Raw genomic sequence first — 72,089 nt, 5'->3', positions numbered from 1 at the left:
TAAAGATACCTAAGTCAATCTTGGGACTCTTTTTTAAATGGGATAAATTCGATTAGGTGGCTAATCACACCTAAACAAAAAAGATTGATGGTGACTCCTTTAATTCATGTTTGGGAGTAGGTCCACAGATCTAAACGTTATGACATCATGTTGCTTAAAGATAAGGCATCAATCTACCTAAAAACAAGATTTATTCTAACTTATAAACTAACCACCAAGATTACCAACAACAGCTAAAAAAAAAAACCACTAGTAATTCCCATCTGCTCATATCTCCTAAAATAACCTAACATTGAAATGCAGTAATTAAATTTCCTGCATTAATAGCATATCATTGATGACTTATGAAATCACACTATGTTCTTCAACACTACACCTTTTATCATATTCCCCAACGTTGCTATGTTTTGTAACAAAATTCTTATTTTGTAAATCAATTACAAACATCTAAAAATATACCCTCACTAAAATTAAATCAACTCAAGATTGGAAAATAGTACCTTAAAATTAAAGTCACTCATTTATCTATGGACCTATTTCCTTCAATTTATTCAGCATTACCTCATCACCATAACTTGTACTCTTACTAAGCATTTTTTCTATTCTCCATGTTGACTCAGCCTCTTCTGCACATAAAGTTTTTCTTCTATTTTGAAAATTATCATAAGAAAGAAGGGCATCAATTATAAATCTTTCATTTGACTTTTATGATTAAACCTTCTAATGTTTCTTTACTTTTTTCATTTTTTGTCCTTTTACTTGGAATCTTTGTAAAAGGTGCCTTCTCTATCTCTATCAAACTTTTAACTTTTAACTTTCATTTCTTTCCTTCTTAACGTAAATCTATGCCAGATACTACTATTATCAACATCCATTAGACCATTAGAATAAATTTGGTTTTCCAACACTTATACAAGCATCATATTTCCAGAATGTGGTCTACCCAAGAAGTTTCTAGCCTTCTCACTTTCTCCTAAGTTATCAATAAAAATGGACTTTTAGACCAGCATAGCATTCTCATTTGGCCTTAACTTTCTCTTTAGCACTTCCACAAAGACTTTTTCATCCTAACTATATCCCTTATCGTTAGGAATTGATATGGGATGGAAATTGAGGTAATTTGGATTCGATATAAACCTTATAACATGTCTCAACTTCTTTTTTTTTTTTTGATTTCATTTACTATTAGTCTAGCTATATTTGTCTTTCTTGTTTTGTCAACAATTTATTAGTTTATGAAAGATAATTAATAATATATGAATATGATCATATAGAAAAATAATACAAAAGATTTACTTGATTTGTAGAAGCATAGTGGAAAACTTGTTAAAGTCATATGGAATCGATGCTGACTTGAATCACAATTTAAGGACAAAATCATTCATTCAAAAATTATCCATTATTCATAGTGTAAGTCTTCAACATCTATGTAAGATGCAAGAGATTTTTTAAAAAGTTTTCTTCTTCTTCGATCTCTCTTTTTTTGTTTCTTATTCTTTATATGACTAATCACATAATTCCACATTAATGAGACTTATCTTATTTTAGGGATGAATATTATTTCATCTTTCTTTTCACCTGCACATGTCAAATTGAGTCACCCATGAATGAGCGGAGCTTTACTCCGACAATTTAAGTGTAATATCTCTTTTTTTTTCTCAAAGAAAAAGTTTAATATCTCTTTTATTAATTAATTGATTTATTCATGTACTAATACATTTTCACTTTTCAATTTAGATAACAATAAACCATCTCAAAGAATATAAATATTTGAGACAAAATTAATGAGACAATTAGTGCAACTTTTTTTAAAATTTTAATGTTTTAATGTATAATAAACTCAAATAAAAGTTTTTTAAAAAATGATAGTAAAAATGACACCAACAAAGTAGTTAAAAAAGGGTAGAAATATTTGCCTCTAAATTTTTGTTAATAGCATTTTAGTTAAGTTTCATATTTTGTTTCATCATTAGAGACAATTTGTGTACAATTAATCCTTAAGGCTATGCTTGATAGGATGGAAAGAAAAATAAAAATATGAAAAATTGGAAGAGAAGAAAAGTGAAAAATGAAAAGCATATTTTTTCTTTTCATTTGTGTACTTTGTTAGAAAGAAAAGTGAAAAAAAAATGTAATTTTTTTTCACTCATTACTTGGTAGAATTGAAAAATGAAAGGAAATAAAGTAAAAATTACATAAGTTTACTATTATAACTTTTTATAAATTAAGATGAAAAAAAATTTCTAAATACATGCTCTCACCTCTTCTATTTTTTCTCTTTTTTTTTCTAATTTAGAGTGATTTGTTTTTATTAATGAATGCCAAAAATGATAATTTTTCCTCTTTTCATTTCTCTCATTTTTCTTTCTTACCAAATACACTTAGAATCCATTCTCCTTCCACTTTTGATCCCCCTTATCATCCTTCTACTTTTTGGTTACACCAATTATGGCCTAAATGAGAATATATAAAATATGCAATAACAAAATAATAACATTTGTTTGCTATCAGCAATTATAGTTTTAACAAGATACATCTCCAAACCTTTTAAGATACATATCATAAATATAAAAGTAAGAAAATTAAAAATTGCTACAATCTGAAAAGTGTTTTTATATATTTTTACTTAGAAATAGTTGATAGTTCTCTGTTAATTGGCTTTTTGGGCTTCGTTTCATCTTTAGAGGCAAAAGGATTTGGTGACATTATTAGGTTATCTGCTTTTCCCTCCAACATTTAAACCATAGCTTTCATTGAAAGATTATCCACTAGATACCATTGAATGCACCAAAGTTAAACATTTGTAAGTTTCTTTCACTACAAGAAAATGAAAGATTAGTGGCAGTTTTGTAGTGGTAGTTTTGTAGTGACGTTTCACTTACAAACATCATTAGCTTTCATGTTTTTATAAAATTTAAGCATTTATAATCAAAATGCCACTAAATATTCAAATAGCAGCATTTTTATTTATAAACGTCACCCAAGACAAAAATTAGTGGCGTTTATTGAATAAAACACCTTAAATAATCCTTTCTAAAAATTGGAGTGATTACTGAAGGCATTTTTTATAGAAAATGCCTTGAATAATTTCTTTAAAAAGATGGATAGGGGACTATTGAAGGTGTTTTTGGCAGATAATGCCTTGAATAATCCCCCTCATAAAAAAATGTAGGTGATTATTGAAGGTATTTTTTTGTAAAAAAATACCTTTAATAATTCCATTAAACAATTGCATGGGATTATTGATGGCATTTTTAGTAAAAAAACTCCTTCAATAAATATCCTATCAAAATTTAAAGATCATATGGTTGTTAACCATAAGGTCATAGGTTCGATCTCCCTTTAGCTTTTTTTAGGTTTTTGAAAGGATTATTCTAAGCATTTTCTGGGCAAAAACACCTTCACCAATCCATTGAAAAAATTTTGGAGAGAAAATATTGAAGGCATTTTTGGCAGAAAAATACCTTCAATAATCTATAGAAAAAATTTGGAATGGATTGTTGAAGGCATTTTTAGCCAAAAACACCTTTAATAATCCAAGCAATAAATTTTTATGAAGGATTATTGAAGGCAATTTTGGTCAAAAATGCCTTCAATAATTCATACAAAAAAGTTGGAACGGATTCTTGAAGGCATTTTTGACCCAAAACACCTTTAACAATCCACACAATAAATTTTTATTACAAATTATTTAAAGCCATTTTGGTAAAAAATGCTTTCAATAACATTTTGTTATGGATTATTCAAGGTATTTTCTTGCTAAAAATGCCTTCAGTAATCCCATCAAAAAAACTTTGGTTTAATTTTATATGTGAAGGTAGTTATAGGTTTATGCCTAGAAAACATTTGAAGTCAGTTGTAGGTTTATGCCCAGAAAACATTTGGTTTATAAATGTGATACTATAAATTACATTTTGAAATTTACCTTATGAACATTGTTGTATTTTAATAAATTGAACACACATTCAAATTTAAAACCGATAACGTTGCCATATTAATATACTTTTCTCAAATAATCGTACTCAATATATATGTATTCATATAAAACAAACATATACCAATAATATTAAACCAATACCCCAATCTACAAAATTAAATTATCCATTCAACGTGGCATGTTAAAAATATTATAATAAATGATCCTTATATATTTACATTCAACCAACAATGCCTAACCTTAAGATTTATCAACAAATGATAATGCATACTTATATCACTCTTTACAGACTTCATCAAGTTCCTTTATCGTGAAACTTTCTTTCCTCTCCCATTAAACAAAAAAAATAAAAAGTAAATGTTAATAAACGAGAACATAATTTAGCTTTTTTTTTTTTTGAAGATATAATGACTTTATAAAATTTATACTAATATTGAATGGTGTGGTCATAAAAACATATAAATCTATCTCTTGCATAAAATGAAGGACATAATATCCACATTCAGTATATCCAGGTTGATGAGGTACTTGAAAATTAAATTTAGTACATTTAAAAAACATTTATTTACACAAACTCAACATAAAAGAATAAATTTCACATTTACCGATAATGACACCCATTTTTTCTTTGCCTTTTTATCAAATGTAGATATTACGCTAAATTAAAAAAAATTACTTAATACATAAATAAAGAAACAAAAGATATATAATATAATAACATGTAATACCTCTTTATAAAAGTTTGAATTTCAGGGTTAGGTATCGCCGTTGGTTAAGCTTAATTAAATAAGTATGGCATTAAGGATTTGGTATCAATCATAATAAGTTGCCAATGATTATTGCAAAATAATAAGAATTATATACTCAGATTAGGCATCATATCAAATTCGAGTGAGATTTGAATAATTATTTGTATAAATATAACTTATTGTGCATTATACAGGAGCAAATAATAATTAGTCAATTTTTTCATGCATTCAATTACATGATTAGCATGAAAAGTGACTGCATCAATTTACTCACTAATGAAGTTGGAGTTAACAAATCTAAATCTATGGGTAGTTTGTCTCACCTTGACCTCTTTATATAATAAGCTGCACGATAACAATCAACAATACTAGTTAGTAATACACCATAATATAGATTAATACGTATTAAGTTTATATATTTGTACTTATAAACTAACCTCATATAAGGAACAATATCAACACTGATATTTCATCTAGTTCACAAAATTCTTTAACCTCATCCATACCAATGTAAGAAAATGATGGTTTATCAAATAAACTTTTCTTAAACTCAATGGTTATGCAATTTCCTTTGGATAAATGATCGAGTGAATAATTGGATAACTTATCCATGGTAGCATGAGAAAGGGTCATACTCTGAGTCCTAACATCTTGTTATAATATATAATGAAATATAAGTATTAAAACTAAATCAATAAATATAATAAACAAATTAATGTTAAACTTATAAACAAAATCATACTTCATGGTTGGTAGCGGAGATTGGGTTCCTTGCCTGACTTGCAATGGAAGCTTGTCCTAGGTGGATAATGCTATCTAACTATCCTACAGACACGCTATGCTGCATTGCAGCCAACATGTCTTTCAAAGCAGTGAGTCTTTGTTATTGCTTATTGAGGTGTTGCTCCTAGTCATCAAGTCATTGCAGTTGTTGCTTAATGATTGCTTCATATTATGCATTTGTTATTTGAAGGATTTTAGGTTGATTACTAAAAAACTTTAATGGCAACATAAATTTACCAACCCTATGAACTCAACCAAGCCTTTCTTTAGCTCATAATACTAAAAACAATGGATCTTTACCATACCGGGTTGCCAGTTCACCAAATTTAACTTTGATAGTATAATCATCCTAAAAGACAATAATAAGAGAGGCTATAACAACAAATCTATATAAGCTAGTATAGAGTCATGCATACAACCACAATGCCAATCATACATGATATTAAACAAGCAGTTATACATACAATCTTTTTAGCCAATTCTTCAGTTGCTTCATCTGCAAAGGATACAACCTTCCATAGATGTCCTTGTTTCTAAACATCCCATCTGAAAACTTCAGTGCCAGAGCTTGCTGATTCTTAATAAATTACTATAATATAAGAATTAGAATCTATGAAATGAATGTTTATAACTATTCATTTATGAATATAAAACAAGTTTGCGAATACTTACAAGCTCATACTTCACATTTTCATTTCTTTTTCTCGTTGTCCAATGGTGATATATTTTTTTGGCCTGAATGTTCCTTTGGTTTTCTTTGATTTTCTACAAAAAAAAAATGAAATTATGCCAATCACACATGAAGATATTGAATATATTGCATAAAATCTTATTAAACAATTTTTTTGGTAATAGGTTTGTATGCTAAGAAATCTTTTAATAGCCAATCTTGAATAAAATTTCTCCAATCTTCAACACTTATAATATCTACATATGACGTAGGTGAAACAACTAATACATCACCTTGATCAATGAGCGATAAAATATATTAAGTTGTCAATTTGCTTTTAAAGTCTTTGAATGCTTTCCCAGTAGATAGCAACACAAGCTTTTTATAGTCAATTGGGATGTCGAATCGTTCCTAAATAATTTAACACAATTAGTATGAACTCATTGAATTTTAATTAAATGATCATTTAACAAATTTTATTAAATAGTTGAATAAATATACCACCATTGATTACTATATACCATCCTTTAGATCATTAGGAACTCATTGCCAATTGGTGTACGTAATTGAAATGCTACTATGGAAGATGGTACCAATATGAGTAGCCAACTTGGCAGCTCCATCAGACACAAGCTACCCACTTTGATTGAAGTCTATATGAATTTTTGTGTCACTCACTTTAATTTGTTTATTTCGTCCCTTTTTTTTTTTGCCTACAAGTGTGTCTTATGCATGTTCAGTAAGAGGAGAATGATGTTGTTCGAAATCCATAATACCTATAATTTTGATTATAATTATATGAAATACACTAAAATGATTGTCTAAATTTAACACTATACATAATAAAATACAACCAATATCATATTACATAGAGAAATACCATTCAGCAAACCAATTAGCAATGTGTTGAGAAACACCATTCAGCAAACCAATATCATATAATACCATTCAGCAAAATAATATCATACAATACCATTCAACAAACCATAATATTTAAACAAAACTACACAAAAACACCATACATGCAATGAAAGGTGCTTGGACAACTAAGGTTATGGTGAAATGAATAAAAATATTTATGCATAAGTAAACCGCAAGGAAAAAAAAAAACCTCTATCGAATAATATAAATAATATAATAAACAAAAAAGACATATCGATAAATAGAGAGGTGTGCAATGTTGAGTTGTTGAAGGTCGGTGGTGATGATAGAGATAAAGAAACACCTAGTCAAACTAAAAGTGTTTATGGGGTTTGGTTTGGTTTATTAATGTAGCTTTTAATCATTCTCTTTACTAGCAGTTTGTGATTCTAAAGTTCAAGACAAGGGAATGAATATAAAAATTATAAGTGAAGGCATTTTTTTGATAAAAATACCTTCAATAATCCTCTTAAAATTTGACTACAAGATAATTGAAGGTCTTTTTTACTAAAAGATGCCTTTAATGATCCCAAATAATTTTTAAAAGGAATTTATTGAAGGTATTTTTTTAAAAAAATGCCTTCAACAATTCGATCTATTTTTTCAATACCTTGTTTATTTGAGGCATTTTATACCAAAAATGCCTTCAATAATTCTGTCCACAAACATTATGAGGATTATTAAAGATGTTTTATAAAAAACGCCTCTAACAATTTTGAAGCTAAGATTATTGAAGGTGTTTTTAGTCAAAAATGCCTTTAAAAAATCATCTCATTAAAATTTAAGGGGATTATTGAAGATGTATTATACAAAAAACACCTTCAATAAATTCTTTTAAAAAATTATAGTGAATTATTAAAGGCATTTTTAATAGAAAATTGCATTCACTAATATTTCCCAGATAAAAATAGAGGGGATAGTTGAAGGCATATTATGCCAAAAACATCTTCAATAAATTCTTTCAAAAATTTTGAAGGAATTAGTGAAGGCATTTGTAGTAAAAAAATGCCTTTAATAATCTCATTAAAATTTTACTACAAGATTATTAAAGGCATTTTTTACTAAAAGATTCCATTAATAATCCCAAACAATTTTTAAAAAGAATTTATTTTAAGGCATTTTTTTAGAAAACGCCTTCAATAATTCGGTCAATTTTTTTAATACCTTGTTTATTGGAGGTTTTTTATGCTAAAAATGCATTCAATAATTCTACCCACAACCATTATGAGGATTATTAAAGGCGTTTTATATAAAATGCCTCTAATAATTTTGAAGATGAGATTATTTGAGGCATTTTTAGTTAGAAACGCTTTCAAAAGATCTTGTTAAAATTTAAGGGAATTATTAAAGGCATATTATGTAAAAAATACCTTCAATAAATAAGGTATTAAAATTTTGAGGCAATTTGTGAAGGCATTTGTAGTAAAAAATACCTATAATAATCGCGTAGTCAAAATTTATGACAAGTCTCGAAGGCATTTTTGGTAGAAAATCACCTTCAATGATAAAAAAAAAAAGTAAAGGTATTTTTCTACTAAAAACACTTTCAATAACAGATTATTGAAGGCATTTTTAATATAAAAATGCCTTTAATAATCTGATCTAAAATTATTATAGGGATTATTAAAGGTGTTTGTTTGTTGAAAACGCCTCTATTTGTCAAATGTATGTGCATGTGTCTTACAAACTCCAATAAAATTATCCCCAAACTTAGCACATCCAATCACCAACTTCAAGCTTTAGCTTCATTAATCTACTATTTTTTTTTTCAGACTAACTATAATTTACTTTCCCTTTCTTTCAGCTTTTAGTATTTGAGCTTTGTCTTTTAGAACCCTATTTCGACTATTCCTTTGTTATTTACTTTAAATTTTACTTCATTTTACTATTTCTTCAGCTTTTGTAATTTGCGATATTCTTTTTTATTTAAAAATTTTCTCCAAAACTCACCTTCCTCAAATACCCATTTAGAACCTATCATCCACTTCCCTTTCCTTTTTATTTTTTTATTTTTTAGGGTTTCCTCTAAACTAGTTTTATCTTATTTCAACCCCAACTATAAATACTCTAGCGTAATGTCTGGGTTAGCAATAGAGTTTTAAATGCTTTATATCAAGTAATTGAGAAATTACTTCACAACAAAGAGTTTTGATCTTCTGTAAGTACTGGTCTTGTTATTACTTTTTGTTTAAAAAATAGTAAACTTAAGTATTTTATATGTTTGTTTTCATATAAATTATTTATATAAATTTAGTCTGATAATGTAGCAAGTACTAAATGGATGAGAGTTGGATGCAAAAATCAAGATTAAGTCAAGAGTACACAGATAGAGTGAAAAATTTTCTTAATTTTGCATTTGAGAATACAAATAAAGATAATATGATATTATGCCCATGTGCGAAGTATGCTAATATCAATTGGCAAATGTGTGAAGTTATTTTTCAACATTTAATTTGTATTGAATTTGTCTCGAAATATGTTAATTGGTATTTTCATAGAGAGTCTGTACCATCAAAGTCTTTCACTAGAGTTCCTTTAACTTCAAGGACTCCCTAACATCAACATGATCCATTTATAGCAAATGACATTAAAGGCATTTTGCGAGATGCTTTTAACATTCATAATCAGCATTTTCATAATTTGTCTCCCTAAATTATGAAATCAACATAATTTGAAATGAATGAATTTGATAAACATGGGATAGGTGTAGGTCACCTACAACCTAGAGAAGAAGCATTAAAGTTTTATAGGTTGCTTGAGAATATGAATAAAGAACTTTAAGAGGGATCGAAGCATTCAAGGTTATCTTTCAATGTTCATCTTTTTCACTTAAAATGCTTATATGAATGGACATGAAACTCTCTAACTTTATTATTAGAGTTTATGAAAGAAATGTTTCTTTTTGCAAAATTCCCTAAATCTTGTAAGGAATCAAAGAAGATGATCAAGGATTTGGGTTTCAAATATGAAAAAAATTCATAGTTGTCTCAATGATTACATGTTGTATTAGGGTGATAAAAAAAATCAAGAATCTTATCATTTATGTGGTTTTCTAATTGGGTGGACAAAAATCTAGATGAAAGGTTGAATGAGGATGGTGATGAAGTCTATGTCAACAAGAAGCCTGTTAAGATTTTACATTATTTTTCATTAATACCAAGATTTCAACGACTCTTCATGTCTTTCAAAATTGTAAACTCAACAAGGCAACATCATGAGAAGTGAATGGATGATGGATCATTGAGGCATCCTACAAATTCTTTGGCATGAAAATCATTTTATTCTAGGCTTTTAAACTTTGCATATGATCTTTGAAATGTTATGCTTGGACTAGCATTTGATAGATTCAACCTATTCAAAATGATGAGTACTTTTTATAATACTTGGCTAGTTGTATTGATTTCGTATAATTTTTCACCATGTATTGCTATGAAGCAATAGTCATTTATCTTGTTTATGATAATTTTTTAGAAAAAAAGTTCGGGTAATGATATAGACATTTACTTATGACCTCTTATTAAAGAGTTAAAGCAATTATGAAAAGAAGTTAAGACTTATGATATATCAAAAAAAGAGAACTTCAATGTACGTGCTGCTTTATTATGGACTATTAATGATTTTTTTACTTATATGAATTTATTTAGTTGGAATACAAAACGTCGTTATGCTTATCCATGTTGTGCTGCGCAGACATGTTCGAAGTGGTCACCTAATGGTAAGAAGTTTTATTATATGGCACATCATCAATAGTTAAATAATAATCATCGATTTAGATTCCAAAAACATCTTTGGATGGAATTGAAGAGTTGAGAAAATTGTCTTTATCAATTAGTGGGTCTAATATCTTGTCAAAGTTAAAAGATATCAATTTCACTTATGAAAAAATGACTCTATCAAGAAAAAGATTGAGGGACATCTTTGAAGGTGTCTAGCCTTATATTATGCAAGTTGGTGATATTGATATTCAAGTCGGTGATGTTAATGTTTAAAGTGATGAAGAGGACAATGAAGAAGATGACCCCAATGAGTCTGAGTTATGAAACAAAAGAAGTATCTTTTTTGAGTTGGCTTATTGGGAATATAATTTATTACGTCATAACCTTGATTTGATGCACATAAAGAAGAATGTTTGCAAAAATTTTATTAGAACAATTTTCAATGTAAATAGAAGATCAAAAAATGACTTAAAGAGTCGACTTGACCTAATTGATATGAGGATTCGCCCTGACTTTAATTTGAAGTTACCTCCTAATGGCAAATATTGATTGCCTCCTGCCTATTTTGAGATTTCTAAAGCTGAGAAAGATGTGTTTTGCAAGGTTTTAAAGAATGTAAAAGTTTTGGATGGCTATGCATAAAATATATCGAGATGTGTGAATCTAAATGAGCAAAAACTTTCTTTATTGAAGTCACATGACATGATTATCACATTTTGATGTAAGACTTACTTTTCATTGTTTTACATTCATCAATGTCAAAGCAAGTAACTTCTGTGGTAATTAAATTGAGTAACATATTTAATGCTCTATGTGAAAAATGTCTGAATGTGGAAGAGCTTGACAAACTTGAAGATCGAACCATGATTACTTTATGCCATTTAGAGAAGATTTTTCCTCCAAACTTTTTTACTATTATGATGTATTTGGTTATCCATCTTTCATATGAAACAAAAAGTCAGTGGGCCGATTTATTATTGATAGATGTATCCTATCAAAAGGTATTATTTGTTAATAGCTTGATTAGGTTATTATTGCTAATCATGCCACTTTAGTTAAAAAGATATATGACTAATGTTTTATGCGATAGGTTTTTGAGGAGGTTAACGTCTTATTGTCACAACAAATGCTATCTTGAAGGTTTTATTGCTAAAAGATATTTGCAAAAGAGTGTATAACATTTTGTTTTCGTTATTTGGAAGACATTGAAATGAGGTTTAATAGACCATCAAGAAATGTTGGTATGTAGCATACGAACTTTGCTTACAATTATCTTTTTAAAAGTTTTGGACAACCAATAGGCAAAGTTGAAATAGTGGAGTTAGATGATAATCTTGAGCACAAGCACATCAATATGTTCTTTTCCATCATGACTAAATTAAATCATTTCGCACGTAAGTTTTTTTGCAAGGAAATAATTCATTCCATTAAGCATACTTTATTGTATTTTTTGTTATTATTAATACTTTATCATGATGCTTTGTAGTGAGTACAAAAATAATTTGAGAGCTCGCGTACATTATCGACAATCAAACCCTCGAGAGCTTGATAAGTTGTTCATCGAAAACTTTCATGAATGGTTAGGAGCAACTGTAAGTAATACCCATACTTCCTATTATGAGAAATTTCCATAGAATGCTTACAGTATAACTAATATTAATAACATATATATATTTATTCCACCTTTATAGGTTTGAAGTGGAAAGCTTGTTAGTGAATAGGTGAAGTATCTTTCGCAAGGTTCGAACGAGATTGTGAAACGATATAATAGTTTCATCATCAATGGATCTAGATTTTACACTAAATCCCATGAGATATTTTAAAGTACACAAAATTGAAAAATTGTTGTTACTTCATCAACTATTAGCTATACTAGTGCTAGGGACATAAACCCTTTAGAGGGAAATGTTAACTATTATGGCATGATTAATGACATCATTAAGTTGGATTATTATGGCAAGTGGAAAGTTATCTTATTTCAGTGTGATTAGGATAATGTGAATAGTGAGAGGGATATTAAAAAAGATCAGCTTGGATTTATACTCGTGAATTTTTCTCGATTAATTCACATTGGATAGCAGCTCATTGATGAACCTTATTTTTTTTTTATCTCAAGTTAAACAAGTTTTTTATTTTGAAGACCCCAAAGAATTGGGTTGGTTTGTTGTTCTTTGAAACACACCTAGGGACTTATTTGATGTAGGGTTAGATACTAAAAATGATGTTGAACATAGAACTAAATGTTATCCTTTTACTAAACAAAACTTGTTTGAAAATATCTCTAGTACCTCTGCTCATGGGTCCTTGAAGATGCTAATGAAGACATTAATGAACTGTGATGGATCATCTATATTTTGTAATTTGAGTGTTTAAGACATAATGTAATAAATGCTTGTATGTAATTAATGTCGCATTCGCTATTGTAGATCATACATTATCTTTTGATTTAATTAAATTATATGTTCTTTATATAGCGTAGGTTATGATTTTCAATGTCTTTATATATGTTCTAAACTAATATCTTTTATATATTTGCTTTTATGATGCAAGTAAGCTATAATATGGAGAAGTAGATTGAAAGAAATACATATAAGAGATATTAGTTTAGAACTATCTACAACACTTGTTGATATTAGCTATGGACTAAATCATTTGGAAGGGAATGAATGTACTATCAATTCTAACTCAGTCACTTCTAACATTTCAACTACTATTGGATCTATAATATAGAAGGTCTAGGTTTAGATAGTATCCCGTCAATTGATTATGCTTTAAATTTGAATGCAGGTATCATATACCCCATATTTAGAATTTGATTATAATGATTAAAGTAATGACATTTTACAAATTAGTTTTTTATTTTTTACAGTTGATGACAATGGTTGACGGAGGATCAAAGGCCAGAAAGTTTAAAGGAATTGTTTGCACTACCTTCGAACGAGCATATTGTAGTATTTGCAAACTCTAATAGGCAACCAATTGGTAAAGCGGCTCAACTGTTAGCTAGATTTCTAGGCATGCTTGCTCGTAATCGAATGAAATTGCCTATTCATTATGAAACATGGCATAAAATTCTAGTAGAAGTTAAGGCCAATGCTTTAAACTTTATTGAGGTATTAGTATAATTAATTACATATAAAAATATAATTATTTTACATTTGGTTTACTTATTCAAACTTTTCTTATTGTATTATTATAGTTAAGATTTGTACTTGAAATACATACTTCATTTGTACTTAAGTCATTGGAAAAAAAATGGAAATACTATAAGCATAATTTGAAGAATAAGTATTTCAATCGAAATACTACTATAAAGGCCACAATGAAAAATCTACCCCATAATGTGATTAGGTGGTAATATGAACAATTAGTTAGATTTTGGTTCTCAAGAAAATGAGAGGTACTAATTTATAACTTTGTATATTATAATGAAATAATAAAAGTGTTTTATTCTTTAAGTTGGTAATATTTGTATTTTTACCATAGACGCAATTATTTTTTATGACAAGAAAGAGAACAAATTGGGGTTGGTAGCAGAAAGTTACAGAAATATAGCCACACAGTGGATCAAAAAGTCTTGCAATAAAGCAAAAAGAAATAGTAAGTTTATGATTTTAAACTTATTTAAATGAATGAACTTTTTATGCCATTAAAAGGTAAAAGTACAAACTAACTGTTATTGTTCTATTTTAATAGTTTTGATAGTTTCAATACATGATGTTAAACTTATCCAAAGTATTGAACTTGGTTGCCACAGTTAATATGTATGAAAAAGTTATTGTTTATGTCTATTTATGACTTTTTGTGCTATTAATAAGTAAAAATACAAAATTATTGTTATTGTTCTATTTTAACAGTTTAGATAGCTTCAATACATGATATTAAACTTGTTTGAATAATTGAACTTAGTTTCTATGGTTGATATGTGTGAAAAAGTTGTAGTTTACGTCTATTTGGGACTATTTTTGCCTTTTAAAGGCAAAAATACAAATTAAACTTTTGGATGGCTTCAATCCATGATATTAAACTTGTCTAAATAATTGAATTTGGTTTCCATGATCTATATGTGTGAAGGCCAAAATGCTTTTATTATTTACGTATGTTTAAGACTATTGTGTTGTTAAAGGGCCAAAATATAATTTTACAGTTATATTTCTATTTTAACAATTTAGATAGATTAAATACATGATATTAAACTTATTTGAAATTTTGAACTTGATTGACAGGCTTGATATGAATGAATAAGTTGTGATTGATATGTATTTAACAATAACATATGTTTTTGTATAGGAGAATGAGATGGGTGGTAAAATTGGATATGTGAAACTTTTTCGTTTAACATACACAAAAAAAGATGGATCTTACTTGAATGTCAAAATACAAGAAATTATGATAATTTGTAACATCTATTTTAACATAAAGTAAATATTTACTCTTTTTAACATATTATGAATTAATCATTAAACTTGATAATTTATATGATTAATTTACAGGAGAAAGTAAAAGAAAAAATAGCTGCTGAGATTAAAGCAACATCTGATGGTTCTATCAACATGCAGGAATTGAAAAATCGAATTTTCACAAAAGTTGCTAGAAAAGAAAGGCATGGATGCGTCTGAACCCTTGGATTGGGTCCAACACCATCTACCTACTATGGACGTAGCTCTCAGAAATTTACATTCTCAATAAGTTAGTCTTCATGAGACATTTCTATATTGAGAGAGAAGTTGCAAACTATGCAACAACATTTGCAGCAAATGGAAGCAGAAAGAGAATAGGAGCATGCCAAAATTGAAGAAGAATGTGCTAGAATAGACTAAGAGCGTACAAAATTTTAGTAGTTGCATGATCGATTCAATCATCTTATGAATTTTGTACAACAATAATTTTTAGGAACTAATCTCGGTGGTCTACCAACTCAAATATTATATTTAGTAAATATTTATATTTTTTAATATAAAAAAGCTTATTTTAAGTGTTAAAACTTGTATGATATTATTCAGTAGGTTATTGAGCACGTAGTGACCAAGGTGAAAAAATTTCTTCATCAAATGACAGTCTTCCAAATTTATGCAATCATCAATTTTATATGTTTTAAATTTTTTGGTTAATGTATTAAAAAATTTTGAAAGTTGTTATACTAATTATTAAATTTTATGTTAATTACATGCATATTTGAACATGAATTAAGTATTTATTAATTTCAGTTTTTGAATTTTAGTTCATTTTTATTTCTTTTAACATTTCTTGTTAATGAAAAGAATAAATATTAAAAGAAATTTTTTTTTTAAAAAAAGTAAATTTCTTAATTTTGTGGTACTTGCATTCAAGAATGCCGTTAAATTCTAAATTTAATGACATTTGTATCATAAAATGATACTAAAAGTAATGGCGTTCTTATCTAAAAAATGTCGTTAAATTAGCAACGTTCCTATCATAAAAATGCAGTTTAATTAGCAGTGTTTTTTTATACAAATTAACGGCATTTATCTTGACAAACACTACTAATTTAATGACATTTTATCATATAAACGTCACTATATTAACGGCGTTTTTTTATACAAATTTCATTAAATTAGTAACGTTTTTTAAATACAAACACTACTTAAATAGCGGTATTTATAAAAAAACGTCGTTATTTTCCCGACGCGTATATAACCGATGCTCTTAATGACGTTTTTTGCAAACATTGCAAATATTTTAATGACATTTATAAACGCCGCTAAACGTTGAAAAAAATGTCACTAAAAGCCTAAAACCTTATAGTGTTTGCTATCTTGTCATGCTCTTCATCTACAATACTAATTCCTAATTCTTCTTCTTTGTCTAAATGATTATAAACCCACTCTGGGAAGTACACTTGGCTCATATATGGCACTGTTACATCGATATTTTTTTCTTCCTCCAACCATTTCAAGCAAAAGCATTCCAAAACTATAAACATCTGATTTGTATGAAACGTTTCCGAAGTTCCTAGACAATACTTCAGGTGCAGTATAGCCCATGGTTCCTCTTGGTGCTGTCATTGAAACAGCACTTCGCTCTTTGGAACCTAACTTAGCCAAACCAAAATAAAAAATTTTAGGATTGAAGTCCTAATCCAGCAAAATATTGTGTGGTTTGATGTCGAAATGGAGGATTCGTTGCTCACAACCTTGGTGGAGGTACTCAATACCTTTGGCTATGCCTAAAGCAATATCCTGAAGCTTATCCAAGCTAAGGAAACGATTCTCACCCTTGGCTGCGAATATGAATTTCTCTAATGACTCATTCGTCAGGTACTCATAAACGGGGGCTCGATTACATCCATCAGCACAAAAACCAACTAAACGAGTCACATTGACATGATGAATTCTATCCATTGAACCAACTTCATTGATGAACTCTTCACCATTTCCCTTGAAATTATTCAGAACCTTGACAGCTATTGAAACATCATTGGAAAGTGTTCCTTTGTACACGGTACCATAACCGCCCTGTCCCAGTTTTTCCTTGAATTTATAAGCTATCCTCTTAATATCAGCATAGGAATATCTTGACGGCTTAAGAGCTTTGTAATCCTCCAGAAAGTGCTCGATTTTGCGTTGCCCCTCTTTCTCTTTTTTATGCAAATGGTGCCGCCAAAAAAGTCCAATGAGACTCGTTACAAGAAGAAATGCGCCTGTGACTAAACCTGGAAAATAATAGGTCGTGGTTAGAAAATTTGAATACTTGATCAGATCATTTCTTTTCTCAATTTAAAACCAATACATCGAACAACGATGTACCTGAAATCATTAGCCTTGTTCTTGGACCTGTAAAACATCCAAAAGTTGTTAGCGCTTTGTATCTCAAAATCAGTGCAATATACGTAATCCTATATAAGTAGTCTAAATATTTTCCCTTTAACTTCATTTCTTGCACTTGTAATTTCTAAAACATTCAATTAATCGACCTTGCAAGTGTTTAAAATACAAGTTTGAGATAGACACGCATATGTAAGATTGAGGTAAAATACTTTCTCAAAAGTTTCCTCAACTTTTGAATAAATTAGATTAAATCATGAGTAAGGAGTAGTATTGATTCAATATATGTTCAATATAAAATGAAGATTAGGATACTTAGCATTTAACCTAGACCTATTTAAGGGCCAGACAATTCATTTAAGTTTTGAGAAAGTTTAGGTAAAAAATTAAAATGCATTAAATGAGTTCGCACACAATTTTTAGATCCGTTTAAATTTTAAATAAGACCTTAAACAAAATATTTAAAACTCAAGCCTAATTCGGCTTGGTCCAAACTCACATATATATAATTTTATTATTTTTATATATATGTGACTATATATAAATTAATTCACATGTATATAAAAATTAAAAATAAAAATTATATATTTTTTTATTAAATTTAATTTTTATTTTTATATAATTTCTATTTTTAACTTATATATATAATTTTTAATTTTAATTTTTATACATATGTTAATTAAATATAATCCCTTTAAATTTTATTTAATCATACTTTTTATTTTTATTATATAAATTAAGTTTAATGGATGCGTTTGTGATTTTACTTTAAATTTGGGTTAAGCTTTAAAAAATATTAAAATTCAAAATTTCGGACCGAATTAGATAAGCATATAAATTATTAATGCCAACTATGAGCTTGGTCTGTACCCGACCTAACCTAAACTATGAACATCCTAAACTATGAACATCTCAAATCTAATCTAACTTCTTTGACATGCTATATATATATATATATATATATCTAGCAATTTCTTAGAAGAGTATGTTAAAGAAATTCCGTTAGATGCTAAGCATCCTATGGATATCCTAATCTTTGTTTTTCACTAAAAAAAAAGTTTTATTTATTTATTTATTTATTCAAATATCAACATCTATACCTTTTTTTTTTATATTTAGACCAAGATATCTTTTATAAAAAAATGAATTCTTAATTTTATTTATTAGAAATAAATAAAAATTTTATCAAATAATTTTTTGCATATTATTGGACATTTACATTTGGATTTCCTTTATTAAATTCAATTTTAACTTCTCTAAGATAATATTTGCTATGGAATGATTACTCCAAAAATCATGATAATTTACACATGATGATTAGATCATTGTTTGGTAAATACTTGATAATTCCACATAATGATGATCTTGTATCACTAAGAGCGATTGGAATACTATATTGGAAAATTATTTAATTTTCATAAAAAGAAAAAGAAATTTTTATCATTGACTAAAGTAATACGTGAAATTAATAATGGTTAATATTACTTATTTAATATATAAATTAAAAACAAGCTTTCTCTTAAAAATGAAATTATTTTATATTATAAAATTTTATATTGTAAAACTAATATTATTATAATAAGTTCAAAAATAATTTAATTTTATAAATATTTTATATATAATATAATCTTTTTATATGTCTTTTATTATCAATTTAATAGATTAATTTTATTTTTTAATTCAAATATTTTTACATAAGTTATATTATAAAAATTAATTTATCTATCAAAAAATATATTTATTAATTTAATAATATTTTATTATAAAATAATTAATATTTTATAATTTATTATCTTTAAATATTCATGAAATCATTAATTTGTGTAACTATTATATATGTATAATTATTGTCATATTTTTAAATAAAATAATATTTAATTTTTAATAATTTCAAACATTGCAATGTAAAATTATTAAATATTAATTATTGCTAATTAAATGAAATAATTTCAAATAAAAAATTATAAAATTGTCTTAATAATATAATAATTATATTATCATCGCAGTCTTGCAACAAATCCCAAGCGCTAGCTAAGATATTTTTGAAATAATGTTACTCTAACAACACATTCCACAGAAGCTCTGATTTGGAGAAAAACAAGCCTTTAGTTGACGTGAGTATCCGTAGACCACCAATTTTCTAGTCAAAATTGGCGCATTCCTCATCCCCAATTTTCCAAAAAATTGCTCAAAATACACGTAAATAATTAAACAAAGGGTCCACTTTAAAGGTGCCCCATTGTTTAAGTGTAGCAACAGTACAGTGCGTTTGGGAAATCACTTTGCCCCAGTTCAGCCGTAGCTTGCCTTGGCAAGCATTCCCGTGGACCAGTTGACGGCTATAGCCCTCCGTGCACCCCGATTAGAACAACATGGGTGCACTGTTCAACTCTGATGGGTATCGGACAATAATTTCCATACAATTTTTTTTTTCTTTTAGTCTTAAATTTATATTGATAGGACTTAAACACCCTTAAACATAGACACATATTATCATATTGATAAAATTTATCATTATTTATTTTGTTTTAAAATTTTTATTTTGGTATTTATAGTTAAATTTGTTTATTTTGTTATATATTTTGTATTTCATGTGTTTAATATTAATTTATCTAAATAATATTTACAATTTTTATAAGTATTATTTTTCCAAATATTAAATGTTTTAAATTATTTGTTAATTTTTAACACTTAAAATTGTAATTATTATTTGTAATATAATATTATATATATAAATATATTAATTAATAAAAAAAATCTAAATACATGCTCACACCTCTTCTATTTTCTCTCTTTTTTTCTTTCTAATTTAGAATGATTTGTTTTTATTAATGAATGTGAAAAATGATAACTTTTCTTATTTTCTTTTCCCTTATTTTTCTTTCTTACCAAATACACTTAAAATCCATTCTACTTCCCCTTTCCATCCCCACTTCTCATCCTTCTACTTTTCGGTTACACCAATTACGGCCTAAATGAGAATATATAAAATATGAAATGACAAAATAACAACATTTGTTTGCTATCAGCAATTATAGTTTTAACAAGATACATCTCCAAACCCTTTGAGATACATATCATAAATATAAAAGTAAGAAAATTAAAAACTGCTGCAATCTGAAAAGTGGTTTTATATATTCTTACTCAGATATAGTTGCTAGTTCTCTGTTAATGGGCTTTCTAGGCTTCATTTCATCTTTAGAGGCAAAAGGATTTGGTGGCATTGTTAGGTTCTCCGCTTCTCCTTCCAACATTTGAACCACATCTTTCATTGAAGGACGATCCACTGGATACCATTGAATGCACCAAAGTCCAACAATTGTGAGTTTCTTTGCTATCTTGTCATGCTCTTCATCTTCAATACTCATTCCTAATTCTTCTCCTTTGTCTAAACGATTATAAACCCACTCTGGGAAGTACACTTGGCTCATATTTGGTACTGTTACATCGATATTTTTTCTTCCTCCAACCATTTCAAGCAAGAGCATTCCAAAACTATAAACATCTGATTTGTATGAAACGTTTCCGAAGTTCCTAGACAATACTTCAGGTGCAATATAGCCCATGGTTCCTCTTGCCGCTGTCATTGAAACAGCACTTTGCTCTTTGGAACATAACTTGGCCAAACCAAAATCAGAAATTTTAGGATTGAAGTTCTGATCCAGCAAAATATTGTGTGGTTTGATGTCGAAATGGAGGATTCGTTGCTCACAACCTTGGTGCAGGTACTCAATACCTTTGGCTATACCCAAAGCAATATCCTGAAGCTTATCCAAGCTAAGGAAACGATTCTCACCCTTGGCTGCGAATATGAATTTCTCTAATGACTCATTCGGCAGGTACTCATAAACGAGAGCTCGATTACATCCATCAGCACAAAAACCAACTAAACGAGTCACATTGACATGGTGGATTCTACCCATTGAACCAACTTCATTGATGAACTCTTCACCATTTCCCTTGAAATTATTCAGAACCTTGACAGCTACTGAAACATCATTGGAAAGTGTTCCTTTATACACAGTACCATAACCGCCCTGTCCCAGTTTTTCCTTGAATTGATATGTTATCCTCTTAATATCAGCATAGGAATATCTTGAGGGCTTAAGAGCCTTGTAATCCTCCAGAAACTGCTCGATTTTGCGTTGCCCCTCTTTCTCTTTTTCATGCAAATGGTGCAGCCAAAAAAGTCCAATAAGACTCGTTACAAGAAGAAATGCGCCTATGACTAAACCTGGAAAGTAATAGGTCGTGGTTAGAGAATTAAAATGCTTGATCAGATCATTTCTTTTCTCAATTTAAAACCAATACATCGAACAACGATGTACCTGAAATCATTAGCCTTGTTCTTGGACCTGTAAAACATCCAAAAGTTATTAGCACGCTATGTACCTCAAAATCAGTACAATATATGTAATCCTATATAATTAGTCTAAATATTTTCCCTTTAACTTCATTTCTTGGACTTGCAATTTCTAAAACATTCAAAATTGGTTGACCTTGCAAGTGTAAGTTCGAGACAGACACGCATATGTAAGATTAAGGTAAAGTACTTTCTCAAAATTTTCCTCAACTTTTGAATAAATTAGATTAAAACATGACTAAAAGGTAGTATTGATTCAATATACAAACATATATATATATATATATATAGTCCTTGGTCGGAATATTGGTTCAATATAAGCAATTTCTTAGAAGAGTTTGTTAAAGAAGTTGGGTTAGATGCTAAGTATCCTAATCTTTGTTTTTCACTAAAAAATGTTTTATTTATTTTATTTTACTTAAATTTCAACACCTAGACTTTTTTTAGTTTTTAGACTAAGATATCTTTTATAAGAAAAATGAATTTTTTTATTTTATTTATTAGAAATAAATAAAAATAATGTCAAATAATTTTCTACATTTATATTGTTGCACTTTTGCATTTGAATTTTCTTTATCATATGCTATTTTAACTTCTTTAAGGTAGTGTTTGATATAGTATGATCGCTCCAAAAATCATAATAATTTACACATGACAATTAAATTATTATTTGATAAACATTTGGTGATTGTATATGATGGTGATTTTAAATCATGAAAAGTAATTAGATCACTGTATTAGAAGGTAATTTAATTTCTATCTAAAATGATAAAAAATTTTAATCATCGAAGTAAAGTGATATATAAAATTAAAAATCTCAATATTACCTATTTAATGTGTGAATTAAAAATTTGCTTTCTCTTAAAAATGTAATTACTTTATATTATAAATTTTTATATTTTAAAACTAATATTTATTATAATAAGTTCAAAAACAATTTGTTTTTTATAAATATTTTGTATATAATATAAAATTTTTGTTTTTCTTTTATTATGAATTTAATAGAATAATTTTATTTTTTAATTCAAAGATTTTTTACATAAATTATATTATAAAAATTAATTTATCTATCAATAACTGTATTTATTAATTTAATAAATATATTTATATTTTATCATAAAATAAATAAAAAAATATTATTAATATTTTATAAATTATTATTTTTAACCATTATTAAAATCATTAATTTGTGTAACTATTATAATATGTATAATTATTTTAGTATATTTAAATAAAATAATATTTGATTTTTAATAATTTCAAATACAATAATATAAAATTATTAAATATTAATTATTATTATCCAAATTAAATGATTTTAAATTAAGAATAATAAAATCATCGTGATAATATAATCATATGATCTTGTAACAAAGCCAAAACGTTACCTAAGATATTTTTGAAATAATTTTACTCTCAACAACACTTTCCACGCAAGCTCTAATTTGGTAAAAAACGAGCCTTTAGTTGATGTGCGTAGCCGTAGACCACCAATTTTCTAGTCAAAATTGGCACATCCCTCACTCCCTTGTCCCCTTCCTCATCACGAATTTTCCAACAAATTGCTCAAAATACACGCAAATAATTAAACAACGGATCCACCAAGTGTGCATCATTATTGATTTATTTGGATGAGCGATAGAAATTAATTTTAATAAAATTAAAAATAATAATAAATGTAAAATTAATTATTATAATAATAAAATTAAAATTAGTAATAAAAATATGTATTTAGAGTTATTCAAGTTTATAAAATTTTTTGTATGATTAGTAATTGAATTATATTATTTTATTAATAAATAAAATTTTTTAAAAATTTAAATTTTTATGTATTTATTTTAAAGTATTTATTTTAAGGGTTTTTAAAATTTTATATTTATTTATTAACGAAATGTCACTATTTAATTCAATGATACTATATAAATTTTATATATTTTTAATATTACAATAATTTAATAATAAAATATTAAGTACGTTATTGAAGTTTGACTAACCCCGACTTAAATTTTCGAGTAATCTCAACCCGATTCAATACTTCTCTCGAGTAGGGATAACCATATAGAAATACAAGAAACTCTGAGTTTTCATGTGGTTTTTTATCCTCCAAAAATTCTCATACAATTGCCTCTTAATGATAATCTTAGTGTATAATTGGCTGGACTAAATTCATTAGTAAAAAAAAAAAACTAACAATTACGCCAAAATTAGATCTCAGAACATCATCGGTGAATAAACATACCTTTATGTTCCCCCGGGATGTCATAGCACTCGGTGCCCGACGCGTTAGTATTATTGGGACGACATCCTTGGCCTTTTGCTTCACACGATCCGCACTCTGGTTTGCTCCAATTAAAATAAAAATATTTCTGGTTAGGTATTACCATCCCTCTTGGAACTTCGAAGATATCTATGGTCTTCCCGCAATATAACAGGTCACTGTCTGCATAATCAGAATCAGTGTATTTAATGTAGAAGCCAAGCCTCTTACTTAGGCAAGGGATCATGTGATTATCATGGCCGGATTGATTTTTATCTGAACATTCGAACAAAGTGAAGTTTCCCAGCTCGTCGTCATAGTAGTAATTTTGGTACGAGCTGAACATGTAAGGGGAATCAGATAAAGTGAGATTTGGAAGCTGCCTTTGGACACAACGATCTTCATCATACACCTGAATCCTCTGATTTACATAATCTATACGCTTCACCAACAACTTGACCGAAACGGGCAGCTCCAGAACGGTCTGTTCCTTGTTGTTGCAGGACAGGTGAAACCCAGGTGAGCCACAGTGGTCCGGATGCCGGCCCTTCAACCGGAAGGGGTAATGGACAAGTGGCCCACCGCGTTTGCATCTTATTGCCCGGCAATCATCCTGATCTGGTGGCGCTGGACCATGACCAACTGCTGCAGCACTCAATACCAAGAGGAAGTGAAAGAAAACAATAACCATTTTTTTTTATCGAATCTGGATGGGCAATTGTCTACGCTTAGATCCTGAACCAGTTGCCTTTTATTTATTACATTAAACAATGCGAGCGAGGAGACGACTGAATTGACAAGTCAACTTATGTTTCTGTTATTTTACATTTCTTTCTCTTTAGTTTTTGCCTTTTTTTTTTCCACGACTTTTTTTTCCACATCAAAGCATTTTTTTAATCTAATTTATTATATTAAGATAATTTTTAATCTTAATTATCAATACATATACTTCGTACACATGACTTTTGTTATTAATAATTGAATCAAATTTGTGGATGATTATTTTGATAATATAAAATTTTGTATTTTTTATAACAGAAATATTAACATGGTAGTTGTCAATCAAGCATAAATATTTAAAATAAAATAAAAATATATTAATTATGTTAGTAATGAGGTGGTGATATGAATTACGTAGGTTATAGATAATTAGTTTTAATATATTTTTATTCTAATAATATTTTGTTTATTGATATTGTTATCATTATTAATGAAATATAATTATATTCATATTCGCATATATTAATATTTTCAAAATTATATAATAAGATAAAAAGTTATTTTTGATAAAAAAATTATCAAGATAAAATATTAGACTCTTAATTCTAATAATCAAGTTTAAATTTTAGGAATTTCAAGAACAACAACAATAAAAAACTATGACTTATATCCCATAATTCTAGGATTTGTTATATGAAAGACAAAAAAAAAAAAAAAAACATAAAAAGTAGTAGTTTTGAATCTTCTTTCATTACTCATTTTTATAAAATATAACATTTCTATTTTTTTTTTAACTCTCGTATCATTTTTTATTATTTACATTTTTTTATTTCGTTGTCTACTTTTAGAAATTTTGATCTTTCCTAAATCTATAAACTCATTTTTCTTAATCGATGTACGAATAGGCTTACATTTTCCATATCCAAACCATCTCAAAAGGTCCTCTCTCATTTTTTTTCAATTTAGATTATCCTTAATTTTTTTTTAATCTCTTCATTTTTTATTTTCACTTCTAATCCATCAAAACATTATCATTTTAGTTACACTTATTTTCTTCTCATTTTGTTTCTTAACAGTCCAACACTCAATTTCATAAAACAATGCAAGCCTTATAATTATTTTATACAACTTTAGCTTTAACTTTAAAGACATGCTGTGATCACATAATACGTTCGACGCATTTCATCGCCTCACTTATCTTGTTTGAATTATATGATTTACATCTCTTTCTTTCTCAACGTTGTTTTGAATAATTGACCCAAATATAAAAATGTCTACTCTTTGGTATTACCTCATCATCTAATTTAATTACATTAACACTTGCTTCCATGTGATTACTAAACTTATATTTCATATATTCAGTTTTAGATTTACTCAATTTAAAAGCTCAAGACTCTTGTATATGCCTTTATAATTTTAATTTCGTATTAAAATCATCACTAATTTCAATAACTAAGACTATATTATCGGCAAATAACATACATTATGACACCTTGTTATGGATATGTCGATTGATCTCATTTATAACTAATGCAAAAAAAAAAAAAAAAAAGAATTTAGTGCCAAGCTTTGATGCAATATTGAGGTAATTGGAAAGCTATCGGTCACACTCTCAAATGTCCTCACATTCGTTACAACTCCTTCATACATATTTTTAGCTATATTAATGTATTTTAAAAGAACTCTTTTTTTCATTAAGGCTCGCTAGAGCACATTTTTTGGGAACTCTATTATATACTTTTATCTAGTCGATAAATACCATATGCAAATCATTTTTTCTTGCTTAAAAACCGTCCAATAGAAGTCTCAATAAATGAATTACCTCTATTATCGAGTGTCTTAGTATAAACCCAAATTGATTTTCATAAATAGTGAGTTAGTAACCTCATGTCATAAATTACATTCAATTACTCTTTCAAAGTTTTATAATATGACTTATAAGTTTTATTCTTCGATAGTTTGAACAATTTTATAGATGTATCTCTTTTATTCTTATATTAAAATACTAGTGTATTTTTCGTCTATTCTTTTGGTATCTTTGAGTTGGTTAAATTTTGTTGATTTAAAAAAATCTTTCAACTATCTTTATTTCACCCAAACAATTCAAATAAAAAAATTATTTTTGAATAGTAATATTTTTCATAAAATAAAATATATTATTTAGTTATTTTCTTGAACATTGAATCATTTAACCGCATCTATCGTCTCATTTATATGTATTGTGTTTAAAACTTGTCATCATTTTAATAAAAAAAAAAAAAAAAAACTTCATCATATGATTAACATAAATACTCAAATCAATCAAACATAAACCCACTGTATAACGAGGGCATTTTCTAGTTAGTCTCGTAAAGAATGTCATGCTTTGACCTTTTTTATACAGATATGCCAGAGCCTTTTCTTATTATTCAAATAGGCCAAAGATTAAGGGAAAGAAGAAAAAGAATTTACTAAATATTCGGGATTGCAATAATTCACCTCTTAGAAGGAGATTAACAAATCATTTAAAATTAATCCATAATTAAGAGATGTGGGAATATTAAATTACTGATACCTTAGTATTGGGTTACTGGAATATGATCTATCACAATAATTTTTTTTAAAATACAAATAATTTCTTTATATATATGTATATATATATATATATATATATTTAAATTTTCAAATAAATCAAGAAGTTGAAACAAAGTTTCTATTGAAAAAGAACTCAAAATATTCCAGCAGCCAAAATCCAAAAAGTGTGATACTATTTTATGATTCGGAGACATTCATTTTTACGTATGATTTTGAGCTTCTCATAAATTGTGACAAAAAAATCAAGTGGAAGGTAAGAATTGGTCGTAAAACACAACATGCTTGTTTAATTTTTTTGATGATTTACATGTACAAGAAATTATTGGACAAAAGCAAAACTCCAGTATTTGTTGGGATTTGCCTTGAATCTCAGAATCCCACATCGAAAGTTAAGTAAGTTTGAATTTGTCTTGTATCCCACATCGGGAGTTTAGTAAATGTATAAAGGGTTCCACCCTTATAAATAAGATGTTTTGGTTTTAGTTTAGTAATCCCAGAGAGTTAGACACCAAGAGAATAGCTAAGTGAGTAGGCTATTAAATGGTGTAATTAGGTTTGGGGTTAAGTTTTGAGTAAGGAGTTTTAGGAGACTTTTCTCATTCTAAAAGTCTCACAATTGTAAAGATTTATTTGTTAGTGGATTGTGTTTGGAGTAGGTCATTTTGAGTTGGGCCGAACCAAATATATTTGTGTGTTTTTATTCTTGATTTGAGCTTGTTATTTTGTGTGCGGTTGCTGCGTGGGTGTTGTTTTTCCCAACAGTATTTATCTCTTATCTTTTTTTGAACCAAATTTCTTCTTTTCATTTATGAAATATCAGTAACAATAGAATTGTTATTGAGGATTTCAGGGCATTCATCAATCCAATACATGTCCTCAGTAACAGTAAGCCCATGTTTAGCTACTATATGTGCTTCATTGTTTCCACTTCTGCTGGTGTGCATGAAACAACATCTTGCTAAAAGTCTAGCACAACTCCTGGCTTCATCAATTATGTCTCCCACAGTGGATAGATCTGGTTCAGTCGACTTCAGGATTTTAATTACTCCGTAAGCATCCCCTCAATCTCCACACATTGAAGACCCTAATTCACTGCAAGCTCAACCGTCTTTGCTGCTGCTATAGTTTCCACCATAAATGGATCCACAACCCTGTTTACTGAGGCAGATATTGCTCCCATCACCTCGCCCTCTGAGTTTCATGCAATGATACCTATCCTGCCCTTCTTCCTTTCCTTATCAAAGGCCCCATCAAAGTTTAGCTTGTAAATACCCCTTAAAGGAGCTTTCCAGGTCGCCGTACCAGTTGTGGTGCATTGCTTTCTGCTGCATGTGCTTTGTTATAATCATCTAGATACTGCATAATGAAGCTTGCCACCACTAATGCTTCTCTTCTTCCTTCTCTATGCAGTTCTTTGTTCCACTCGTTCCAGATTGCCCAAACCTTGACTGCTAACTGCTGGAGTTGCTTATTTTGGTGTCACTTTATTATTATTTTTCTGGTGTCACTTTAACTAGTATTTTAAATTATAAATCCATCACACATTTAATTAACTACCCCAAAGAATGACACATCATGTCGCTTCCATTATGATCCTGGCATTTGGCTAATTTAAGTTTTGCTCATTCAATTTCAATTCCATAATATTATCAAAATTTCCTTTATTTAAAGTATTATTCAAACATGAAATAAAAAAGAACTAAAATCAAAAAATTATTACAATTATAAAATAGTAAGATTCTAAAAAAAAAAAAAAAAACTATTAAGGCTTACAATGTAAAAAATATATATATTTAAAAGCATAATTATAATTAATAAGTCATGAACAATGCAAATATTATTTTAATAAAGATGTAAAAGACTTTTATTTTGTTTAATCTGATATTATTCCTTTTAAAACAATTTAATTGAATTGTTATTTTATTAGCATAAGATGTCCAACGAAGTGAGAAAAAGTTATTGAAGTTTCCCTTGTCCTTTCGCGCGGATTAGAATTTGTGGGTTGAAGCTTTTCCTTGTTCTGAGTTTTGACCCATTCAACAAAGGCATATGAAAGCCAAATATATATATATATATATATATATATATATATATATATAAGCCCCCTTGAGAAGCATACGAGTCATTTTCTTCGAAATAGCGATGGACCCATATATATATATATATATATATATATATATATATATATATATATATATATATAAAAGCCCCCTGGAGAAGCATACGAGTCATTTTCTTCGAAAGATCGATGGACCCACCCATCCTTTCCACCCCAATGTATTAGGATTCTCATCAATTTGTGGAGTATTATCATTTTAGTTTACTGAGTCTCTTAGTTTTATCCCATTCAAAATATCTTACATGTTAAAAAAAGTATGAATATTTATATCTTAAAATTAATTTTAATACATAATTGATATAAAATTTATGGCTTTTTTCTAGAATCACAACATCTTTCCTTATTCTAGACTCATCATCTTATCGTTACTATTCCAAAGTTGGCTCTATTATCAAATATCATTGTTCACATCAACTTACAAAGTATTATCCATTTCGACTCATTAAATTATATGGGTTGAACTTATAAAAGGCATATCACAAGTTAAAGGCAATGTGAATATTTATATCCTAAATTTGACTCTAGTACACAACTGATGTAAGAGTTATAACTCCTCTTTAGAATTATAACAATAAGAACTACAAGATCACATTAGGATTTATTCAAGGATTCAAAGCTCCATTATATACTTATCATAATATTCAAGTCCAAGAACTTGCTTATTAAATATAAAAATTATAGAGTCACTATCAATTTTTTTTTTATCTAAATGTGATTGACTACCTATGTAAATCTATCATTTTAAAGGTTATCCTAAATTTAAACTAAGGGTTTTTAAAAAGAATAAGTTTTGGTCTATATTAATATAACTAAGTTCGAGAGTCAGTTACATGCAGAGAATTAGCACCTTATTATGCCCAAAATTGGTGTCAAATTAATCACATGTTAGTTTGTTTAAATCTTAATCAAAGATAGCTTTTTATTGTTAGTTTCGATTTTTAAAACATTGAAAAAAAGTCTTTAGATTTTCATCAAAAAATTTTTTTTTCTCACTTCAAGAGTATTCAAGATAAACTTTTTATTCACTTGAAGAACTCTCTTATCGAATTTATTAATATCTTAACAAAAATCAATACCTATTCCTTTCATTTATTTACAAAATATTGTCATAAAAAAATTGTTTTAAAAAACATCATGCAATAATTGTTAGAAAAATAAATAAGAGAAAAAATAGTAGAAAAGAATTTTAGTTTTGAGGAGTGAAAAACACTTTCTTAAAGGTAATTATGCATCTGGGATAAAATAAAACCTTAAACTATCTAATTAAAAATAGTAAAAATGATTATACTAAAAGATTTATTTATAATGAATGAACAGATATAAACTTCTATTCAAATAGTTATAACCTTTTATATAATCATGACTTTTATGAATATTAATCTATTTATATTCAAATAGTTATGACCATTTATTATCTAATAATTGTTTATGTTCAAACATAACTATTTAAAATATGAATAAAATTAATACAAAAAATAATTTTGTTCATCAATAATTAAATCTTTTTATTTAATGTGAGATGCATCGCATTCTAAACTATTAATAATCCCTTACTGGTTTGGAATGTTGGTGCTTAATCATTAACCTTTCACACAAATAAATATTATGAATATAAAAAAGTATCTATCGATTTAAACCTTCAATTAGCATATTTATTTTAGAATTCTAATGAAGTTGATGGTACCCACAGATTAAACCTCTACTCCTAGTGTTAGAACTGAAGGTATAACATACATAATGCTTACATATTTTTCTGTTAGAGGTTTATAATTGTTTTAGCACTATTATGATTATGTGCTTATTCTATTCATAAACATTTATAAGAGAGATCCAAATTCTTTTTGTTGAAGCAGCACCACTACTATATTTATATAGGTATAGTTTCCATTGCTTTAAACATTTAAATAATAAACTCCATTAAATGTATAAAACTCATCCTTCTCATGTAATAGATTATACTAATTTCTAAAATTTGAATAGATTTCATTAGTGCTTAATAGACACATAATAATAACTTGTTTTTACTCATTAAATTTTGTAATTAAAGGTTACTATTTCAAAGTTAGGTTCCATTATTGGTGTCTGATAGTAAGTGTTTAAATCTATTATACTTGTAGTACTACTTACAAAATATCTTGAAATTCAATTTTCATTTATGGTAACTACTCCCATTTGAGATTGAATCTTTAATATAATCACTTCAAGCTAATATATCCAAACTTTTTATTTTACATATCATTTATATACTCTAGACATTGTTACCTCATTCTTTTCATTTAAGAAATAGATGGTATTGGTTGTGGCCACAACTCTATGCATATTAACATAAAATTTCAACTATTCTATTTTTACACTTTTAATACAATTATTCTTCTAGTACAATTGGATAAAATTAATGAATAAACCAAACCATTTTAGTCTTTTTAAGATATTTAAGGACCTTTAATGATTTTACTTTAATAAGTTGTACTAAACTTATTTGCTTGTATAATTTGCTCATAAAGTTATACTAAAATCTTACAACACTATAATGACAATTTCTATTCTTTTGATTCTTATCACCCCCACCATGTGCAAATTTGCATTCTTTTATTAAAGAATATTCCATTCAATTATCAAGATATCATATATATTTAATTAAGTTGCCATTTTATTTATCTTTTCATTATTTGGTGGTTCTTTTTGTTTAAGTAGGAGACCTCCGAATCCACCCTTAGTGAAGATAGCTAATAAATATTCTATATCTTAATATTTTCTTGTCATAAAAGTTTTAAAACTTTTATTTCAACTTAATATGAGAGTATGTATCAATAAGTATGATACCGAATATAATCACTCTCAAAACTAGTAAACTTATAATTTCTATAGTCTCCTTTTAAGACTTTCATTCCAACTTTTGGGTAAAATACATTAAATTTTTTCACTAAGCAACAAAAAAAAGGTATTTTAACTAGTTACAAAGAATTATATAACTTGTCCAATTGAATTGAGTTATCTTAGATAATATGTTTATTTCTTGTCAAAATAAAATTATATAATTCCAATAATATGAATCATGCATTATTTTCCTGCCAATAAAGTGCAATCATTTAAATGGACCATAAAATATGATTTTATGATAAAAACATATATACTTATTTCTTTTTCAAAAAGATTTAAAAATTTACAATTCCTTTTATGCCTTAAAATAATTCTTTGGAAATTTATCATTTTGATTTGATAACAATGGTTTTACCAAAATACAACAAGGCTATAACAGATTCATAACCAAAGCTAACAAGTACTCCATAGCCATTTTATACTTATGACCATTCATGCCATGATCAAGAAAATCTATATATAACGTACCATAGAATTATGAATCATAAACTAAATAATTAATTTAGAATCAAAAGATTAAAAAAATAGTCAATAAAAGAAAGCAAAATTCAATAAAACACAAGGGTCTTTTATGAATTATTAATCATCAATTCTTTTAGTAGAATATAAAAATTAGAAAGATAAATAACAAGAAACTTATCTTGCATTTAGTATTTATTTTATCAAGAAACTATTTAGATCATTAAGCTTTCCATGCTTGTTTCAAAAGTTGGTTTTGCCAACTCTGCCAATTTCTTTTACTTGTATCTTCCTCGTACAAAATATGAATTTCATAATTGTCTTTAAATTGTTAGAAAAAATAAATTAGAGAAAAAAATAATAGAAAAGAATTTTGACTTTGAGGCATAAAAAATATTTTCTTAAAGGCAATTATGCCTCTAGGATACAATAAAATCTCAAACCCTCTAATCAGAAGTAATAAAAATTGTTATATTGAAAGATCTATTTATAATGAATGATCAAACATAAACTTCTATTTAAATAGTTATGATCTTTTGTATAATCATGACTTTTATGAATAATAATCTATTTATATTCAAATAGTTATGACCATTTGTCATATGATAATTGTTTCTGTTTAAACATAATTATTTAAAATATGAATAAAATTAATACAAAAATTAATTTTATTCATCAATAATTAAATATTTCTATCCAATGTGGGATGAATTATATTCTAAACTATCAACAATAATATCACAGTTAAAACATGCAAAATCATGTAAATAAAAAATTATACCAAATATTATGCAAGATATCATGCAACAAATATAAAAAAATCACGCAAAAATATTATGCAAGAAAATTAATGTAATAAAAATCCATGCAAAATATTATTTAATAAATCATACAAATAAATTAAATTCATGCTAAATTATCATGCAAATATATATTCATGCAAAAATATCATAACAAAATCATGCAATTAAATATCATAAAATCATGCAATAAAAAAAATGCAAACAAGAATAATAAAAATCATGAAAAAAAAATAATCTATAAAAAACTTACCAAACTTTTTCTTTTTTTTCATCACTTATAATTCAATCTCAATTAAAAATAATAAAAAAAACAAAATAGAAAACCAAAAATTAAAATTAAAATAAAATTTAAAGCCTATGATCAGGTCAAGTTTTGGCGCAGGTCAACATGCAGGTTATTAGCTCAAAGCATGAATCCGCCCCTTCCAAAATGATGTTGTTTAGCCTTAGTATAAAAGTAAAAAAAAAAAAAAAAACTTTATATTCTCAAATTTCCTTTTCTATGTATTTGGCTAGCTTTAGGTTTTTTCTACCTTCTCCTTAAGAACCAATCAAAAAACTTAATAAATTCTAGAAATTGACTAGAAAACCCAGACTCTGACATTAGAATATTCAAACAGTGCAAGAAAATTCAAACTTTCCCTAGAATTTTCCAAAAACCTAAAAATCAATCATCATGTTTTCCTCTGACTATCATGAAACGCCATCAAAAAAATCAAACTACCACCAAAAAATTCAAGGAAAAACCTAGAAAATTCAACCAAAATTTCAAAAAAAGTTCTCAAAAATTCAAGACAAGACCTAAAAATTTAAAAGTGATCCCAAAAATCAACCATAACTCTGAAATCAAACCAAAGCCTCCAAGTTAAAATCTCTAAAAAATTTCCCAATCTTGGAAACACAAAAGATCAAAACAATTTTAAAGACACCAAAAATCAATTCTCAAAACCTAAAATCAAACTTAGAAATTTTTTCATGCTTTGATTGTTGTTTGCTTATTTATTACTTATTGCTTGTGTCTTGTGATCACATATCAATGGTCTTTTTATAGGGATTAAGGCGTAATTCAACTTGGAAAAGCATTAATCCCCATCAAATCTACTAAAGATTTCAAGATTCTTTCCTATGTAATTTTCCTTTTTTCTATAAATTGGAGACCAAGAATTTCCTTAGGCAATGAACCATTAGATTTCTAACTGACTGTCGGATCCAAGGAATCTACAGATTTCCTTTTGCAAAAATTACCATGTTTTTCTTCTTTGTCTTTTGATCCTTTTTATTCTTTTTTTACTATGACTTTTTGACCAATTGACTCTTTTGACTAAGCATACAAATAACAAAAAAAAAAAAAAAAATTAAACTTATACAAACACAATTTTGGGCTTTTAAATTTTGGACTTGAAATTCAATTTTGTAATTAAGGCACACATAAAATTTAAACCCATTTTAATATTGAAAATTTTTTGGACAAAATGAGGTGTTTATAATATTTAAGGGATTTGAGTAAAAATATTAAAATTGTTAAAATGAGTTTGGACAAAAACTAAGGTCTCTTTAAAAAATGGATCTAGCATTAATTCTAACATTTGAGGTTTGAGTCTAATCTGGATTATATAATAGATAAATTATTTTTTATATTTACATATATTTTATATAATTTATATTTATATATAAAGAATAAATGTATATCATAGTGTAAACATGAGAGAATATATTAAATTATTTATATTTTTAAATTTAATTAAAGAAAAATATTAAAATTTAAATAAAAATCATGTTTTTATTTTTTTTGTAAATAAAAAAAATTTATTTAGACGGGTCTAGATTCTATCTTTAAATAATTTAGGTGAATTTGGACGAAAACTGAAGCCCAAGTTGTTGAGGCAAGCTAGGCTTGAGTAAGCATAAAAGGTGTTGATATCGTGCTTTTAAAACCGACACCACACCTCTAGATAGGAGCATCCACTCAGTTTACCATTTTTTATTTTTTATTTTTCGTTTTAGAAAAGAAATAGACACATAATTGTAACAATAACCTTTCAAATATACCCATTTAAGTAGTGTTTAATATGGGATAATCATTCAAAAAATTATGATGATTTATGTACAAGGATTAGATTACTGTGTTTAATAAGCAATTAATAATCCTATATTGTGGAGATCTTAAATCATAGAAAGTGATCAAATTACTTTCGTAAAAGATGATTTAATTCTCGTTCAAAAAAGTAAGAAACTTGTTATCACCAAAGTCAAATGATTGATAACTATTATAATATGCTTGATTATTTTGGTATTTTAAAATAAATAATGTTTTATTTTGAGTAATACCTAACATAAAAAATTTTAATTACTAAGAATTAATGATTGTTAATCAAACAAAATGATTTTAAATCACGAATCATAAAATCACTTTAATAATAAAATCATCTCAATGATTAAATTATTGTAGTAATCTTAAAAATGATGCCAAACGATACATTAGAAGCATCCTTTACATGATAGGAAATGTTAAAAAGATGATACTAGATTCCACTTTAAATAAATTTGAGTACTTTACACATATAAACATAATAAAAACCTTTTAGATCTTCGGTTATTACTAATTAGAATGTCAACGGGTAGGATATCCATTAATTTTGAGTTCTCATTTTCGAATCTATGTATTTGTCAAGATATTTGAACTCAATAAATACTTAAATATTTTTATTTTTCTATCGAAACCCAACCCATATAATACAAAGAATACTAATTAACTATCTGAACCTATTAAGCACACGTTTATTTAGTTAAACGCTACATTAGAAGCATCCTCTACATGATAGGCAATGTTAAAAGGATGATAATAGATTCCACTTTGAATAAATTTGAGTACTTTACACATATAAACATCATAAGATCCTTTTAAGTCTTGGGTTATTACTAATTAGAATGTTAACTGGTGGGATATCTGTTAATTTTGAGTTCTCATTTTCGAATTTGTATATTTATCAAGATATTTGAATCAATAAATACTTAAATATTTTTATTTTTGTTATCGAAACCCAACCCGTATAACACAAAGAATACCCATTAATTATTGGAAACCTGTTAAATACACGTTTATTAAGTCAAACGCTACATCAGAAGCATCCTTTACATGATAGGAAATGTTAAAAAGATGATAATGGATTCCACTTTGAATATATTTGAATACTTTACACATATAAACATAATAAGAACCTTTTAGATCTTTGGTTAATACTAATTAAAATGTCAACGGATAGGATATCTGTTAATCTTAAGTTTTTATTTTTGAATTTATATACTTATCAAGATATTTGAACTAAATAAATACTTAAATATTTTTATGTATGCTATCAAAACCCAACCCATATAATATAAAGAATACCCATTAACCATCTAAACCTATTAAATACATGTTTATTAAGTCAAAATTTGACATTCAAACTCAAATTTAAAATTGACGTTCATGTATATTATTATAAAAATTAAATTAATAAATAAAAAGTTAACTCATAAAACATAAGTTAAAGTTAAAAATTGTAATTAAAAATACTTAATGAATTAATTTAGTTAATTATTACAATAATAATAACTCATTTATATTTAAAAATATTAAAAATATTATTTATAATTAGGTTCGGATTGTAGGTATACCTTAAAAGCACCACTTGAATCGTATGACGAATAGTAATTTTATTGATGAATCCTAGCCAAACCAAGTTATAAAATACCTCAATCCTAATTACTCGAGTCGAATTGTGCATGTACTCATTTATAGGGAATACATTACCATCTTTAATTACTAATTGGTTTTTAGTAATTCAGCTTGGTATAATTAATGCGAGCTCTACCCTCACTTGTTGGTCCTTTAATTCATGATAGTTTGTTTATGTTTACATGCAAAGTGAATTATTGAATACTTTCTCTTAAAAATAATTAAAGTTAGTTAAATTAAATTCAAATTCATGCCACGTACATAATTGAAACTTCTGAAATACAAATTCTTTTCTTTTTTGGCAAAAAAATGCAATTAACGACATTTGGGAAAAAAAAATTTATTCCAAGAAAAAAGTCTCATTAATATTCCATCCGACTTGATAGTAAGTGGTGTTGGATTTGAATTGTTTCTTGCATCTCCTCTTAAAGAAGGTCGGAATTTGGAACCGAATAATTATAGCTCAGAGCACTAATCCAAATGACATTCAAACTCAAAATTGCTTAAGTAGTCGCTCATTTGCGATGACAACAAATTCTGAGTCCCAAATTCCCCTCAAAAAGCTGCTGAAGTGCCCTCTTCAACCCGCCTCCAAATCCAATAACGCCTTTTAACACGCAACGCTTTCTCCACAACCGCTTTGAGCTCATCACTACAATCCCCAAACTCCTCAGCCTCTGTGCTGAAATTCCCGTCAGGCAACCCCATGACGTGTGCATTCACGGTGTGTATCATGTACCTTGACATCAGTCCAGGGTATGACCAGGATATCATCTGGTGTTCCTTTTTCTTGTATGTTTCAGGCACGATTCGAACCATTTCTTTCTTATCTTCTAGCTTCAAGAGAAACCCAAGTTCTTCTTTGATCGCACGGTGAGCTGCATCTTCTGCTGACTCCCGTGTTTTTATCCTTCTGGAAAGAGGAGTGCAGCAAGGCTGCATAGTTCCATCAGAGAGTAGCTGGCGTGATCCAAGGAGGATTTTCTTGTTATCGAAGTTGTTGATGATACTGACCAAAATCATTTCAACTGTGTTGGATAAAAATATCCACGACTTTGTTTTACATATAAAAATAACTTTGGTGATTTAATATAATAAATAATTTTATTATTATATAATAAATAAATAAACAAAATTTATTATTATATAGTAAATTAATTAACAAATAATATGTGTTAATATTTTAATAGAAAATTTTATTATTTTGATTGATTAAAATTTTAAGATTTCAAATATTAATACATATTATTGCACCAAAATAATAAAATAAAATAAATTTATTTATTATATTAAATCAATAGAGTTATCTTAATTAAATAAAAATAACAAAAAATGCATATTAGGTCTTTGAAATAGGTCAAATCATTTTGATAATAATCAGTCAATCTGTTTTATGAAAAAGATCTACTACTGTTCGAGTCTGTATAGCCCTATATTTTATATTTTTATTTTATATTTTATTAATTTAAAAAACAAAAAAAAAAAACAAAGGTTAAATGACGTGGAAATCACTAACCTTAAGGGCAACAAAATCATGGGCAAAATTGGAATGAGGGGTGTGGTGGGAAGAGAAAGATTATAGTTAATAATTGGAGGCTACCGTGCTTCACCGATATCATCCACGCATCATAACAATAAATTTTGGACAAAAATTTGGGGGAAATTGCACCTCAACCACGCCAATCGTCCATCCAAATTAGCTCCAAGAGAGTGGGTTAGGATTTGGACTTCTCTATGTTATATTAGAGGGTAATTATACATATTTTAACATAAGATAAGATTATTGAGGAGGAGATTCCAATTTGACTCTTCATACAATTACTAGATCTTTTCTCTTTTTATTTTTCCATTTAAGATAATTAAGATTTATTATGTAGAAAGGAACAATAGTTCATACTGATATATTAAATTGATGATCAAATAGACAAAGTTTGCTACCCATTTGACATTACTTAAAAAATGCGTAGACATTGAGCATTTAAACTGGTTTGCTCAAGACGTCGGAGAAAGATTTAAAATCTTCTGAACCGAAGGGCGTTCAGGTTCGAAGCCGTGACCAGCCTTTTAGATCATTTTCTGTATTGAACACACATTTTTGCAGAATTGTTGAACTTGCGTAAAATATTAAAAAAAAACCCCTTAATTAATTTATTTTTCTTAATTAAATTCTTATATATATATATTGAAAACAAGTTCTTATATTTTTGAATACACACATTTTTTCAAAAATGTTGAACTTAGATAAAATATTAAAAAATCTATGAATTATTTTATTTCTTCTTAATTAAGTCCTTATACTTTTTTTTTTATGTATGAAAATTATACTCCACGAGGGAATAGGGAGATTCGAAACTAAGACTTCAATTGCTTTCTAAAGTTTTTTATTACTTTTATACTTTTATTATCCCACAATCAACACTTCTTTATGCATTATGAAGCATTTTCCATGTCTTGGATAGATACATTTTTATCAAAAATATTGAACTTGGATAAAATATTAAAAAAAAATCCCCCGAATTATTTTTGTTTTTTTTTTTTAAATAAGTTTATGTATGTTTATTATATCTAAATAATTTTTTTATTTGTATTCAAATAAAATTTTATTTTAAATTCAGATATTTTTTAATATTTTATCCAAGTTCAATATTTTTGCAAAAATGTATGTATTCAAAAGTACAAGAACTTAATTAAAAAAATAAATTAATTCAGGGTTTTTTTATAATTTTTTACACAAATTCAACATTTCTGCAAAAATATTTGCTGGGCGCTCATAAAAGCAACGATTTTGTAGCTTGGTTATAATTTTTGCTTTTTTTTTAATAAATATTTTATCATTAAAAAAAAGTTTTTATTTCAAATACAAAATTAATTTATGTTAAGAATTCATTTTGACACAAATTAATGGTTAAATATTTATTTTGGTACATTTACAAATTAAAGATCAAAAGCTTATTTTGGTTTAACTTAAAGATTAAAGATTTGTTTTGGTGCAATAAAAATATAAAATTTTATCCAAAAAAGCTGAAGTTCAATAGGCTTTTTTGTTATTTTAGCATATTTTTTGCGTCAACTTCATAAGCTGTAATTTCTTTTGTTTATTGATTATTAAGCAAGAAATCAGCAGAAATATTGAACAATATGTTTCCTGTCATTTTTCTTGAACGTATTTGTACAAGAGAAAATATAGTAATTCAACTCGATTGCTCAAATCCACTTATGCCTCAGCATAAAAGAATGGCCAGCCTCTATAATAATCTAAAACTGAAGCAATTTGAATGTAAAAAAAAAAAGCCAATCAAATACATTGAACTGTCATATATTTGGATAAGGCAGAAGGAGAAATATGGACTTCAGAGATGATTCATGTTTGATGATTTTGCTAAGCGGTTGGAATAAAGGTTCCAACATAACCAACACTGGCGACAAAGAAGGCGATAGATTGCAGGAATAGGAATATGAAATAGCGATTCTTTCCTAAAGCCAGATCATAGCAGCCACAAGAGAAGAGGTATGCCCCAACAACAAGCTCTAGCACATGGAGTCTGTTCATATGCATCCAGAAAACAGAAAATGTTCAAAAATGTGTTCTGCATTTAGGCAATGTATTAGGCTTGTAATGTTTTAGCATCAATTTGATGCTAAATTCATTGAAGATAGTTACTATTAATAATTACTTTTCTCGGATTCGGATACGAGATTTACTCGGAGCTTTTCCACCTGAATTTGTCTTGAGAACGTCTCCAAATTTCTCTGTAACAATCCATTCATTCACCCTTCCTGCTTCCAGCAGACCAATAAATGTAGCCTTGGTTCGATGTAGAGACATGACATTCTCAAAAAGAATCCAGAATATGAGTAGATGCAATGACCTGCAAGATTGAAGCAAGAAGGAACCTTGACTTAGGGTGCTGGAAACAGAAGGAAACCAAGTTCAGACTAGAAATCAACCTTGGAGTTCCAACAGCATTGAGAAGAGTGATGATTGAAGGAATATAGACAGCCCCCCACTTGGGAACTTCAACTTCAGGAACAAAAACAGTTGCCAGTAAAACATCACAGTAGAAAACAAATGTGACAATGTGAGCTACAATTTTTCGGACAATGAAGAAACTGTAGATCACATAAAACTTTTTCCACACAGAAACTTTCTGCAATAATCAGCAGGCTAATAAGTATTAGATTACTATGTACAAATAACTAGCTAATTGGTTTGATATTCCGCATTCATTCATTTTTTGGGATCATACCTTATTTCTTATGATCTCCACTGCCATTTTCCTGAAGAGGTTAGCAGGGCCACAGGACCATCTGTGCTGCTGACTTCGGTAGGCTTTGAAAGTACTTGGCAATTCATTTTTCACCTAAAATAAGTCTGGAATTGGAAGGTCAAACAGAATCTACTTGGTAAATATGAAATCGGGAAAACACTTGACTACCATGCTGCATGTTAATACCTTGAGGTTACCGACATAAAAAAATTTCCAGCCTTTAAGACTAGGTCGGACTGCCAAATCCATGTCCTCCACAGTTGTTCTGTCTTTCCATCCTCCAGCTTCATTGAGTGCCGAAATTCTCCAGACACCAGCCGTCCCTGGGTCATATGATCTAGCTTCTTATAACCATGTCTGATAGTACATAGAAAATATACTTTATTTGGGGGGGCTAAAACTGTCGATGCCCTTGTACAGGTTGTTTACCATTGAAACCTAACAAAGCATAGGTTGAAGACCCCACTTCTTGCTCCACTTTGAAATGGTAATCCAACGACATCTCTTGCATCCTTGTCATTAAGCATTCATCTGAGTTGACTGCGACACAAGCCAAAAGTGACGATGATTAATGCACCAAATTATCAAACAATAATCAATTTATCGATTGATATTTATATGTTATTAACTTCTAATTAAGAATCACTTCTCCAAGCTCCCTTTAAAAAAAAAAAAAAAGAAGCGCTTTCTAGGAATTAGTCATTGATTAAAAATCAAAAAGAGTATGTCATTTTCGCAGTTAATTTCTTCAACTAAAGGTTTAGGACAAAAAAAATCCAGAAATTATTATTTAAACTAAAGTTATTCTAATAAATCTGATTTACTGTAATAATCTGAAAATGACAGACCTGTCCAATATCTAGCAAACTAATCCATGGTAATGTATCAGCATCATGTCTTATTTTTATAATGCGTGTGAATTTTTAATTTTATTCAGAGTGAGATGGGTTGTTTAGAGTCTTAAGACCAATCTTGGCTTTTCTTCCAATGACAAATCAAACAAATCGTCACTCTACGTCAGGGTTGGCCATTTGGGCCGGGGACGCCGACGATACACTGCAATAAAAAGAAAAAGGATACCTGGTATGCTAGTTAAATTATAAATTTAATCCATCAGAAATAAACAAACTTTTACATCCTAATTGAATATTGATCATGCAGAAATATTTTATTGCCATGTTTGACATTTTTTTTAGAACTTTGGTTAAATTACAATAGTTCACCACACCAACCTCTCCACACCTGGCAACATTCTGTTTCTGTCCATTGATATCATTAAACCTTATTTAAAGAAAAACAAAAGGGCAATAAGACATGCATCTCGTGGCCAAGATACAGAAGAAAAGTGCCAGAGAGGGCGGACTGCTTACACAAAAAATGTTTCAAGCAATAATGACAGCAAAAGTAGCTTAATCAAGTCTAATAAATGGGGTTAATGAAGGTTACCAAATTTTCAACGTGCTTGAACAAGTGCAATTTCGGGGTTGTTGACAAGAAATGGGATGGTGCGCCACAGGACGTCTGGCTCAGGCTGGAAATCAGCATCGAAAATGACCACATAGTCACATTGCTTGACATAGCTATGTTTCATTCCTTCTTTCAGAGCACCTGCTTTGTATCCATTCCTGTTGTCCCTTATCTCGTATTTTATGTTTATGCCTTTGCTTGGCCATCTTTGGCATTCTAGTTCCACCAGGGCCTGTATCGTTTCATAAACCCCACAAAAAAATCGTATAAATATGGGTAATTCGATTTTGAGAGGCTAAAATTTTCTTATTAATCGAATAGTTACTTAAAATTCCACGAGTTGGGTTAGTGACAGAACCTTAATGGCAGGATCTGTTGAATCATCAAGCACTTGAATTATGATCCGATCAACTGGCCATGAAAGTCCACATGCAGCTCCAATTGATAACTGATATACCTGTTTAGAATAAAACAACAAAAATAAGCAAAATTCACATTTTTTTTATATTAGATCAAGATGAGGGGGTGACCGATATCCAAATTAAGCGAAGTGCGCACCTCTTTTTCATTGTACATTGGGATTTGTACAAGAACCATGGGGTTAGCAGAATTACCAAGCTCAACATCATCCTTCATTGGTTCCCATTTGTACATCTTCTCAGGTTTTCTTCCAAACAATTTGACAAAGACTACGACAATTCCCATATACACCCTTTCAACAAAAAGCATTAATGACATTGCCAGACACAAAACAACCATAACTTTCAAAACCGGTACGATCAATGGAGCCTTTGTTTGCTGCCAAATCAACCCAATTTCGCCTGTAATATCATCCTGACTGACCTGAAATGTGCCTGGAATTATGGTCCTGGACGTCGCCAATATCTGGTCCATCAGGATGTTTTCTTGAACTCAATGGAATGGACAGATAGGAGCCTGTCTGAGAAGTACTTCTATATATGCTTTGGTTATAAAGAATCAGCTTGGCTTTGCGAAAAGAACACGAATCTTTATTAATTGGTTTCAAGAGCTGTGATTTTGCTTGTGAGTTACGTATAGGCAATGTAGAAGAGACTGCAAGCTGGACTTTTGTCTGTAAAGGTAGATCAAAAGCACTCCATAGCAGCAGTACCACTTCGACAATTATCACAAAAATGAACTTGAACCCAGTTTCAAATCTTTGCCTCGCATATTGCTTAAAGATGAGAGGCCGTGCTCATAGCTGATGCTAGAAGAATATAACCTATGTTTATATATAACAAAATTTACAATGAATAATTGGTCAAAAGGAAAGAGACTGAGGATCTTAAACCAGCAATAATGAAAGACCAATTCCCACAGCTTTTGATTAACAACTCCATTTTTTTTTTTTTATATTCTGTGTTCCTTCTAAATTTTGTTCAATTTCTAAATCTGGTACTAACCCAAGCCAGCTTAGACATCACTTTTAATCACCTTGGCTTTTGCTTGTTGAAAGAAAAAGCTAGGAAAATGCTTACATAAATTCAATAAATACGTTTTTAGGTGCGATAAAAAAAAATCGGATTTCTTTTGTTTTTGGTTATATTAAATAAAGCTAGCATGCAGGATAGCAAAAAAAAAAAATAGTATTTAGTTTGAACCATATTCCTTTTATGAATAACTTAGGAGTTGGATATGGACAAAAGGAGTCAATTTGAAAATTTTTGTTAATTCGATATGGATAGAAGATTTAAAGAAATGATAGCCTGATTCAAATTTTGGGTGCTAAGTAATTTTCTGAGAGTAGGTTGACTGCTTTTTGGCATGATTATGTTTTAATGCTCTTAAATAATTCTTGAAGCATCTGCAAATTCACCCAGTAAACATTGAAATTAAATATGGAAAAGTTGGCAAATTAAGAATCTTTTGCAACTTTTAATTATATTTATTTTGTTAAGAGAAAGGTATGAGGAAAATGGTGGCTGGAATTGGTATTCTGGTATATGTTCTTTTGTTTGGCTGCAGGGTGGTGGCTTTCATGCATGAGATCTTTCTTTCTTTTTTTTTTCTTGAAGGCTAGATGACCATGTCTCATACACCCACCTTTAGATGCAAACCATGCACTTGATTTAAGAAAGACATTTATAAATTTTTTTAATGATGTCAAACTTAATTACTAAAATTAAAAGTTTAGTATTTTACCATCAAATCAACAATCTGTTGGGATTTAAAGAAGACATTTAAAATATTGGTGACAATGGTACTTTTTAATTAGCCAAGATTCAAGATTCAATCTTAAGCTTCCGAAATCTCACCTCCTATATATACGTGTTAGCCAATATTCAAGATTCAACATGACACATTTATTATACGTATTATATATGACATAATATAATTAATGTGTATAATTAATCCGTTTAAATACGATACAAAAAAACATAAATAATACAGATATCTATGAATAGATATAATTAATATGAATATATTCAAAAATATAATTAAAATAATAAATAATTATAAACTATCCATTATTTATAATTTACAAGTTAAAATTAAACATTAGCTAAGTACGACTAAGTACTAAATTCCCAAGACAATAAACACTGAACAATAGTTAGTAACTTATACCTTATTATACATTTACATACATAGTGTAAATTACATTATATTATGTACAAATCTCTAGCCTTCATAAGTGATGTCCCACTAAAGATATTAAATAGTAACTTACATAAAAAAATAATAATAATATTTTCAATCCATTCCATACTCTCTCTTTCTCTCTCTATATATATATTTAAAATAGTAAACTAATTCATAAATATCCAAATCAATGTCTAGTACATAGTGGATACCAACATATCATCAAAAATCATACCCAATTCAACAAACAAGACATACTAGTCTACTAAGTCAATTCATTCAAAATAAATAAATAAAAATATGAATATGAATATATAATAATCATATATATATATGATAAAAAAAAACTATATTTTTTTATACTTTATACTTTTTCATTTTCGTGTACATAATATTAATATATTGATATTAGAATTATTTTTTTCTAATATATAAAATTATTATATATTTTCAATAATTATTTACTTAACATGATTTATTTGTAAAATATCCTAATGACTTATTAAAATTATTGAGAAATATCAAATTAATATATATTTTTAAAGTCAAATTAATATATTTATGTTACTTATAATAATTTTTTATATGTTATAATATGATTAAAATAAATTACATATTTTAATTATTATGGGTATACTCATATACATATGATTTAAAATAAATTATATAATCCTATATGATTAATATATGGTTATCATATGATGTGATTTTAATTTTAAAATAAAGTATATAAAACAAGTCATTAAGATGAGTATATACATTTCATTAGAATAAGACCTTATTATGTGGTATAGAAATATGAATTATTTAATCTTTTATTATGTTAATATTTATTTATATAGTAATATATACATTATTAATATAAAAAAGTACTTGTATATAAAAAAGTATAAAATAATTTGATACCCATTTAATATTTATTTAAATTTGAATATATACATTACAAATATAACAATTATAAATGTATATATAATTAGATTAGTTTTTAGTATCAAATCCAAAATGATGAACTACAAAAAATTAAAGAATAAAATAATGATGTATCAAACTAATATTATTATTTATATTGTTTTTATATTATTAATATAAAAATTAATTTGATAATAATTACTAAATGAGTCTCATAATTAAATGTTTAAAATAATTTTCATATAGTATTGAATAGCTAATTAGGCATCACAAGTAAAAAATTAAAAATTAAAATAATTTTTATATATTTATATTAAATTAAAATTAATATAAAAAATATGTTAAACGTATTAAATGTGTTTTCGTGTAACACATTTTATGTAAATATATTTTTCCTCTCGTGTCACGTGTGAAATATGTATCTATATGATATTTTATCAAAACATATTTTACGTGTCTTATACGTATTTAAATGCATCAACACATATAAGATACGAATTATACTATATCAAAATTCATGTTAATATAAATAAACATGAAATATTTTTTAAAAAATATAAATATAATTTTTATCATATCATTTTTATATCATATTATATCATATCTAAAATTATCAGATCTAAATAACATGCCATAAGGCTACTTGTAAAACTTAAAATTTTTTTCTCCACTGATCTCCCTTTCTATCTCTAACCTTACTCCGCTGTCTAATTCTTCAAACTCTACCGTCTACCACCACCTCAAAACCTATGTCTAAAATTTTACTTGCCTAATAATTTATTTTGTTTTGCGCATAACCATCTCCAATAGCACTTTAACTAGAGCTAAAATTGGACTTTATGGATGTACAATGTTAATATAATATTTTGTAATATTAATTATTTAATTAAATCTAATATTAGAGATATTATAATTAAAATAATATTTAAAATTACGATACAATATTATATGAAGAATTTCTTTTATATAATATTTTCTCCGGCTATTGAATAAAGAATTTCTTTTGTCTTCTAACATGCAAGATTCAAACAAGTACTGCAGCCTTATAAATTTTGATTTTCTGAGGCTTTGTAATCAAATCTATTACAGATTACCTCTATATAAAAGTTATAAAATGTGAAAAAGCACCGCATTTTGTAATGTAATTCAACGCTCAACGAGCCTTTAAATGTGCCAAAAAAAATATAAATTATTACCCCTAAACCAAAGAAGATGTACGTAAAAAGAACGCTATTAATTAAAGCAACTTAATATAATTTGCTATCACTATCGGTTCCTCACTCACCAAAATTGAAAGGACAATCACAGTGTTGTAAACGCAAAGATTATGAAAGTCACATTTCAAAAATTTTAATGAACTGCTACAGACACTTCTTAAAAATACTTTTTAAAGTTAAAGGGTATGTAAAAAGTTTAAAATTAAACGATGTAGTTTTTTTAAGTTAAAAAAAATACTATATATATTTTTTTGCCAAAAAATACTACTCTATCTATTCCAGTTTCTTTTTCATCTTTTCTTTTTGAAATGCTTCAAAATTATGTTTTATTTGTTGGGTTAAAAGCTTTTAATCCAATCACATCAGTGGAAGTAAAATCAAATAATAAATCAAACACATAAGAAACAACAATTTAACGTGATTCAATCCAATCAACTTACGTCCACGGATGAGAAACAAGATCCACTAATTGTAGAGAATTACAAACATACATCAAATCATCAACCTCATTCAACAATCAATATTTATCAGACACTCTCAATCCTCTTTAGTCCTATAAAGTTTTCTCAACCCAAACAAATACAAACCCAAACCATACAAACCCAAACCCTTGTGCACCCTTTCAACATAATCAAACACATACCCATATGCACCCATACAACATACGTATGTGGAACCTCTTAGTATCCTCTAGTCTACTTACAAATAAACATACACATCTATAAGATGTAGAGTCCTAATACTCTTATGGGGTGTCTATCTCACAAAACCTTACAAATCTCTTACATCTTTTTCTCATACCTAACTTTATAGAGATTTCACATATTTATAACCATACAAACTTGCTCATTAAGAATCTTTTTTTTCTTAAAATTCTTATCTTGTAAGTTAAACTTGTCTATTAAAAATTCCTTTCCTCTTAGAATTCTTCTTTTGCAAGTTTTCTTGTCCACAAGCAATATTTGACAATTTTCAAACAAATCTCTAACAAATCTCAAATAAATATCTTATAAGATTTGAGTCATTATTTTCAACATTATTTTTTTTTTTTTTTTAAGATCTAAAAACAAATACAAAAAAACTTGATATCCGATTGATCGTTCTAAGTTCAAATATAAGAGACAAGATGGTGGTGGTATATATTTAAACACGTTCACGTTTAAGACTACTCATCAAACTTGTGAGTTTAACTCAATTTAGGTCGAGTTTTAATTGTTTTACGATGGATCCATCATAATAATAATAATAATAATAATAATAATAATAATAATAATAATAATTATTATTAACAAGATTTTTAAACATCTATCGGAAATGAAATTTCATACAGGATGGCTAACAAATGGAAATGATTTGTCCATATCATATGGTAACCTAGTTATAGACCAAGTGACTCGTTGAACAGTTCAATAATGGTAAGAGGCAACTTGTGGGGTCAATAGTTGCGAAATTTGATCAACCTTGGGAGGTAAGTTTAATATATAGAAGCGTTAGATGAGAATGTGAATTTTAATGTCTGGCTCAAAGCCAGAACAAAGATTTAATTAGGAGAAGAATTTCAGAAGGGAAAAGCATCACATCCAACACATCTTTCTTTCTCTTTTTTAAAATTAGGGTTTGAGAATCATGGCTGATAAAACATCATTTTTTTCAATCTTTAAACCAACCACAGCGCGCCAACCAAATATCAGTCCAATAGCATATACAACATCAAATTGTGGCTCAAAATGTTTTAAATTATGTCTAAAACCAAACAATCTTCTCAAGATTCAATGCCTCTGGTTTTAATTCTAAAGTAATAATGAGCAAATCCCAAAAGTCATCAATTTTTTTTTATCATTCTTTATTGAGTTTCAACTTTTTGAAACGGACCCTTGCTCGTTATTGATTAGTTCATGTCTTGTTGGCCGGAGGCTGATTTTGATTCATTAGAATTAGTAAGACCAGCATGATTCACCAATCTTTAACCTTCTGTTTTTAATATTCAGATTGATAAGCATCTTACTTTTAATTAATTGGCAAATAGGTGGAGAGTTATAATTTGAATATAAATTATAAAAAATAAAAATTTTAATGACGTGTGATAATATTCTTTAAATAAATCCTATTACATGTAAATGTAAGTATCACATGATAAACTTAAAAACTGTATAAGAGAAGAATCATAGAACAAAGCTGAGCTAGAATATTATGTTAAATATTTAATTTAAAATTAATTTATTAATAGATAGAGTGTCCAATTTGAATTTAAAATTACAAAATAGATATAAGATAAGACAATTTTAACAAGATAATAAATTAAATATTATGGTAATGACTATAGGAGGAATTTTTATCATGGTTAGTTTAACAATTTGGATGATAAGTTATAATTTCTACAAGTATTTAAAACAATATCCTCTCTTAGTTTTGGTAAAAATGGTGCATCAAAACATATTTTTAAAGATGATTAAAAAATGCCTATGACATTCTTTACCAAAAGTTCCTTGTTCCAAAGAGGTTAATTTTATCATTATTATATCTAGATAAACAAAATATTTTATTAGGAGTAATCCAATAATAAAATCTAAATGTTGTGTTATGATATGATTAGGTACATAAGATATGATAAGATAGGAAAAGATGATAGTATGAATAAGATTGAATTAAATAATATTATTTTATCTTATGTTTGATGTGTGTAAAGATTAAAATAGAATAATTTATTTATTGATCAAAATTATTCTTTCTTAAAGTTATACAATTTAAATTATTGATATAATTTTTAAGGATATAATAAGATATATAAGTTTAATCTAATGGATTAAAAATAATCCTCTCTATTTTAAGAGAATTGAATCATCCTATACTAAGGAGATGATTAAACTTTTTTGTAATCTTATCATTTTCTTTAGATACAAACCAAACATAATATCAGATAATTATCATCCTATCTTATCATTCATCATTTGCACCAAACATTATCTAAATATATTGGATAAAGAGAGAGAATGCATTCTTAAAACCATTGAGAAAATTATTATTCCTATGAAATATATAATAAAAATCGTTGATAAACAAAAAGAAACAAAAAAAAACTTATAGATTCTAGGAAATAATAAATTTTCCTTCTATTTAAAATTTTATCATATTCTTGCATCATTAACCATCCATTTGATGAAAACACAATCCATATTCTCCAGATAGAAGCTCTTATAGTGTCAGCTTGGCCCAAATTTTACGGTTGCGTCTTTGCTCTGTAAGACAGAAGCTAGGCTAAAAAGGATTTTAAAATAAAAAGTGCTACTGCTCTGTTTCTTTTTTCTTTTTAATTTTTAAACTTAATTTGAACCCTAATCACTAGAATGAATAATCCAATATTCTACTAATAGATATCATGACTTGTGACTATTATTACTATTTCTTTTAATTGTAAAAAATAAAATAACGAAGTTAATTTATTTGGTTAAAATTGAGAACTCCTAATTGGAGCTTCTGAAAAAGCTGTAATACAAAACAATGCCTAAGAGAGAATTTTCCTATAAATAATAATATTTAAACAGAAATCTTACTCTCAGTGCTGTATTAGCAAAACTGCAGGTGAAATGTAAGATTGCAACAGTTCACCTAATAATATTTCCAGCAAAGAGATTAGAGGATCTAGAAAGAATGGGACAAGTTATATCTTTTCAAGGATTCTAACATGGCTGATCCACATAACACAAGTTTCTTAGGGCTTCAGGCACTGTCTGCCCACATTGCTCAAGGATATCAATCAATGGCCTAGCATGCTGCGCATCTTCTTTAGTTAAAAAGCTATGCAATACACCATTGACTGTGTGCCGTGCCATCCTCGTGAGAATTTGAACATAATCATCAATTGAGACAACAAAATCAGGAATTATTACAACACCATACTGTTCCAAAGCTGTAGAACTGATGTGTTCAATATCAATAATGGAGACTGAAGGTCTCATTCTGCTGCCGCAATCCAGACTGGAGAAGAAAAATACAATCTATCAGTTAAAAATACAAACACCGGCACCAACCCGGCAAACTCCTGAAAACGAACAGTAACATCCATTGAATACCTTGGCTGCAAAGCCAAGTATCATGGACAAAAATAAATAATACAACCTATGTGGTTAAAGTCCAACATGCGAATAGGTTCAATATTGAGAGTCTCCAACAAGCATAAAGCTTTTAAATTCAATCTTCATGCTATTAAGGACTTGAACAAAATATGATTTAGAATTTACCTGTTTTCAAACTCCATAATATGCAAGTAAGAGCTGGCTGAGACCGAATATCCCTTGAATTTGACAGCTGATACTAATTTTTGAACATCATTGTGTTTTCCAACTATGTACAGCACCTTCCAAGCTTGTGGTATTATATAATTGCAATAAGCATTTTCCAAAGCATGAATGCCCTGTAAAAAATCATTATCCACAAGCCTTAGAATATTAGATTATGGAAAACTGAAAGCAAAGTCTTAAGGTCCAAAACAAAGATCAATGCCAAGTGAAACTATTATCATTGTTCAATAAAACATAGTGACCATACAGCGTGCACATCCCTACTTTCCACAACAATCCACCTTGCTTTACTTCTTGTGTCTAAGCGAAAAACAGAGAGAGAGAGAGAGAGAGAGAGAAGTTCCATATCATATGTATGATATTTAGAAGTCCAAGGGAGCAAAATGGTAAATAGTAAAAATTACATTAATCCTAGAAAAAAAAGATGATAAAAGGTGATAAATGCACACAAAACAGAAGGACATCATCTACAACAAATTATCAATGGCATCAGATGCAAAAGAATGATTCCCAACGTTGAGAAGGAAATCTAAGGCTCTTTCTAAAATGTTCCTTCAAAGAAAAGCAAAGCCAATTGCAGTAAAATGTTGAATGGTCTAGTCCTACAGTGACTGATAGCCAATGAGTGAGACGAACACAATTCATTAAAGGCACCCTCCTCTTTTTCGTATTTTCCCAGTTCAGAGGTTAAACTACAAACAGTAAAGGCCCGTTTAGAGGGGCACTCAATTTGGCTCCTACCATACTGACCACCCTTCCAAAGAAGTACCAGGTTAGCTTCCCCTTCCTGATTAGCAATACCATGTTAGACTCTCAGCCCAATCCTCACATTCAAAGCATAATTTGGCCGACTAGTAAAGTGAATAATGTGGCAAGGACACAAGGTTAAAACCTTTAGAATGTTCTGTCCTTTTTATAATACTTTCAAAAATAAAAATGTCAGTTGTGCTTCAATAAAGTACGCTTTCAGCATGTTTGTGCAATATTATCACATTTGAAATCAATAATTTTCAGATTTTGAAATCATGTCTGACATTTCTACCATCACTCAATATTCAAACCACCTCCACAGCCAATATCAATTTCTAATATGTGACTAAGCACTCCTTTTTTATATTTTTTCCTAATTGAAAACCATAAATTAAATAGTCTTACTTCATGAGGCTTACGCCTCACTTTGCCCCTTTCACTATGGAAACAGTGGTCTGAAATCTCAACATAGCAAGAGCTTGCATTAGCACCAGAAATCAATTTTCTTTATGGGATGGTAGGGGAGAGGCTAAAGCATATAGAGAATGCTAGAGGGGCAGTTTAATGTTTGACACATTTAATGCTAAACTATGCTAGGGGTTGCACTATTTAGTTCAAAAAGGAAAATCAAACCAATTGATTAATTCAATTCAGTTTGATTAAGCTCATACTTGTATAAATTTTAGCTTTAGTTTATAGAGAAAATGAAAAATAACTTTTCTCTTTCATATGATACCCAAACCAAACTGAAAATCAGAATATTATATTATTATGTGCATGATTAACTGTTGCATTGAATTATTTAAGGGTTTTCCCTTTTATAAATTGATTGAAATGAAAAAATTCAATTCAATTGGTTTTCAGAATTTTAAGTACAAATTTGGATGATGCAGAATTTTAAGTACAGATTTGGATAATTCAATTCGGCTATCTCTCTCTCCCCCCAAAATTTGGATTAGATTACTGAGTTTTTCCTTTTTCTCTTTTGGGGGGTTGAGGGGAGAGAAAGCTATATATATATATATATATATATATATGTATATATATATATATATATATATATAGAGAGAGAGAGAGAGAGAGAGCCCAGATAAATGGTTGCCTTCAAAATCAAACCAATCTAATTCACTTGGAGTCTCTGTTAGGGCTTAAAGATTGGCCTGATTCAGTTTGCTTTGGTTTTAAGAAAATTTTAAGACCAAATAAATTTTGGTTTGTCATTTTATAAAATAAACCAAACTGAAATGATAAGAGGATTTCAGCGACACAAAATACTATCTTAGGCAGAATGCAAGAGTTCAAATACATTAAAAACCTACCTTCCTTATCTTTTCTTCCTTTGAGGAGCACACATGTATAGACTGGATGATGCAAGCACTTTGACTGGCAACAGAATCATTGAGAGATAATCTATAGACTAATCCCTTGAGCAGATTTTGCACAGCAGAAATAGAAGCATTACTGAAGGACTTGCTGAATACCAAAGTATGGGGTTTTCCTGAAATAGCCTGCTTGATGGACTTTATGGTTTTGAGAAAACAACCTCCAGAAAGTGACTCCATACCATCAATAACCTGTTCAAGAATTTAATTACCAGACAGTAAAATTTTAAGATTTTAATGAAATGTACATTTAAGGCCATTAAGGAAGCTTGATAGAAAACAAAATTTTTTTTCATAACATAAATACAAACAAACATATACATAGATCTCATGTAGAGGAAGAAATTATGGGAAAGATATTCAAATGGATGTAATATTAAACTTCCTATATGCGATCCATATAACATTAAAATGAACTTGAATTACACTATTCCTCATGCACAGCCATGAGTCCATGACATCATTTGAACATCTAAATATCTAGCAGAGTGGAAGAAATGTCGCTAAAGAAAAAAAATGACAGGAGAGATTTCACAAAAAAGGTTAATAAGACTGAACCTAGTTATATAAGCGTCAATGACTGTACATATTGGCCACTGCTTAAGAAAGTTGTTTAAATAAATAACATTACAATTTGATCATTGAAATAAAGTAGCACATTATATGAATAAGTGAAATTTCAAATTATATACAGTTTACCAGCATTGAGACCCCAGATATATCTATGGCCTTCAAAGAAACTAGCTGCCAAAGTCTCTCAGGTGTTGAAATGAGAAACTCAGGTTCACAGCTCTGCAGGCTACAGAACAAAAACACTGAAATTGAGAAGAAAAAAAAAAGAAATATTTACAAAAAAGCAGCACATTAATCCTTTCCAGCAGAAGATATAAAGAGTTAGAGTATATTTACCCACTGATCTGATGGTCTATGGAAGCACCCGGGTGTAAACTTACTGTATGTATGCCTTGAGCTTTCAATGGCTTGCAGAATGAACGTACCTGAGCACAATGAAGAAAAAACCTATTAAAGAAATAAATGAATTAATGAACAAAAGATAGACATACCACATCAAAAGTATAAAAGTAATATTTGTTTTAGAATAATTGAATTAGCAAAAAATAAAACATTTATTCAAAAATGATCACATTCTTGTGTATTTCTAACATTTGAATTTAGGTTTTCATTTAATAATAAAATATTAAGAAGTGAAACAGAAGCCACACCGCTCCCTTCTATCCAATGACTTGACATTAGCCTCAGTAAGAACAGGCCTATCATAGTAAATTATGTCACACTTCCAAAGATACGAGATAAAGATTACAGAAGAACAATTGCTAAAAAAAAGGTCATTAACCATAAAAACCAACGAATAACCATGTACCAAAAAAGGATAGAGACGATCATACAAACCTCGAGAGCTTTTTCTTTGGATGACACAAGGAATAGAAGGAAAGGACTAGTGAATGAAAGACCTTCTTTCTCTCGCCTTGAAATAGCATCAGCAGCAGTTGAAACTACCCATGCAATTTGCTCTACATCAGAAGATGACCCACTTGTATCAAGTATATCTTTTCCAGCTGAATAACATTTCCAGAACTCAATACCCCATGTGTTTACAAATAGAGGCTTGTCCTTTTCGCCATTGTAGGTACCATCATGATGCAATGCATCCTCTATTGCCTTCAGGCAGAGTATAAGATACTTTGATGGACAATCAGAACTTTCACAGGATTGTTCCTGATGACCATGGACACTGACCTCTCCATCTGGCTGAATCCCCATTCTTCCTGAGTTTATATGTCTAGTCTTCCCAACATTACTAATCAATGTAACTGATTTTTTATGTTCATCCTTCAAAGCCATTACCTTTTCGCTTATCTTTCCCAAATTATCTGCTTTCCCATTATCCCCAAGAACTGATCCATTTGTGGGTACAGTGTCCTTCCCCTTGGTTGAGATTTTCCGATCCAGTTTTGAAGGAATAGTTTTGTTGGTTTCCCTTCTACTGAGATCCTTTTTATCAAGTCTATCATTGAAAGGATCATCAGGAGTAGGAAGGCTAAAACACATCCCCTGCATAACAAAATGTTAAGGTCCACTAAGATACAAGAGAATTATGCATCACAAATAGGAGAAAAAATTGAAGCCGGCTAAAATTTGCAAGGACTTTCCTCTACCATATCATCCTGAAAAATCTTTTAATTTATCAAAACAAACCATGCCAGCAACCTACTCTGATTTAGCAATTTATTCATGTGTCATCTCGTTCATATATATACTTGCATATAGATAGATAGATATAAAACTTATTATAAGCCCTAACTTAATTAGTATAAATTCCTTTCCAATAGCACTTGTAAGAAAAGTATGCTAATGACCAATTCACTGGTCATCCTCCATACACATTTTACGCGTCATAGGCAACCAATTCATGTCATCTACATCTAAATTCTCCCACAAATGCTACTCAAAACCAAAATTTAAATAATTCCCACGAATAATTTTTCTACATTTCCCACTTCTGAGTCAGGCATTTAAATTGAAAAAAAAAAAAAAACATTCATGAGAAATTTCCATATCTTCAGCTTACCTAATTCAATACTATATCCTATGATAATCAAAATTTTCACTTAATCCCAAATTTACAAATTACCCATCGCGTAAGTTTCACTTGAAAAAAATATTAACCAAATTTAACCCCAAAAATGAGAAAAAATAAAGAAAAATAAAAGAGGAGTAATATAAGTGTCCTTAGAATACCTGACAGATGCGGCGTTGACCAGCTTTTCGACGCTTTTTGGCAGCAATAATGGAGGCAATTTGAGCTGATACACTTGAAGAGTCATTTTTCCGATTTAGCTTCTTTCTTTGTGCCTTGTTTTTCTTTCTTCTCACTGCATCATCTCCTTTAGCCATTAAAATTAACCAAAGAAAAGCTACCAAATTTCAAGCCTTTATTTTAAAATCTCCTTTTTTATTTTTTTTTCAATAAGTGAAGAAGGAGCAGAGCCTTTTTGTTGCAATGAAAATAGAAGGGCCGGCGGGTCTAAAGTCCTGCTGGGGTTTATGTGCCTTTTGAGGTGGGGCGATGGTGAAGTGGCATTCTTGGATATTTCACACAAAAGTAAAGGTCAAATTGGTAATGGAGAAATTTCTCATGATTGGGCCTTTAATTGGCCTAAAGAATTTTGGGCTCTGGTCATTCGACTCGCCTTTCATTTTTGAGGTAAAAACTTGCGAGTGTATTTCTAGTTCTAGGTCTCCAAGGAACATACGAACATTGAAATTTGTGTGAAGCTACATTTTTTTAACTACAAATTTGTATGAAGCATTTTTTTTTTCTTGTATGAAGAATTTTTCTGATAGTAGTCCAAGCAAATTCACTTTTTATAGCAGACTTTAAAATTTTAAATATGATTTGATAATAAGATATAAAAATAATACAAAAAAATATATGAAATTGATATATTTAAAATTTTATAAAAAATTATAGTATATAAATTTAGTAAAAACAAAAAAAAATTGTATTATATTTGAAATATCAACACGATTTAAATACAATTATTTTTATATTTTATGTATCACATATATATATTATATTATAACATAAAAAGAAATCATGTTAAGGTTACCACATAGATGCTTAGTTGGATATCTTTTATCTTTGAAACATAGATAATACCTATTATAAATTATTTAAATTCGAATATCAAAATTTTCAAAAATAAAATCTTACCCAAATTATCTATAATTAATTCTTTATAATTTTTTCTTAAAAATAAAAAAATCTCAATAAGTTGTAAAAAAAAATATAAAACTTAAAAAAATTAATCTTACTTGATTAAAATTTTACCTAAATATATTTCTTTTTAAATTTAAAAATTTTAAATGGATATTTTTATTTTGGTAACCATTTTTTTATAATTGTTTAATTTTTTTAATTCAAAAACACAAACATCATTTATTATATATATTTTTTAAATTCAAAAGATAATTATAATCAATTTATTTTGATTTGATGTCTTAATTATAATATATATATTATATATTTTAACATGTAAGTGATTAAATAGTATTAATTTATATTTTTATACATATTTATATAAATAAAGATAATTCATACATCATAGAGATACTAATTTAATATTACATACAAAATAAATTATACGAATTGTCAAATCTATCTTTTTATTTTAATTAAATCCTTCCATAACATTGAAATTTTTCCCATTTGAAAAGTGACTGCTTGATTTCCAGGCGGTTGAGGTTGCTTTCCTGCTTTTTCTTTAAATGTAAAATGTCCATGCATTCATTGATATAAAAATCATCATTTAAGAAATTAAAACAAAATAAAAACAAAACAGATTCTATCATCATTCATCACAATGCATGGAACCCAGTCCATTCATACGGGGTTTTGGACCAGAATTAAAAATAGAAATGAGAAAAATGAGAACCCATCTTCCAACTACCCAAACGTAACTGAAAGAGAAATGGAAGGAGAATCCAAACAACTCTCCAGAAAAGCATGATGTTGGAGCACTTTTTGTGCTTAACTCCAGAGCTAAGGTAAAAACCATTAAATTGATGGGCTTTAATACGTTTCTCTTAACCATTTATTAAAGTCAAGTGCTATAATAATGGTGTAGGATCATGGTTACATTGTGGATACCACTTGACAACATTAATTGTAGCTCCAGCACTTTTGAGTCTTCCAATGCTTTATGAGCTGGTTTGCTTGTGTGATGTGTCTGACAATCGCAGGTCTTGTTACATTCTATGCTTATAATCTCTTGTCACTGGTTTTAGAGTACCACGGTCAGTTTGGGCATCGCCAGCCTTGGATTCGGGACATGGCGACTGATCTATTAGGTTGGTTGAATACTAAGTATGTTGATCAGCGGCTTACAAATTTGTTTTACTTCTGCAATTCCACATAACATTAATTTTGATGAGGACCTCTTGATCAGAATTTGCGAAATGGAGAAGATTTTAATGAGTTAATGGTTGTAATTTACACGCTCGCGATGGGGCAGATACTTTGTTGGTCCAATCCAGTTTGGTTTGGGCTTATGCTATGGTGCAGTCATTGCTTGTATCATGCTTAGAGGACAGAATCCGAAGGTCAGTCTGACTATGATGGTTAGTTTTACTTCCAGTCAATCTGATGCTTAACTGAATATAGCAAAATGACACAAATCAGATGAATATCCCATCCTGTCCTCAATAGATATATGTTATTATTGGTTTTAGCATTATATTTATCAGTTATCTAGCTTGAAGGAGAGGATACAACTCTACCAATTCGTTATTGTTTTGTGTCCTAACGCTAATTCTAGCCCCAATCCCATCCTTATACTCCCTGAGGCATATCACCATGATTTCTCTAGTCCTCTGTCTTTCATATAGTGCATGTGCAGCTGCTAGTTCAATATACGTTGGCAAGAAGTCCTCGAACAACTGAGATACTGGCAGTACCTTACTGAAAGCATCATCTACAAGTAAAAGTGAGTCATTCTCAGGAAATTTTAAGAATACACATGCAAAGGACTATTCTATGGAAGGAAGGGCATTTCGCAGATAAATTATTTCAATCTGTTGGATCATGTAGTTTTTACCATTCAGGTCCGGACCATATTCTTACAGGGCTTGCAAAAAAAAAACTCAAAGTCATAATTGAAGGCAATTGTGGCACATTGTTTCCTCTGGCTAGTTTTGCTTATGATTTTATACTAACATGAGAATTTTTTACAAAAGAAAATTGATGAAGGATTAAGCTCCAGCTTTGGGAAATTTTGACCAAATTAAAGCAGTCTAGAAAAGCTGGAAATAGTCTTCATTTCATTATCTAATTGCCAAACTCCAATGGTCCTTTCTGGTTTATTTGCAACCGACAAATGAAGCACATGAGGGCGAGTTTATAGGTGCACAGATCTCCATCCGAAATAATGTACCCAGATTGGTTTGCAGGTCATTTTCTGTGGTCATGGCAACAACTCTGGCTGCGATGTATCCTTGTTTCGGAGCTCTCAATGTTGTAATTGGGGTATTTGAATGCATACCCTTCATTTTGTTTTGCCAATGGTCTTCTACAACGTTACTTTCAAGCCCTCTAAGTAGGGAATTTTGTTACGAGAGAACAAATTGATTGCCACAATCTTTTCAGCTTTAGGGGTATTGGCGGCGATATCCTCAATTCGGCATATTGTTATTGTCGTAACGGTTTTGTGTTCGTCCGACGAATTTGAAAACAAAATAAAAAAAATAACGAAGTCGTCACTAATTTTTTTTTGGTTAGGTGCGATTGGCCATCTATTAAAACATATCATTTTAATGAAATCTTAAAATTAATTAAAATTTATTAAAAAAATAATTTTAGGGTCGCGCAATAGTCTGGGTTCGGGAGTCGGTTACGTGTGGGAAAGGATTAGCACCCCCATAGCGCCTGTTTAAAACAGTACTAATTAACTATGTGTTATCCTTTGATTTTGATAAAAAATAATCCTATTTTCAATATTTGAAAATTAACTTTCTTGATTTTTTTATTTTTTATTTATTGTCTTTATATTCAAATATTATTCGAGAACAATAAATTAGAGCCTTTTATTGAAATAATTTTTAAAATATTATAGTGCATTGGTAACATTAGAAGAACTCTTTTTCACCTAGAGATTTCTTAGGCATCGCTTCTCGAAATACCTTAAAATCTCATCTTTGGAGGTCTGAATTTACTTTTTGTAAAAAATTATGTCATGTATGCAATACAAATAATAACATATTGATGCACACATTTTATTCTCTTTTTTTTTTAAATTTTATTAATTGTTTTATTTTTAATTTTGAAGAAAAAATTTTTTTTATTGTAATGAAGTTTTTCTATAAATATTTTAATACACTGATAATATTTTAAAAAAGTCTTCTCACCTTAGGGATTTCGTAAAGCATCATTACTCAAAATATTTTTAGAATCTCATTATTGGATAAAATTTTTTTTTTCGTTATTTATATTATTATTTTTTAATATATTAATTAATTTTTATTATTTTATAAGAAAAAAAATTTTATTGCATTGAAAATTTTTTTATAAATACTCCAATACACTGGTAGTATTAAAAAAAATCTTTTCACCTAGAGATTTCATATGTATCACTACTCGGAGTACCTCTAAATCTTATCATCGGATAAAATTTTCTTTTTTCTTATTTTTTATTATATTAATTAATATTATAAAACAATAGAAATTTATTTTGGTAAATTTAAACATTTTTACATAAATAAATATTAATAATAATAATTAAAATAACAAAAACAATTTATAAAAAAAATTCAAAAAAATTTTTTTTTACCTGAACCAAATTGGTCAATGATCCGGTCAAAGAGGGTTTGGACCGGTTTGATCAGTTCGATGCTAGTCTAGTCTGGTCTGGGCGATTCGACGGTTCAGCGACAGTCTGGTCCGATTCACCTAGATTGATTGAGGGTCAAAAGAGAGAACGAGTTGTCGGGTCGGTTACGCGGATCCAGGGTCGGGTTGCTGGTCGACGCGCGGATCCTCAAGTCTCAAAACGACGTCGTTTTGGGCGTTTTATTGAAACGGTGTCGTTTTGGCTATTGGTTTTCTATATAAAAGTTAAAAAAAATTTTCATTCATTTTTTCCTTTCCAGAAAAAAATATCCTCTTTCCTTTTTTTTCTCGACCAAACACAGGTGGTCGACCGGCTGTGCCTTTGCCGTCATCATTGCCATTCGTCGGTCACCGACCGTCATCGCTGGTGGTTAAAAAATCTTAAAATCTCCCAAATTGTTCCTTAAGAGCCCCTAAGTCCAAATCTGAGCTTGATTTTTTTTTAAAAAAAGTTTCAATCGATGTTGATCTAGCTTAGAAGTTTTCGCCAAAAAAAATTTTTTTTTGTGTTTTTATAGGTGTATTTTGGTGCGGGGTTCTTCGTTCCAGGGGACTATTTCTGTTTTTTTTTTTGTTTTTGGAAAAAAAATCTTTTGGACAAAAAGCTCTTTTTTTTTTGTAACATTTTTTACAGTTTTTTTTCTTTTCTATTTCCTCTTTTTGTTTGCAAATAACAAGCTCTATTTTATAAAGTTTTTTGGGATTCAAATCCCAGATCTTCTGGGATTCAAATCCCATTTTTTTCAACTGAAAATTCATGCTTGTCATGCGTGTTAGGCGGCTGCCGGTGGTGGCAACCGCTGAGATTGTAGACTTTGGTGATAGTGCATTTAATGCACTAGATCTTGTCAAGCCGAATTGGATATGAAAAGAAGCAGGAAAAAGAAAAAAAAAGAAGAAAAGAAAAGAAAAATAAAAAAATATATAATATAATAATAATAATAATTTAAAAAATGATGTTTACAGTTGTCCCTCTTTGTCTATTTCTGAGAATCAAGAATAAGACAAAAACAAATAAACAACCATTTTGTTCTGAAAGAAAAAAAATTGAGCAAAAAAGATTTTTTTTTAAGGCTCCAGAAGTTCAGTAACATTTTTGAAATTTTAAAAGGATCCTCTAAGCAGAGGCTCAACAATTTTAAAATTCTCTTGAAAAAGCTCCTCTCAACAGAGGGTCAACAACTTTAAAAAAAATCTCTTATCTTGGAAAAACTCTTCTCAGCAAAGGCTCAACAACTTTAAAATTCTCATCTTGGATAAGCTTTTCTGAGCAAAGGCTCAACAACTTAAAAAAAAATCTCTCATCTTAAAAAAGCTCCTCTCAGTAAAGGCTCAACAACTTTAAAAATTCTCATCTTAAAAAGGGATCCTCTTAGCAGAGGCTTGACAACTTTAAAAATTCTCTCATCTTGGAAAAGCTCCTCTCAACAGAGGCTCAACAACTTTAAAAATTCTCATCTTGAAAAAGCTTTTCTCAGTAGAGGCTCAACCACTTTAAAAAAAATCTCTCATCTTAGAAAAGCTCCTCTCAGCAGAGGCTCAACAACTTTAAAAATTCTCATCTTGAAAAAGCTTTTTTTAGTAAAAGCTTGATAACTTTAAAAATTCTCATCTTAAAAATGGCTCCTCTCAGCAGAGGCTCAATAACTTTAAAAATTCTTATCTTAAAAAAGCTCCTCTCAGCAGAGGTTTGACAACTTTAAAAATTCTCATCTTGAAAAGGGCTCCTCTCAGCAGAGGTTTCATCTTGAAAAGGGCTCATCTCAGCAGAGGCTCAACAACTTTAAAAATTCTTTCATCTTGGAAAAGCTCCTTTCAGTAGAGGTTTAACAACTTTAAAAATTCTCATCTTGAAAAGGGCTCCTCTCAGCAGAGGCTCAACAACTTTAAAATTTCATTTGTAAAAAGCTTCTCTCAGTAGAGGCTTGACAATTTTAAAAATCTCATCCAAAAAAGCACCAAATCAAGTTCTTATCTTTGAACAAGTAAATTTCTCTCTTTTGAAATCTTTTGTTTGATTTTGTTTTTCATTAGGAAATAGAAAGTCTCTATCCTTATTAAAACTACTCATTGATACATGTACTAAGTGTTCTAAATGTAATGCATATAATGCAATCAAAATTATTCATTGTAGTAAAAAGGTTCTTGAAATCTCTCGCTTTTTAGCTTCTTTTATCAGAAATCTTGTATGACCAATCTATTCTTAACATCTGACCACAATATTTTTCTTCTTCAAAAGTTTGCAACATCAATGTCTTGTCATGCTTTTCTCATTTTTTTTCATCTGCCTTTGTCAATTTTTTTTTAAAAAAAAAGTAATGCTGAGATCTTTTGTGTCTCTGTTTCTTTCCATCATTTTAAGTTCAAGACAAAATGCAATCACACATCTCTCTTATTTGTATGGTGAGCGAAAATATCAAATGAGAATAGAGGAATGGATAGGTATTATTTTCAAATGAAAGATAACATATTTCATTAGACTGATAATAAGTGCATGGCAACAAAAATGTTTGAGTTGAAATAAAGGTGCCCAAGAAGATAATCAAGAGCAAAATATTCTCAGATTTCTTTCTAAAACTAAATTAGATGATTTTTTTAATTCTTCAGAGTTTGTCAAACTACATTTGCCCCAATGTTGTGGGATCTTTTTTTGATGATGCTTCTCTTTCATATCCAAGTCACCTTTTTTAGGTTTTTAGCTTAGATAGGTCATCATTTTTCTTTTTTCTTTTAAAGTAAAATAGTTTTTTACAGCATCTGAATTTATTGGAGAAGGCAAATCACCTCCGTCCATCTCTGCCAAAATTAATGCCCCACCAGAAAAGGTATTTTTCACCACATACGAGCCTTCCTAATTTGGTGTCCATTTTTTTTTATTATCATGTTGATTTGAAAGGATTCTTTTTAGCACTAAGTCTTCTTCCCTAAAGCAACGGAGATGAATTTTCTTGTCATGTGCTCTCATCATCCTCTTTTGATATAATTAACCATAACAAAATGCTGTAAGTCTTTTCTCTTCAATGACGTTCAATTGTTCGTAGCGATTTTGAATCCATTCTGCTTTCTCTAACTCTACCTCCATGAGGACTTTAATGAGGGAATTTTCACTTCGATCAGTAACACAGCTTTCATTCTATATACGAAAGAGAATGAGGTGACTCTAGTAGATGTTTGAACTGACGTTCTATAAGCATACAAAGCAAAAGGTAACTTCTCATGTCAATCTTTGTAAGTATCAATCATTTTCTTCAAGATTCTTTTGATATTCTTGTTTACAACCTCCACTGCCCCATTCATATTTAGACGATATGGTGCTGAATTATGGTGACGAATCTTAAACTGAGTGCAAACTTCATTCATCATTTTGCTATTTAAATTTTTGGCATTATCAAAAATAATTGTCTTAAGAAGCCCATATCTACATATTATCTCTTTTTTTATGAATTTGCATACCACGGATCGGGTCACACTAGCATACAATGCAGTTTCTACACACTTAGTGAAGTAATCAATCATCACAAAGATGAATCTATGCCCATTAGAAGCTTTTGGAGTAATAGGATCGATGACATCCATGCCCTACATTGAGAATGTCACAGAGGAGCTAGAACGTGTAATGTTGATGGTGAAGCATGAATCTTGTCAGCATAAATCTTACAATTATGATATCTTCTAGCATAATCAATACAGTCACCCTCTATTGTCAACCAATAATAGCCAGCCCTCATAATTTGTCTAGCCATCATATGATCATTTGTATGTACCCCACAAACTCCATCATGCACTTCTTTAATAATCTTTTTTGCTTCAGATACATTTACACATCTTAAGAGCACTTAATCTCAACCTCTTTTGTAAAGGATATCTCCATCAATGAAGAAACTCATAGCCAATCTTCTGATAGTCCTCTTATCATTTTTTGTTACATATTCTAGGTATTACTAGCTTTTAATGTATTGCATGATATCATGATATCATGGCTTCCCATCAACTTCTTTTTTGACACCTGAGCAATGTGCTGGTACATTCTTCACTTTCAGTTTGATGGGTTGGATTTCAGTATTTGCATCTATTTTAATCATTGCAGCTAGAGTAGCCAGTGCATCAACAATTTGGTTTTCCTCTCTGGGTAGATGCTCAAACTGAACTTCTTTAAATTGCTTGACCAATTCAGAGATGTATTTATGGTACCGGATCAACTTAGAGTCTTTTATCTCTCATTCACCTCATAACTGATAAATAACTAAAGTTGAATCTCCAAACACATCTAATACTTTGATCTTCTTTTCAAATGCTGCTTGTAGACCCATAACATAGGCCTCATATTCAATTACATTGTTTGTTCAGTTAAAATTTAACCTGACTGTGATGGGGTAATAATGCCTGTCAGGAGATATTAAAATTGCCTCAATACCATGACCCAAAGCATTAGTAGCTCTATCAAAATACATCCTTCATGATTTTTCAACAGGTTCATTTTCTTCAATGGCCATCACATCCTCATCAAGAAAATTTAATTTCATTTACTCATAATCTTCGACTGCATGATCAGCAAGGAATTTAGCTATTGCACTCCCGTTAATAGCCTTTTGAGTCATATAAACAATATCATATTCTAAAAGCATAACTTACCATCGTATTATTCTTCTTGTCAATGAGGGCTTTTTGAAGATATACTTAATAGAATCCAGCTTTGCTATGAGCCAAGTAGTGTGATAAAGCATGTATTGTTTAAGCTTTCGAGCTGTCCAGGTTAATGCACAACACATCTTATCTAATGGTGAATATTTAGACTTGTAATCAGTGAATTTCTTACTCAAGTAGTAAATTACTCATTCTTTCTTATCAATTTCATCTTTTTACCCTAGCACACATCTCATTGAATTTTCATGCACTGTCAAGTACAAAATTAAAAGTTTTTCTGGCATTGGCGGCACTAATACAGGTGGATTTGACAAGTATTCTTTTATCTTATCAAAAGCTTCTTGGCATTCGTCATTCCATTCTTCATGATCATATTTTTTAATAAGCTTGAAAATAGGATCACACTTATAAGTGAGTTGAGAGATGAAGTGAGAAATATAGTTTAATCTCCCTAAGAAACCTTGTACTTCTTTTGAGGTATGAAGAGGATATAAGTTTTGGATGGTTTGTATCTTATCTGGATTAACTTTGATTTCTTTTTCACTGACCAAAGCCCAATAGTTTTCCTAATTTGGCTCCAAATATACATTTAGTAGGATTCAACTACAATTGAAATCTTCTCAACCTGTCGAATAGCTTTTGAAGATTGACTACATAATCCTCTCATTCATGAGATTTTACAATCATATATCCATATACACTTCTATCTTTTCATGCATCATGTCATGAAAAAGAGTCACCATTACTCTTTGATAAGTAGCACTAGTATTTTTTAACCTAAAAGGTATGACTCTATAACAGAATGTCTCCTACATGGTCACAAATATGGTTTTCTCCATATCATCTTGAGCCATCTTGATCTGATTATAGCTTGAGAAACCATCCAGAAAGGAAAATGTGGAGTGCCTAGCAGTATTATCTACTAGAGTATCGATATGAGGCAGAGAAAAGTTATCTTTGGGACTTGCCCTATTTAGGTCTCAATAATCAACACACATTCTCACTTTTTCATCTTTCTCGAGAACTGATACTATGCTGGCTACCCATTCGGGATATTTTACCATCTTTAAAAATCTTGCATCAAATTACTTTTTCACATTCTCTTTAATTTTCAACAGCATCTTTGATTTTATGCGCCTTAGCTTTTGCTGTACTAGTTTAAATTTTGGTTTCAAAGGTAACTTATGTTCTACAATATCAGTACTAAGTCTTGGCATATCCTGGTAAAACCATACGAATACATCCACATATTCTCGAAGCAGCTCTTCTAGCTTCTGCCTTTCAATTGGTAAAAGGGATGTATCAACTTTAACCTTTTTTTTATTTTCACTATCTCTTAAATTTACTGATTTAGTAGTTTCTTGATAGGGTTCAATTGGCTTACTTTATGTTCCATTAATTTTAACAAATCAGGAGGTAGTGTGTAATTATCTGAATCTTCCTCATTATCAAGTTCATTAACATGAATTAAGTTTTCAAAATCAAATCCAAGATTATTGCCATGATTATCTTCATGTTCATTATTTGAGACCCTGCAAAAGAGTAAGATGAAGAGAATATTGGCACACAAAAATGAAATGGCAAGAAAATAATGAAAAAAGCAAATGAAAAGTAAAATAAAGATGAAAACAATAAAAAAAATATAGATGCATCTTCTAAGTCTTTTATTAAAATGACAAACATAAAGACACCATAAAAGATCACCCAATGCTCATAAAAGTAATTAGAGACTTAAAGTTTCACATTACTTTTGAAAAGTTTTAAAGACAATAGGCAGCTCTACTACTCTCTAGTTATTTAGCTCAAAATTTATAGGACAAAGGTGCACGAACAACTCTTCATCTCGATTTTTTTTTCTTCATCATCCACTATTTGAATGGCTAGCTCAGAAAACTTTTCCATGAATCCTGCATTTAGGGCTGTAGGTAGATCTGGGTAAATATATCCTCTCGAATGAAAAGAATCATAGACGTATGGAATGACCATGGGCTCTAACTTCGGTTCATATCCCTTAAGATTAGCCATCCTCTTATTTTTCTTTTTATTCACCATTCTTACTTTGTCCTCTCTTGTTGGCTTATACCCTAAGCCAAATCTGTCTTTCTTGTCATGTATGGTCAATGGCTTCAAGATTTCTTACAGGTTCTTTCGAAGTCTAGCTCCAGGTTGCTATCCCATCTTGGTAAGCTGTTTGACAACCATTTTAATTATCGTAGACAAGTGTGGAAAATAAAGTTTAAATCCCTCAGCCACATATACTGCGTTAGCAATCTCGAAAGATCTATATGAGCTTTCTAGGGTTTTATCTGTTGTTTCTACATAAGGAGTATTTACTGGTTGGATGACCAATAAATCTTTTTCTCTTACTACACATATCAATTTTCCATCAACAATGAATTTAACTTTCTGATGTAATGAGGATGGAACAGCACTTGCTATATGGATCCATGGTCTACTCAATAAGTAACTATATGAAGGAGAAATATCCATAACTTGGAATTTCATTGAAAGTGTACGGGCCAATCTGTAATGGTATTTTTATGTCTCTCAATACCTCTCATCGAGTCTCGTAGAAGGCTCAAACTATCATATGACTAGGTTTCATATAAGATTTATCAACAGAGAGTTTTACTAGAATAGTCATAGGTATAACATTGATGAATGAGCCATTATCAATCAAAACTTTAGCCATTATATGACTTTTACATTTAACAGTAATGTGGAGAGCCTTGGTATTTCCACGACCTTCAGAAGGAATCTTTTCATCACTAAAAGAGATATAGTTTGTAATTGTTAGATTGCCAACAAGCTGTTTTACATATTCAATAAAAGCATTATACGACACATATACTTAATTTAGCACTTTTAATAGAGCATTACGGTGTGACTCTAAGCTGAGCAATAACGATAATAGTGAAATTCTAGCTGACATCTTGTTCAATTGTTCTACCACACTATACTCACTATGTTTTATTAGCTTTAAAAATTTAGAAGCTTCACTCTTAGAGACTGGCTTCTGAAATTCTTTTCCTGGGGTTATGACAGGATTATTCTGACTTTTCTCTTCTTTTTCTACCTTTACTTTCTTTCACTTCGGGTCATGCCTCTTACGCCCATTATGTTTGCAGTATCTGAGTTGACTATGACATCACAATCATACTTTCATGGTATTGCTTTATCATTCTGATATGAAAAAAAGACCAGAAACTTTAATTGTCACCACTGGTTGAGAGACAAGCTTTTCTAGCTTCAATGTCAGCTTTTCATCATAATAGATAGTTATTAGTCTACATACAAACTTATTCTTTGAATCAATGATAGCCACTTCAACTTTCGTCAACTCTTTTTTTTCGTAAAACTCTATCTGGCCCATATCCATCAACTTCTGCACCTCTTGATGAAATTGGTGACAACTTTTGATAGAATGCCCCAAAGCACCTTTGTGATAATTACAACTCTTAGTTGAGTTAATTGCTTTAGAGCAATTCTGAGATTCTATTGACTTCAATATGTCAGCTTTGACTAAGGCTTCAAACATTTTAGTCATAAGAGTTTTGACCTCTTCTATTTTTCTTTTCACAAAGCTTGTTTGCCCATCAATCAAAGCATTTATTGATGGCCTAGTATGATTAGGTAGAGGGTTCCTATTAACATTTGGAGTCCCTTGTTGGTTGGTATTAAAATTTAATACCCCTTCATTGATTAACCCCTGTACTTTACGCTTCAAAGTAGTATAGTTCTCAGTGGAATGACCTGGATTCCTATAGTGATAATCACAATGTGAATTGGGGTCATACCATTTGGGAAACGGAGGTTTCAAAGGTTTAACAATAACATGAGCAAGTAAATGTTTCTCAATAAGTCAGAGGTATAAATCTGTGTATGTCATGAGAATGGGATCGAAAGTGAGTTTTTCTTAGATATTTCTTGGGGCTCTTGGACCACTATTAGGTCTTTATTTTAATTTTATAGGTACAACAAGATAGTTATAAGAATAGGTGAGTGTTCGAAAAGATGGCTAAAAATGGGATGGATAAGCTGGTGGTTGTAGTGGTTGGTATGATTGATATGGATGAGGGATAGATGTAACATTGTTTATGAAAGGGTAATGGGTTTGGTAGACTGGTACAGAGTAGGGCGTGAAACCTCTGAACTGTTACCCCATATAGTTTACTGCTTGGGCTTCATTCTCTTTTTTTTTGAAAGCTTCACCTTTTTTTACTCCATTTATCTTTCTTGTATCGAGCTTACCATTCTTTATGGCATTTTCGATAATCTCACTTGATATCACCATATCTATAAAGTTTTTGGTTGCATTGTTTATCAATCTCTCATAGTATAGTGCTTTCAGAATATTCACAAATAAAATAGTTGTCTCTTTTTCGGTGAGAGGACGTTAACTTATACAGCCACGTCTCTCCATCTTTATGCATACTCCTTGAAGTTTTCAGTTACTTTCTTTCCATACTTTGTAGAGATAGACTGTCTGGAACCAGATCCGCGATGTGTCGATATTATGTAAAGAATACCTTTGTAAGCTCTTGCCAAGAACGAATACGAGTCTTATCTAATTGAACATACCATCTAGCTGTAAAACCCATAAGACTATCTTGAAATATATGCATTAACAACTTCTCATCACGTGCATGTGCTGTCATTTTTTAATAATACATGGTGATATGGGTCATCGAGCATTTTGTGCCATCATATTTTTTAAATTTAAGGACCTTGAATTTAGGCGAAATGATCACATTAGGGATTAAACAAAGCTCGGTTACATCTGTAAAACCATAAAAATTCATTCCTTCCACTGCTCTAAGCCTTTCTTTTAATAACTTCATCTTTTCCTAGACACTATTATCTTTCACTTTCTCAGATATCTTTATCTTTAGCTTTTCTCTTTCTTTGGGATCATCCAAATCAGGAACTAAGATTGGTTCGGGTGATTTTTTCATCATAACAGGATTAACAAAATTTTAAAATTGTCTCAAAGTAGGTGTGGATGTCATTCTTGGATAAAGATTGGGATATCCATTGGGATTAAGAATTTATACTCTAGTTCCTTGAGAAGGTTGAGTCAGTTGTGGCTTAAACCCTAGAGGGTAAACATGATCCACCATGTCTGGCGATTACTCTTGAAAGCTGAGATTTTCTTTTACTCATTTTCCCTTGTCAAGTTTCCTGAGCATATCCATTATTATACTGAGATCCCCTTTTAGTTCTTCTTGAGCTTTCTCGATTCTTTCAAATCGACTTATCTATTTTTATTCCATAATTCTTGTTTGAGTCCTGGTGTTATATGAATGGCAAGTGGGTTGAGTCAAAATTTTTGAAGGGCGAGCTACTCTTGAACCTTTATTACCATAAAATTTTTAGAAAAATCAAAATGTCATGTGTCAAAAATTTTATTTTTGTTTGAAAAAAAACAAAAATGGTGCAAATGATGCATGAATACAAGTGAAAAATATTTGGTCCTAGACAAATTTCAATACTAAAAATTTTCATTGATTCCATACAACTTTGATTATATGAGATTTATCATCCTAGAATTATATCCATAAAAGCGTTTGACTTGCTCATAATGGTCATTTATCTCGTCTAGAAAGTTTACTAGATGCTATCCATATTCTCTTATAGGATTTACTTCTTGTCTTAACACTCTACCTTTTTAACCTTCTCCTATGCCTTTTT

The 72,089-nt window shown here is 29.1% G+C and overlaps 3 protein-coding genes and 3 pseudogenes across 3 annotated transcripts; 1 reads left to right on the top strand and 5 right to left on the bottom strand.

The window, feature by feature from the left end:
* Positions 1-16,528: 16,528 nt before the first annotated feature.
* LOC111309572 (rust resistance kinase Lr10 pseudogene) lies at positions 16,529-17,581 on the bottom strand (annotated as a pseudogene).
* Positions 17,582-20,559: 2,978 nt separating this feature from the next.
* LOC111310385 (rust resistance kinase Lr10-like) lies at positions 20,560-24,952 on the bottom strand. The gene is made up of 3 exons (XM_022909805.2): positions 24,164-24,952; positions 21,890-21,916; positions 20,560-21,795 (listed from the first exon to the last, which is right to left on the bottom strand). Exons 1-3 carry the CDS (start codon positions 24,870-24,872, stop codon positions 20,702-20,704), a joined length of 1,830 nt encoding a protein of 609 aa, XP_022765540.2. The 5' UTR covers positions 24,873-24,952; the 3' UTR covers positions 20,560-20,701.
* Positions 24,953-38,009: 13,057 nt separating this feature from the next.
* LOC111309571 (uncharacterized) lies at positions 38,010-38,477 on the bottom strand. The gene has a single exon (XM_022908593.2). The coding sequence runs from the start codon at positions 38,475-38,477 to the stop codon at positions 38,010-38,012; it is 468 nt and encodes a 155-aa protein (XP_022764328.2).
* A 2,109-nt stretch (positions 38,478-40,586) lies between these two features.
* On the bottom strand, positions 40,587-44,494 carry LOC111309884 (glucomannan 4-beta-mannosyltransferase 9-like; annotated as a pseudogene).
* A 6,784-nt stretch (positions 44,495-51,278) lies between these two features.
* Positions 51,279-57,404, bottom strand: LOC111310384 (DEAD-box ATP-dependent RNA helicase 20). The gene is made up of 7 exons (XM_022909804.2): positions 57,110-57,404; positions 55,760-56,422; positions 55,259-55,347; positions 55,049-55,148; positions 54,287-54,541; positions 52,158-52,330; positions 51,279-51,894 (listed from the first exon to the last, which is right to left on the bottom strand). The coding sequence occupies exons 1-7, from the start codon at positions 57,263-57,265 to the stop codon at positions 51,597-51,599; spliced, it is 1,734 nt and encodes a 577-aa protein (XP_022765539.1). The 5' UTR covers positions 57,266-57,404; the 3' UTR covers positions 51,279-51,596.
* Positions 57,405-58,961: 1,557 nt separating this feature from the next.
* Positions 58,962-59,899, top strand: LOC149513425 (GABA transporter 1 pseudogene; annotated as a pseudogene).
* Positions 59,900-72,089: the final 12,190 nt, after the last annotated feature.

Source organism: Durio zibethinus, chromosome 19 (assembly GCF_047325235.1).
Source record: "Durio zibethinus cultivar Kanyao isolate XHJ-2024 chromosome 19, ASM4732523v1, whole genome shotgun sequence".
NCBI classification, from domain to species: domain Eukaryota; kingdom Viridiplantae; phylum Streptophyta; class Magnoliopsida; order Malvales; family Malvaceae; genus Durio; species Durio zibethinus.
The sequence above is the reverse complement of the archived record's forward strand: the minus strand, read 5'-3'. Positions and strand labels throughout refer to the sequence as shown.

Excerpts from the sequence above, each read along its gene's own strand:
- LOC111310385 (XM_022909805.2), bottom strand. The coding sequence starts at position 24,872 with ATGGTTATTGTTTTCTTTCACTTCCTCTTGGTATTGAGTGCTGCAGCA. Across the intron at positions 21,917-24,163 it reads CATCCCGGGGGAACATAAAG|GTCCAAGAACAAGGCTAATG; the intron begins GTATGTTTATTC and ends GATGTTTTACAG. Across the intron at positions 21,796-21,889 it reads AACAAGGCTAATGATTTCAG|GTTTAGTCATAGGCGCATTT; the intron begins GTACATCGTTGT and ends ATTACTTTCCAG.
- LOC111309571 (XM_022908593.2), bottom strand. The coding sequence starts at position 38,477 with ATGATTTTGGTCAGTATCATCAACAACTTCGATAACAAGAAAATCCTC.
- LOC111310384 (XM_022909804.2), bottom strand. The coding sequence starts at position 57,265 with ATGGCTAAAGGAGATGATGCAGTGAGAAGAAAGAAAAACAAGGCACAA. Across the intron at positions 56,423-57,109 it reads GTCAACGCCGCATCTGTCAG|GGGATGTGTTTTAGCCTTCC; the intron begins GTATTCTAAGGA and ends TTTGTTATGCAG. Across the intron at positions 51,895-52,157 it reads ATTATGGAGTTTGAAAACAG|TCTGGATTGCGGCAGCAGAA; the intron begins GTAAATTCTAAA and ends TTTCTTCTCCAG.